General features: G+C 32.9%; 7 protein-coding genes and 1 long non-coding RNA gene across 10 annotated transcripts in view; 5 read left to right on the top strand and 3 right to left on the bottom strand.

Moving 5' to 3' along the window:
- The first annotated feature begins 8,077 nt into the window (after positions 1-8,077).
- Positions 8,078-9,344, top strand: LOC142224440 (uncharacterized). Its single transcript, XR_012719162.1, has 3 exons — positions 8,078-8,466; positions 8,532-8,863; positions 8,928-9,344. It is a non-coding gene; the product is annotated as an uncharacterized LOC142224440 (long non-coding RNA).
- A 693-nt stretch (positions 9,345-10,037) lies between these two features.
- On the top strand, positions 10,038-15,638 carry Polr1B (RNA polymerase I subunit Rpl135). The gene is made up of 6 exons (XM_075297117.1): positions 10,038-10,199; positions 10,285-11,326; positions 11,452-11,909; positions 11,977-12,434; positions 12,492-12,899; positions 14,603-15,638. The coding sequence occupies exons 1-6, from the start codon at positions 10,131-10,133 to the stop codon at positions 15,537-15,539; spliced, it is 3,372 nt and encodes a 1,123-aa protein (XP_075153232.1). The 5' UTR covers positions 10,038-10,130; the 3' UTR covers positions 15,540-15,638.
- Positions 15,639-22,700: 7,062 nt separating this feature from the next.
- Positions 22,701-45,610, bottom strand: AP-2alpha (adaptor protein complex 2, subunit alpha). Of its 3 annotated transcripts, XM_075297116.1 has the most exons (12): positions 45,452-45,610; positions 37,119-37,858; positions 29,889-30,100; positions 29,636-29,829; positions 28,892-29,555; positions 28,633-28,820; positions 27,939-28,568; positions 27,582-27,858; positions 27,221-27,504; positions 24,933-25,137; positions 24,737-24,833; positions 22,701-24,640 (listed from the first exon to the last, which is right to left on the bottom strand). In XM_075297116.1, the coding sequence occupies exons 2-11, from the start codon at positions 37,180-37,182 to the stop codon at positions 24,756-24,758; spliced, it is 2,796 nt and encodes a 931-aa protein (XP_075153231.1). In that variant the 5' UTR covers positions 37,183-37,858; positions 45,452-45,610; the 3' UTR covers positions 22,701-24,640; positions 24,737-24,755. The 3 variants fall into 3 exon arrangements, with proteins under 3 accessions (XP_075153231.1, XP_075153229.1, XP_075153230.1); XM_075297114.1 differs by having other exon boundaries at positions 22,701-24,833; XM_075297115.1 differs by lacking the exon at positions 45,452-45,610 and adding an exon at positions 38,901-38,993 and having other exon boundaries at positions 22,701-24,833.
- Positions 45,611-48,649: 3,039 nt separating this feature from the next.
- On the top strand, positions 48,650-51,508 carry ebi (transducin beta like ebi). Its single transcript, XM_075297112.1, has 3 exons — positions 48,650-48,833; positions 48,913-49,979; positions 50,040-51,508. The coding sequence occupies exons 1-3, from the start codon at positions 48,776-48,778 to the stop codon at positions 50,883-50,885; spliced, it is 1,971 nt and encodes a 656-aa protein (XP_075153227.1). The 5' UTR covers positions 48,650-48,775; the 3' UTR covers positions 50,886-51,508.
- Positions 51,509-52,034: 526 nt separating this feature from the next.
- Positions 52,035-53,424, bottom strand: LOC142226875 (ribonuclease H2 subunit A). Its single transcript, XM_075297113.1, has one exon. It carries the CDS (start codon positions 53,330-53,332, stop codon positions 52,283-52,285), a length of 1,050 nt encoding a protein of 349 aa, XP_075153228.1. The 5' UTR covers positions 53,333-53,424; the 3' UTR covers positions 52,035-52,282.
- A 5,818-nt stretch (positions 53,425-59,242) lies between these two features.
- On the top strand, positions 59,243-59,900 carry RpLP1 (Ribosomal protein LP1). Its single transcript, XM_075297111.1, has 2 exons — positions 59,243-59,447; positions 59,593-59,900. Exons 1-2 carry the CDS (start codon positions 59,376-59,378, stop codon positions 59,857-59,859), a joined length of 339 nt encoding a protein of 112 aa, XP_075153226.1. The 5' UTR covers positions 59,243-59,375; the 3' UTR covers positions 59,860-59,900.
- Positions 59,901-59,959: 59 nt separating this feature from the next.
- On the bottom strand, positions 59,960-60,618 carry LOC142226872 (uncharacterized). Its single transcript, XM_075297110.1, has one exon. The coding sequence runs from the start codon at positions 60,567-60,569 to the stop codon at positions 60,150-60,152; it is 420 nt and encodes a 139-aa protein (XP_075153225.1). The 5' UTR covers positions 60,570-60,618; the 3' UTR covers positions 59,960-60,149.
- Positions 60,619-63,735: 3,117 nt separating this feature from the next.
- The window catches only part of drongo (Arf GTPase activating protein drongo), a 293,055-nt gene continuing 284,701 nt past the window's right edge, over positions 63,736-72,089 (top strand). The window contains 1 exon segment of the mRNA XM_075297109.1: positions 63,736-65,349. Coding sequence (XP_075153224.1) covers positions 65,183-65,349 — 167 coding nt within the window. The 5' untranslated portion in view covers positions 63,736-65,182.

The raw sequence follows: 72,089 nt of genomic DNA, 5'->3' as shown, positions 1-72,089 counted from the left end.
TGTACACATACTGATATACGCTATCTACCTCCCTCCCCGCTGGTACATGGAACTACTTTTGTTCCAGAATGTAGCCACAAATCTTGGTTTCTAATGTATGTGTGTGTGGGTTTCGAGTATTGGCAAAGTTTCAGGCGAAATGGCGGTCTCCTCATATTTTGTAACATATTTATTGTGTGATAAATTGTATTAAAATAAATCGGAATTTTCATATGTGAACCCTGATTAAATTAATTGATATTGTTACGTTTTTATATTGAGGCGTATTTAATTACCCGATAATTAAAAAGACAGTTCTTTTCAATAACGTTAATCTACAATTTATTTGTTTAACTGATTGGTTTCACTTATTTGCTCTACGATGTGTACTGTATAAACTTTAGCTTACGACTGACTTGACTGCACCCTCCGCCAGGGGCTTATATACCGTGATTTGACGATTTCGAAAATTCTGGATAGTCTGGCCTACAACCATCGAGAACTATCTTGATACAATTTATCTAACACCACATATTCAACTGGTTATCTTCATTGCCTACAGCCATCTGGAATATTCCATCGGCGTTATTTTACAGGTGATATGGCACACATACTTTTAGGCTTATGCTAGTAATCTAGTGCATTCTACTAGATTAGGTAGATGTCGTGCAGGTATAAAACCAAAGGCGTTACTTTTACAATGAACGATTGGAAACACAAAAGATGTTTAAGGAAGTACTAGAAAATAAAGAAATGACTCTAACAAGTTATGACGTAATTTTATCGTTACAATTTGAAAATTAACGTAAACTAATTTAAATAAACTTAAATCTAGAAATATCACATTCGTAACACTGCCTCCCGCTTAAGCCTGTTCGTCCCGAATAGGCACAGAACCCGTTCCGTATGGAGCCAAACGTTCCAGGTGAACGACTTTCATCTTTGACCTTGGGCTGTCGTCTTTTTGAATGCGGTATACAACATCATTGATCTTCTTGATGACTTTATATGGGCCTTCCCACTGTGTTTGTAGTTTAGGACATAATCCTTTCTTTCGGTGCGGGTTGAATAGCAGAACCAGTTGTCCTTCACTAAAGCCCTCAGTGTTTGCTGCACGATCATATCTCGCCTTCATTCTGTTGCTAACCATTTTTATTTTGTTTCGCACTGATTCGTGAACTTTACCAAATGTGTTTGGTATGTCGTTACTGGTTTCTTCCATGGCGAGCTCATTGGGTGTAGCGCCAAATATCAAATCTCCGGGCAACTTCAATTCCGTTCCGAATAGGACCTTGGCCGGTGTTCGTGACGTAGAATCATGTATGGCTGATCTATACGACAGCAAAAACTTTGGTATATGATCGTCCCAGTCTCGTTGGCCGTTATCCACTACCTTTCGAAGATGTTCTTCCAGAGTGCGATTAAACCTTTCTACCATGCCATCAGACTGCGGATGCAATGGCGTAGTCCTTGTTTTCTTGATACCGAGGGAGTCACACATCTCTTTGAATATGGCCGATTCGAAATTTCTTCCTTGGTCTGAGTGTATCTCGGTCGGCACACCGTAGCGACATATCCAGTTCTTGTCGACTACATCTACAATCGTCTTCGCCTCTTGGTTAGGAATGGCATAAACTTCTGGCCACTTGCTGAAGTAGTCCATGACCACAAGGACATATCGATTTCCAGAATCACTTACTGGGAAAGGCCCTGCAACGTCCATTGCTATTCTTTCAAAAGGCGCTCCTGGCCTATACTCTTGCATAAGACCTCTACTTTTTCGTCTTGGCCCTTTCGCCTTTATGCACTTCTCACAATTTGCCACCCATTCAGCAATTGATTTCTGGCATCCAACCCAGTAGAATCGTTGCTTCACTTTCTCGGCTGTTTTGGTTATTCCTAAGTGACCTCCACTAGGTCCATTGTGGAATTCCGTCAAAACATCCTTTACCTTGGAATCTGGCACGATTATCAAGTTGCGGCTATTCTTGCCATCTTCACTTTCCCACTTACGTTGTAGGGTTCCGTTGACCAGACATAGACTGTCCCATTGAGCCCAGTATGATTTCATAAGTGGGCTTTCGGCTGCGATGTCTTTCTTACTGGGTTTCTTATCTTCTTCTTTCGCCGAAATAATTTTGCTCAAAATGAGATCTTTACGCTGTTCTGCTGGCCAGTCCACTCCAGATTCGACGTGCAACAGCCTGATATCCACGATTTCTTCCTTATGTTCAGCTTTCGAGCAGTGTTTGCACTCGACATTACAAGGTCGACGTGACAAGGCGTCCGCGTTGCCGTGTTTGCCACCTTTTCTATGCTCGATACTGAAATCATAGCTTTGGAGTCTTTCTATCCAACGTGCCAGCTGAGCTTCCGGATTCTTGAATTGAAGCAACCATCGTAGAGCTGAATGGTCAGTTCTTAACAAGAAATTCTGTCCATACAAGTATTTGTGGTAATGCTTCACGCTTTCTATGACAGCAAGCAGCTCTCTTCTTGTTACGCAATAGTTCTTCTCGGGCTTGGATAACGTTCGGCTAAAATATCCGATGACCTTTTCTTTACCTTCAATCTGTTGAGATAGTACACCACCAATTCCGTACGCACTAGCATCTGTATCCAAAATAAATTTTTCGCCAGGAATTGGATACGCCAGAACAGGAGTTGAACATAAAAGTTCTTTTAGATGATGAAATGACTGTTCCTGTTCTTCACTCCACTGGAACTTCGCACCTTTTTGCGTTAATTTATGGAGGCTTGCGGCGATGCTGGCGAAGTTTGGTACGAAACGCCTGTAGTATGTGCATAAACCAAGGAAGCTGCGCAACTCGTGGAGATTCCGTGGACGAGGCCAATCTTTTACTGCTTGAATTTTGTCTTCATCGGTGGATATGCCCTCTGCTGTAACATGATGACCCAGGTACTTAACTTCTCGCTGGAAAAGCGAGCACTTCTTGGCGTTAAGTCGTAGGCCAGCGGCTGACAATTGCTGGATAACGTCTTTCAAGTTCTTAAGGTGCTCGTCAAATGTTTTGCCCATCACTATGATATCGTCGAGGTATATCAAGCAGGACTTCCAATGCAACCCCTTTAGCACCCGTTCCATCAATCGCTCGAACGTAGCCGGAGCATTGCAGAGCCCGAATGGCATTACATTGAATTGCCAAAGACCGCCATTAACGCCAAAAGCTGTCTTTTCTTTGTCTTTCTCGGCGATCTCTACTTGCCAATATCCACTCTGCAAATCAAGCGTGGAAAACCATGTTGTTCCGGCTAGTGTGTCCAACGTGTCATCAATGCGTGGAAGCGGATAACTGTCCTTTTTGGTAACATCATTCAATTTTCTGTAGTCCACGCAAAATCGGGTACTTCCATCTTTCTTTTTGACCAGCACAACTGGCGAGCACCAAGGACTTGATGATGGCTCGATCACACCACTTTCCGCCATTTCCTTAACGAGCTTTTGAACCTCATCTCGTTTTGCTAGAGGGACACTTCGTGGTGCCTGTTTTATGGGTCTTTCTTCTGTGGTATTTATTTCATGCTTCACCACAGATGTTCTCCCTTGATTTTTCTTCTCAATGGCAAAGGCGGAGGCATTTTTCCATAACAATTTCTTGGCTTTATTTTTCTCGGACGGTGATAGATGACGTGTCCAAGTTTCGACATAACCTTCCAGATGTTTCATCACTTCATTATGCTTCTTTGGAGATTTGCTTTCCAAGTTGACTATTGCTTCGGCAGGAGTACATTTGCCAATGTCCGAAAATTTTCCAATTTGCTCTTGATGGTCAGATAAATTCAAAACTCGAACTGGTATAAGTCCCTCTTCATTTGTTGTTACCAGGGCATTTGCTATCAAGATGTTGTTGTTTTTATTTTCTGCTGGTTCAACAACCCACAATTTGCCGACTTCACAATCTCCATTCATAGAAACCCATATAATTGTTTCGGAATTTGGTGGTATTGACTCTGGCTGGCTCATTGTCAAATATCTGACAGGTGTATTCTCACTGTAGCCCACGTTTACCGGTATTTCGATATCGCACCAGGTCATTACACGATGCTTCAAATCCAAGTTGAGACCAAAAGCAATCATAAAATCCGCTCCAATTATAACTTCGTCCACTATATCGGCCACAATGAATTCATAATTAACGGATTTGTTTGCAATGGTTAACTTTACAGGAACCTTTCCATATACAGTTGCGGGTTCACCTGTAGCCGTGCGTAGTCTGACTCCAATCAATGGTGTAACTTTCTCTTTTACTATGTCTGATCTAATGATAGACTTCGACGCACCCGTATCCAACGTCAATGTACGCTTGTCGCCGTTAACACACCCCGCGACAGTTAAATTGTTATTTTGCTGTTGTACTATTGCTATGGAGATTGTGGGGCCATCATATGTGGGAGCCAGCTCTTGCCCCGCTGAACTAGCTCTATTTAGTTTAAAGGTGACTCACTGGACTGTGGGTTCACCCACAAATGGCTATTGTTTGATGGGGATGGGTATGGCGATTTCGATCTTGATCGCTTACGACGTGCTTTACATTCCCGAGCAACATGTCCAGGCTTATCACAGTTATAGCACTTCATTCTGGATTTTGTTGTCTCCTGCTTCATTTCTTGCATTGCCTGCTTAACGGCTTCTTTCACTGAATCAATCACGGAATTTGATTCGTCATTCTCAGTCTCCACCTTACGTACTTTGTGAACTTGAGGACGTGCTAGTACTCTCGCTGTCTCTTGTGCAAGGGCAAATGTTACAGTTTCCACAAATGTAGCTTTTTGTGACGCATATGTTGCACATTTTATGTCTGGGTCTCGAATGCCATTCACAAAGGTCTCAATTCTGATGCGGTCCACAAGTGGGTGACTCTCTCCTGGGTATGCCAAAAGCACCAACCGCTCAACCTCTGTTGCAAAGTCTTGTAGAGTCTCATTTGACTTCTGGACTCTTCCTCTTAATTCCATTCTGAAGATGTCTTGCTTATGTTCTCCGCCGTACTTACGTTGAAGTGCCGCTATTACTTCATTATAATTATTTCTAGAGGCAGCGGGAATGCTTTGTATCACATCAGCGGCGTTGCCCTTTAATGCCAATAGAAGTTCAATTGCTTTGTCATTGTCGTTCCATAAATTTCTAGAAGCAACCATTTCAAATTGGAATTTGAATACATCAAATGAAGTTGAGCCATCGAAAACAGGAGGTTTGGTTTTCGAGCCCTCGATAACGCGCACTGGTCCACCTTTAATTTCCAGCTCTGACATTTTTCTTTCAATGTGTAGAAACTTCTCATCATGAACCATAATTTTCTCATCCACAGAAATAATCTTCTTATCCAGCTCCCCAATTTGGCTTTCGATATGGTCCACACGTTTTTCCATGCCTTCAGCAATTTGTTGAAGATTCTCATTTAGAATTCTAGAATTTTCGTCCATCTTTTTTGAATTTTCGTCGAATTTTTCTTCCAATTTTCTAGAATTCTCTTGCATTTTTAGAGAATTTTCTTCCATCATTTTTCTAGAATTCTCTTGCATTTTTAGAGAATTCTCTTCCATCATTTTTCTAGAATTCTCTTGCATATTTAGAGAATTCTCTTCCATCATTTTTCTAGCATTCTCTTGCATTTTTAGAGAATTTTCTTCCATCATTTTTCTAGAATTCTCTTGGATTTTTAGAGAATTTTCTTCCATCATTTTGCTCAAAATATTGACCATCGATGTGTAATCAACAACATTAGAAGCTACAGATGGAGTTTCCGAGGCGCTGGCTACTACTGATTCGTCAAGATCTTCCTTATAATCGAACTCATGTGTTTCGATATCAATACTGCGCCGCTCGAACTCTTCCAGTAGTCGCTTTTGTAATTGAGCCTTGTTTCCTGTAGTCGGCTGCTCCATTTTGCTCAATTCCTTCTTCAAGTCTTCCACTCGAAGCTGATTAAACTTCATTGTAGATTTTTTTCCGTTATTTCACTTCCGACACCAATTGTTACGTTTTTATATTGAGGCGTATTTAATTACCCGATAATTAAAAAGACAGTTCTTTTCAATAACGTTAATCTACAATTTATTTGTTTAACTGATTGGTTTCACTTATTTGCTCTACGATGTGTACTGTATAAACTTTAGCTTACGACTGACTTGACTGCACCCTCCGCCAGGGGCTTATATACCGTGATTTGACGATTTCGAAAATTCTGGATAGTCTGGCCTACAACCATCGAGAACTATCTTGATACAATTTATCTAACACCACATATTCAACTGGTTATCTTCATTGCCTACAGCCATCTGGAATATTCCATCGGCGTTATTTTACAGGTGATATGGCACACATACTTTTAGGCTTATGCTAGTAATCTAGTGCATTCTACTAGATTAGGTAGATGTCGTGCAGGTATAAAACCAAAGGCGTTACTTTTACAATGAACGATTGGAAACACAAAAGATGTTTAAGGAAGTACTAGAAAATAAAGAAATGACTCTAACAAGTTATGACGTAATTTTATCGTTACAATTTGAAAATTAACGTAAACTAATTTAAATAAACTTAAATCTAGAAATATCACATTCGTAACAATATCATTAGGTGTCAAATAATGATACCGTTCGGCGTCGCCTATCAATTGAGGCCAACATTACCGTTGTCTGTCTTTAGATGTCTCTTTCGTCCGGTGCTCTCGTCGGTGGTCGAACTCCAAGAACATGGTTAACCTGGTAGCTTCTCACCGCTTCAGCTAGTCTGGTACTGGCTGATCATGAGTGCTGGTTGCTTATCCATGATTTCGATGGTTACTGCGCTAACAACCCAGGAGATACTTCTTTGACATCAGGTAAGTATGACCTTGGTCTTCACATAAAGATGATCCAGGGATGTAACGCGGAGACATCCTGTCACAGTTCTAAGGGCAGCATTCGGACAGGTCTGTATGTTATTTCACTGCGTGTCACTAGTTTGAAGGATCCACACAGGTGTGGCATAGTTTACCAATGGCCGGTCGGCCTTATTGCCTTATGCGCTTTACAGACTATCAGTTATTCCGGACGACAGTGCTCGTGTCGAACATATTCCAAATTAGGTGGGTTCATTCCAAATTAGGAATATATTCCAAATTAGGTGGGTTCACATTCTAAAATTGACGTGTTTTGGAGGAAAACTTGTGTTTTGAACTTGTTTTTTTAGTATGGCGAAAACGACTCGTTTTGAAGTGCTTATAAAGGGAAAACATTTCAAGCCCCATAAGTGACACTACGGTGAGAACACCGAAGTGTCACTTATGCGCTGTACAGAATATCATTTATTCCGGACGGAATGTCGGCGTTTGTAAAGAATCGTACAGTGTGTCGGATCGATACGACTTGTCGGCGATGACTAAATAATCGGTAAATGTGTTATCGATCCCATAAACATGCAGCAGTATCGATTATGCCTTCGGACTTAACTTATACGGTGTTCTCACCAAGCATGTTGTGGGGTTTGAAATGTTTTCCCTTTATAAGCACTTCAAAACGAGTCGTTTTCGCCATACTAAAAAACAAGTTCAAAACACAAGTTTTCCTCCAAAACACATCAATTTTAGAATGTGAACCCACCTAATTTGGAATATACCTCGAATAACATACCCTATTCAAAATATTGAAATAGTTGCATAGAAAAAAAAAGAATAAACAAAGGCTTTTAAGAACATGGACATGTGAAAATAACATACAAAAAATTTTTCCCTTTGCACTCGCGATAATTATTTGGAATAGGTTGCAAATATGTTAATTTCGAGTAAATGTGAATTTCTAGTTTCCATGGTAACTGTCAAACTAAAACATCTCAAGCCGGTGTGAACGGTGAAATGTTTTGCAAAAACGAATGAGGAAAACGAGTCCGTGGGAACATAGCATTATAATGTGCACAATATATGGGATATGTTCGACACGCACTGTCGTCCGGAATAACTAATAGTCTGTAAAGCGCATAAAAATTACAAATGTTTTGGGGTTTGAAATGTTTTCCCTTTATAAGCACTTCGAAACGAGTCGATTTCGCCATACTAAACAACAAGTTCAAAACACAAGTTTTCTTCCAAAACACGTCAATTTTAGAATGTGAACCCACCTGATTTGGAATATACCCCGAATAACATACCATATACCCAATAAACACAGGATGAGCGTTTTTCAAATGCAACACCTTTTCAGTTTGAGGGTAAATATCATTTTCAGCATAAATTCAACTTGACTTGAAACAGCTCATCTTCAATACACCTTCAAATTGTTTGCGAATTACAACCAATTTGGCAAAATGTTGGCGCAAACTTTGAAAATGTGTTGAAGATAATTGGAGAAAACTTTAACAAAACACTACCCTGAAATGCAACGAAAAAACCACATGGTTTTCAATACTACTTTGGACAACAAAGTTCGTGGAAGAAATACAAAAATTTGGAAATTTTTTTAATAATCAATTGAAATTACTTATAATAATCGGTAAGTAAATCTAAAATACGAAATGAAAACTTTAAGGAAGTCACTAAACTCAAATCTCTTTGCAGACAACTAAAATATTTGGATGCTGATTCTTGGACACATTAAGAGGCTGGCCGATGAAAAATGATAGTGGCTTATCGAGAAGAGAAAGTTTCCATAAATCAAAGTGCAACCAACAACTACTGGATGATAATTCGCATCACATCGATAGTTTAATTTACATCGCATCATCGGTTTAATTTGTTATTTTGTGAATTTAAATTGCTGGAAATTTATTCCAATTATCTGGTCATCAAGTTCCTGAAAATTGCCAGTATTTTAATAACAACAATTTTGTAACACCAACGTTCTTGAGGAAATCACGAAGTACGTGGTCAGTTGGAAGAAATACAAATTGGTAAGTCAAAATAAAAAGTGAAATGAAAACATAATGGAAATCACAAAACTCGATTGTTTTGCAGAAAACTAAAATCATTGGAAGATGTTGGCCGATGAAAACCCGATGAAGGAAACAACAAAGAAAAGATTTCAGAAAACTTACAAAGTGCAACCAATTAAAACAAAGTGCAACAATTCCTATATCAAGAAATTCTGGATGAAAATGTGCATTACATCAATTTACATCCCGTCATCAGTTTGATATTTTGTGATTTCCTCTTGCTGAAATCTATTCTAACATACAAGCCAGCAAGTTCCTCGATAGTAATTATTTCAAATTGCCAGCATATTAAATAATAGTTATTTGACACCAACATTTTGGAGGAAATGGAATTATACATGTAAAAATGTTTAAGATATTTAAAGTTATATTCATAGTTTTATTTATTAATACGTTTAATAAGATAATTACATTTTGATTGGTATTATATTATTATTTTTATATATTATTAATGTTGTTTTTAATATTATTATATTTATTAACGAAAAAAATAATACAATTTACAAAATCCCTAGAAATTTAGTATTGACTTTCAGTTAGAACTAGGATTGACTTTCATACAAATTGTGGTTTGAAAGTATTCGCAACAATGCTAATTTTTTATTTTTCTCACATTGAAAACTGTTTGAGAAATTATTGAGTAGCGATGCATTTCAATTTGAGGATTACAATTGAGAAATTATTGCTATTGTGTTGAATTTTACTGTTGAGGGTAATGTCTGTTTTTTGTTGAGAACGCGATTTTCTCAACTTGAATATTACCCTAATCCTTTGAAAAAATGTTTGAAAAATTGTTGAAATTTAGCATTTTTCAAACGTTTGTGTTTATTGGGGTTTCATAGAAAAAAATGAAAAAACAAAGGCTTTTAAGAACATGGATGGACATGTGAAAATGACAATTTTTCCCCTTTGCGTTCGCGGTAATTATTTGGACATACGTTGCATAAAACATCTCAACCCGGTGTGAACGCTGAAATGTTTTGGAAAAACGAGTCGGTGGGAACATAGCATATGATAGGTCACAGTTTTCCTAACTCTGCTTTTGCACAGCTGATTGACCAATGCCTTCACATATGATTTTTGTGGTTACGCCGTTAAAAATGTTTGCTCAGCTTAGTTACTTGTAGTCAAATACTCGTTACTCTCCCAACACTATGTTGCAACACGTGCGAGTTTTTTAAAATTGGTTTATACTGAATTAAAATTGGAATTTTAAACAAAAATAATGAAAACTTACCCAGAACTAACTAATTCTAGACCTGAATTTCGAATAATTCCCGAAGAATTGAATGAGGTTGGTGAAAACATTGCTTATTTTATACCTACTTTTCAATGTTGTTTTGACGTGAACGTTGTTGTTGTTTACATTATTTTCATAGCATTTACATGCCTTAGGAGCCCCACACTTGGATTCGTTCAATGAACTACTGCACTATGGTCTGGAGAACATATGTAAACGTATGCAGCCATGCAGTTTCTTGACACCAGCCGGAGAAAAACTGGAAATGTATATCCAAGATATACAAATATCCAGGCCACAAGTCCCCCTGTCCATTGTTGATGTTAAAGAGCGTAACATCTATCCCACCGAGGCCCGGCAATTACATCAATCTTATACGGGAATGTGTACGGTAAAGGTAGGATGGCGTGCAGATGGTATCGAAAAGGCTCCAATTAGTGTTGAATTGGGTGAAGTGCCCATTATGTTAAAATCGAATGCTTGCAATTTGGGCCACTTGAAGCCAGAGGAAATGGTCAAACGTGGCGAACATGATTCCGAATGGGGTGGCATATTTGTAATCAAAGGAAATGAAAAAATTATACGAATGTTACTTATGAGTCGTCGAAATTATCCTATCGCTATCAAAAGAAGTACATGGAAAAATCGTGGTGCCAATTTCAGTGAATTGGGTGTAATGATACGATCGGTACGTGATGATGAAACATCATACAATAATGTCCTACATTACCTAAATAATGGCTCTTGCAAACTGATGTTTTCCAATATGAAATTTATGGCCTATGTACCTGTATGTTTGATTATGAAATGCTTAGTGGATTATACGGATGAGGAAATCTATACGCGTTTGATACGTGGCTATGAACATGATCAGTACTATCTAAGTTGTGCACAACAAATGTTACGGGACGTTCATGGTGAGGGTCTTCACACTTCGGGCCAGTGCAAAGATTATCTGGGTCAAATATTTCGTTCAAGATTCCCGGAATTACCCAGTTGGAAAACGAATACAGAAGTTACTGAATTTATAATGAATGAACGTATATTGATACATTTGGAAACGACAAAGGAGAAGTTCGATTTGTTAGTTTTCATGATACAAAAACTATATCAATGTGTTCAGGGTAATGCGAAAATCGAGAATGTCGATTCGGTAATGATGCAAGAGGTATTGACATCAGGTGAGTTTAAATATAAAATATATTTATAGTTTTGCTAAAAAATAATGCTGAGGATATTGGTCATTGACACAGAAATCTAAAAAACGATCATTGCGTTTTATTTATTTTTGTTTCTTTTCTTCTAGGAAATCTTTATCAAAAATTTCTAGCAGATCGCATTGACCTATGGCTTCAATATTCCAAAAAGACTGTACTCAAAAAACTCAATACCCCAGATGCTTTAATAAATCCCAATATTATGGCTACAGCATTGCGTAGTTCGGGTGGTATTGGTCGTGCCATGGAATCATTTTTGGCCACAGGTAATGCACCGTCACGCAGTGGTCTGGGTCTTATGCAAAGTTCGGGTTTAGTTGTAATGGCTGAAAATATTAATCGTATGCGTTATATGTCACATTTTCGTGCTGTTCACAGAGGTTCCTTCTTCACCACAATGAGAACAACTGAAGCTCGTCAATTATTGCCCGATGCTTGGGGTTTCATTTGTCCTGTACATACACCTGATGGAACACCATGTGGTTTATTAAATCACTTGACAGTAACGTGTAGAATATCAAAAATACCAGATAAAAAACTGGTAGAGGTGAGAGAAAATATTTTCTAAACAACGACAATTTGTTTCTTATTTTTTTAATTTTTTCTTATTACAGAATATCCCAAAAACTCTTGTAAACATGGGTATGTTACCTGTTGACTCAGATTTAAAGGATCCTGACAGCAAACAATTTGTGGTCTTCTTGGAAGGAAAGCTTTTGGGTTATATCCGTCAAGCGGATGCCAATAAAATTGTTGACAATTTAAGACTTTTAAAAATAGAGGGTACATTACCCGAAATGATGGAAATTGCCTATATACCCTACAAAAAGAAAGGACAATTTCCGGGTCTTTATTTATTTGTGGGTCCAGCAAGATTAATGCGACCCGTAAGAAATTTGGCTCTCAATAAAATTGAATTTATTGGTTCATTGGAACAAGTATATATGGAAATTGCAATAGATCCTAAAGAAATTTATCCTAATTTCACCACACACATGGAGCTATCGAAAACTGATTTTCTAAGTAATTTGGCTAATTTGATTCCAATGCCAGATTATAATCAATCACCACGGTAAGAACTATAAAAGCATAAAGATAAAAATTTGTTTCTAATATATCCTCATTGTAGTAACATGTATCAGTGTCAGATGGGTAAACAAACCATGGGAACTCCGTGTTTGAATTGGCCCAAGCAGGCTGCCAACAAGCTGTATCGTTTACAAACGCCAGGAGCACCTCTGTTTAGGCCAGTGCATCATGATAATATTCGTTTAGATGATTTTGCCATGGGTACCAATGCTGTTGTGGCTGTAATTTCCTATACAGGCTATGACATGGAAGATGCTATGATCATAAATAAATCTGCCCATGAACGTGGTTTTGCTTATGGCTCCATATATAAATCAAAGTTTTTGGAAATGCGTGGTACAAGTTATTTTGCTCGTAATCCCAATTTACCAGAGTTAAGCAAGATTTTGGATAATGACGGTTTGCCACATCCAGGAACGCAACTTTCCTATGGTACTCCATTTTATAGGTAAGTAGCAGTAAAGATCATTTTACCGTAAATACCGCAGATGTGGTTAAAAATTGTTATAGATTTTTTATTTTTCATCCATTCATCACTACATTTTTGGTATGCCCTATATAAACTTTCGACCTCCCCAATTTTTTTCAAATTAAAATTTTGAGGAAATTTTTCAATGAAACTAAAATTTCAATAACAATTTTCTATATAATTACCATTTTGACCAAATTTTCTACAATTCTAAAATTTCGACAAAGTTTTCCATAAAATTAAAATTTTTATGATATTTTCCAAAAATTGCATTTTGAAGAAATTTTTATAAAATTAAAATTTGATTGAAATTTTCATTAAAATTAAAAATTCGACGGAATTTTCTATAAAATTAAAACTCACTGAAATGTTTCATAAAATTATAATTTAGACGTGATTTTTTATAAATTTTATTAAAATTTGGCGAAATTTTCTATAAAATTAAAATTTCAACAAAATTTTCTATGATTTAAATTTTGACGGAAGTTTTTATAAAATTAAACATTTCAACAACATTTTCTATGATTTAAATTTTGACGAAGTTTTCTATAAAATTAAAATTTGAACAAAAACTTTTATAAAACTCAAATTTGAACGAAATTTCGTATAAAATCAAAATTTGACGAAATTTTCTATAAAATTAAAATTTGGACTACATTTTCTATAAAATTCAAATTTCTACGAAATTTTCTATAAAATTAAAATTTCAACAATTTTTTTTATAATTTAAATTTGAATGAAATGTTCTATAAAATTAAAATTTTGACGAATTTTCTATGAGAATAAAATTGTAACGAAGTTCTCTATAAAATTCAAATTTGGACAACATTTTTTATAAATTCAAAATTGGATGAAAATTTGTATAAAAATAAGATTTCGACGAAATTTTTTATGAAATTAAAATTTTGACCTAATTTTTTATGAAATTAAAATTATGACAAGATTTTGTACAAAATTACAATTTTACCGAAATTTTCCATAAAACTCAAATTTGGACGAAATTTTCTATAAAATTTAAATATGACGAAATTTTCTATAAAATTAAAATTTGGATGAACTATGAGATTTTAACGAAGTTCTCTATGAAATTCAAATATGGACAACATTTTTATAAAATTCAAATTTGGATTAAAATTTCTATAAAATAAAGATTTCGACGGAATTTTCTATCAAATTAAAATTTTGACCTTTTTTTTAAATTAAAATTTTGTACAAAATTACAATTTTAACGAAATTTTCTGTAAATTCAAATTTGGACGAAATTTTCTAAAAAATTCAAATACGACGAAATTTCCTATAAAATGCAAATTTGGACAAAAATTTCTATAAAATTCAATTTTGGATGAAATTTCTATAAAATATAAATTATTTATAAAATTTAAATTTTGATGAAATTTTCTATTAAATTAAAATTTTGACGAAATTTCCTATTGAATTAAAATTTTGACGAAATTTTTATGAAATTAAATTTGGGCAACATTTTGTATAAAATTACAATTTGAAAGAAATTTTGTATAAAATTACAACTTCGACGAAATTGTCAATAAAATTAAAAGTTCTACGGAATTTTCTATAAAATTTAAATTTTGACGAGATTTTTTATTAAATCGATTTATTTTTATTTTCGACATTTTTTGCTTTCGAACCATCCTAATATTTTATTTTTATAATTTGTATTTCAGTTACTACGATACTGAGGAATCCATCTACAAAGTTGTAAAATTAGACGAAAAGGAAGATTGCATTGTGGATAGTGTTCGCTATTGTGGCAATTTCAAGGCAAATGCTCCGCGATTGGTATGTGTAACTTTACGTATTCCTCGTCCCCCTACTATTGGTGATAAGTTTGCCTCTCGTGCTGGCCAAAAAGGTATTTGTTCACAAAAATATCCTGCCGAAGATTTACCATTCTCCGAGACGGGACTTATTCCCGATATTGTATTTAATCCTCATGGTTTCCCATCTCGCATGACAATTGCTATGATGATCGAAACAATGGCTGGTAAAAGTGGTGCTCTGCATGGTTTAGTTCATGATGCCACACCATTTAGATTTTCGGAAAAACACACTGCCATTGATTATTTTGGCAAATTGTTGGAAGCTGGTGGTTACAATTACTATGGCACTGAGCGTTTGTATTCTGGTGTTGATGGCCGTGAAATGAAAGCTGACATTTTCTTTGGTATTGTCCATTATCAACGTTTGCGTCACATGGTCTTCGATAAATGGCAAGTTCGTTCCACTGGTCCTGTGGATGCGATAACACAGCAACCGATTAAAGGTCGTAAACGTGGTGGTGGTGTTCGTTTTGGTGAAATGGAACGAGATGCTTTAATATCTCATGGTGCCGCTTTCCTACTGCAAGATCGTCTCTTTCACAATTCAGATAAAACTCATTCTTTGGTCTGTAGTAAATGTGGCAGTATTTTGGCTCCATTGAAGAAAATTGTCAAGCGTTCACAAAATACTGGAAAATTACAATCGGTGCCGGATACATGTCGCTTGTGTGGTGATGGAGCGGGTGTGGGATATATTGAAATTCCATATTCTTTTAAATATTTAGTAACCGAATTGAGTTCGGTTAATATTAATGCAAGATTCAAATTAATGGAAATTTAAGAAAACAAGAGAAAGACTTTTTGTTTCAGTTTTTTTATTGTAAAAACATTAAAAAATAGCTTTATATGAAAAAATAAAACTTTTAAAAGATTAAAAAAATATGTTTTTATTTGATGTGATTTAAATTCTATGGCGTGTAGTAATCAATTTCGATAAAATTTTGTATAAATTTAAAATCTCGAACAACATTTCTATAGTTTTAATATTTTTACGAAATTTTACATTTTGAAGAAATTTGATATATATTGAATAGTTCCACGAAATTTTCTATAAATTTAAAATTTTGACTACATTTTCTATATTCTAATAATTTTCTATATAATTCATCTTTTGATTTGCTATAAAATTCAAATTTCGACGAAATTTTCTATAAAATTCAAAATTCGACAAAATTTTTCTATAAAATTCAAATTACGATGAAATTTTTATCAGTTAAAATTTTGACGAAATTTTCTAAAAAATTCAAATTTCAACGAAACTTTCTATAAAATTCAAATTTTGAAAAAATTTTCTATAAAGTTCAAATTTCAACGAAATTTTGTATAAAATCAAAATTTCGACAAAATTTTGTATACAATTCCAATTTTGACGAAATTTTCTGTAAAATTCATATTTTGACGAAATTTTCTATAAAATTCTAAAAAAATCTAATTATACAATTGTTTTTCGAGCTTTATGGACAGATATAGATTAAGGAACATGGTTAATAGAGCCATTGAAACGAAAACGCCAGATACAAATCTATACACGCCTGGACTGTACATTAGATAGGGTCGCGAAAAAAAGTTCATGCAGTCACCCCCCAGTTTTGTAGCATATTTGAAGACAATTTCAGAACACGAAAACTTTTTTTTTTTCCGTGCACCCTACGACCCCCCGAAATGCAATTTACTGTACTGTGTCGTCATTTGAAGTCCGATCGAAAAGAAACGCATATCGTTGTTCATGGTTGATCAGGGGCTATATTTCGTGCATTGATCATTTTTGACTCCGACGTCAAATTTGATTTTTAATTTTTTTATTTCGCTTCGTATACCACTATGATGCCCATTTCTTATAACCATTATAAAGATCTTATCAAAATATGAAACTTTTGCTTTGGAAGTATTTAATTATATTTATAAACAAAAAAGTTACAGAGATTTTAAAAAGTCAATAGGTCACCCTACACCATCAAATAGCTTTTGCTGTGTTGTCATGATATCCGATCGAAACCACATGCACATCGTTATTCACATCTACGAAATTAATTTGAAAGGTATTTAATATACACAAACTGTTTATCTGTAAATTTCTAACCGTATCATTGTATACATACTCGTTGTGTGCACTACGGCATTTTCTGCGTTATGCAAAGTTCTTGTGTTTTTGCTTGAACAACTTGAGAGCCTACTGTTTTAAAATCTAACAATCAATCTAACAATAAAAGTAAGTGGTAACGGAATTGTGGAAAATTACGAAGATCGTTATGCTGCTTACACATTGGTTAAATTTCTGCCTTTCAACATCTGACTACGCCGTATTCTTTTTTGCGTTTTCTTGTCATCTTCACAATGGTGAGCAATGTTGTCACATGAGTAAATACTTTAAACAAGAAAATATTAGATTAGATTTGTATTTGATTTGAGTACATTTCATGTTTATTAATTGTACAATTTTATTATGCGGCTAACAACTTTTTAGAATTAATTTATAACAAATCCTGTCTAGAATCAAGTTTACTATGTTGTTGGCGACTTTTAATTTTGGATATTATATAACCCAATCGTTTATCGTCTGTAACATGACTAGTAGATTCATTTTTAACACTTGCGGTGCCTGCTTTCTTTAAATATAAAAGGAATTCAATAACTTGATGATTTGTTGGTAATTTAGTTTTGTCGATAACCCGAGCTTCGAATTTCATTTTGTTTTCACTTTTTTCAAATACTATCAACAGCCTTCTCTCACAAAAATATGGACAGACTTAAGGAATCATGTAGCGAAAGTGTTTGTTAGATTTTTTGCTAGAACAACTTGAGAGCCTACTGTTCTCAAATTGTTCTAGCAAAAACACAAGAACTTTGCATAACGCAGAAAATACCGTAGTGCACACAACGAGTATGTATACAATGATACGGTTAGAAATTTACAGATAAACAGTTTGTGTGTATTAAATACCTTTCAAATTAATTTCGTGGATGTGAATAACGATGTGCATGTGGTTTCGATCGGATATCATAACAACACAGCAAAAGCTATTTGATGGTGTAGGGTGACCTATTGACTTTTTAAAATCTCTGTAACTTTTTTGTTTATGAATATAATTAAATATTTTCAAAGCAAAAGTTTCATATTTTGATAAGATCTTTATAATGGTTATAAGAAATGGGCATCATAGGGGTATACGAAGCGAAATAAAAAAATTAAAAATCAAATTTGACGTCGGAGTCAAAAATGACCAATGCACGAAATATAGCCCCTGATCAACCATGAACAACGATATGCGTTTCTTTTCGATCGGACTTCAAATGACGACACAGCACAGTAAATTGTATTTCGGGGGGTCGTAGGGTGCACGGAAAAAAAAAAGTTTTCGTGTTCTGAAATTGTCTTCAAATATGCTACAAAACTGGGGGGTGACTGCATCAACTTTTTTTTTGCCTTAGGCCGTGACCCTACCTACTGTACATGTTTCGGTTCGGGCGAATGAACCTTTCCACAGCCTTTAGTATAGATCTGGCTGGGAGAGATGACTCAATTTTGGGCTCTATTAACCATGTTCCTTAATCTATATCTGTCCATAAAGCTCGAAAAATAATTGTATAATTAGATATAATGCATTTGGACGTCAATTGCCTGTTTCGGTATCAGGCTAACATGTAATATAATTCTAAAAAAATTGTCGAAATTTGATATAGACGACGAAATTTTCTACAAAATTGAAATTTCGACAAAATTTTCTATAAAATTCAAATTTTGACAAAATTTTCTTTAAAATTAAGATTTCCAAGAAATTTTCTAAAAGATTCAAATTTCAACGACATTTTCTATAAAATTCAAATTTTGGCAAAATTTTCTATAAAGTTCAAATTTCAACGAAATTTTCTAAAAAAATTAAAATTTTGACAAAATTTTCTATAAAGTTCAAATTTCAACGAAATTTTGTATAAAATCAAAATTTCGACAAAATTTTCTATAAAGTTCAAATTTCAACGAAATTTTGTATAAAATCAAAATTTCGACAAAATTTGTATAAAATTCCAATTTTGACGAAATTTTCTGTAAAATTCATATTTCGACGAAATTTTCTATAAAATTCTAAAAGAATTGTCGAAATTTGATATAGACGACGAAATTTTCTACAAAATGTAAATTTCGACAAAATTTTCTATAAAATTCAAATTTTGACGAAATTTTCTTTAAAATTAAGATTTCCAAGAAATTTTCTAAAAGATTCAAATTTCAACGAAATTTTCTAAAAAATTCAAATTTTGACAAAATTTTCTATAAAGTTCAAATTTCAACGAAATTTTCTATAAACTTCAAATTTTGGCAAAATTTTCTATAAAATTCAAATTTCAACGAAATTTTGTACAAAATCAAAATTTCGACAAAATTTTCTATAAAGTTCAAATTTCAACGAAATTTTGTATAAAATCAAAATTTCGACAAAATTTATATAAAATTCCAATTTTGACGAAATTTTCTGTAAAATTCATATTTCGACGAAATTTTCTATAAAATTCTAAAAGAATTGTCGAAATTTGATATAGACGACGAAATTTTCTACAAATTAAGATTTCCAAGAAATTTTCTAAAAGATTCAAATTTCCAAGAAATTTCCTAAAAAATTCAAATTTTGACAAAATTTTCTATAAGTTCAAATTTCAACGAAATTTTCTATAAAATCAAAATTTTGACAAAATTTTCTGTAAAATTCATATTTCGATGAAATTTTCTATAAAATTGGAAATTTGACAAAATTTTCTATAAAATTAAAAGATTTCTATAAAATGGAAGTTTCAAGGAAATTTTCTATAACTCTAATACCAACGAAATTTTCTATAAAATTAGAATTTCGACGAAATTCGAGAATTTCAAATTTTCACGAAATTTTCTGTAAAATTTAAATTTCGTCGAAATTTTCTACTCAATTAAAATTTTGTCGGAATTTGTTATAGAATTTAATTTCGACGAAATTTGTTATAGAATTAATATTTCGACGAAACTTTCTAAAAAATTAAAATTACGACAAAATTTTCTATAAAATCCAATTTCAACAAAATTTTTAAAATTTCCTAAAAATTTCAAATTTCAACAAAATTTTCAAATGAAGTTCAAATTTTGACAAAATTTTCTATAAAATTCAAATTTCAACGAAATTTTGTATAAAGTCAAAATTTCGACAAAAATTTATATAAAATTTTAATTTCGATATAAAATTAAAATTTCAACAAAATTTTCTATAAAATTAAAATTCTAACGAAATTTTCTATAAAATTAAAATTCCAACGAAATTTTCTATAAAATTAAAATTTCGTCAAAATTTTCTATAAAATTAAAATTTCGTCAAAATTTTCTATAAGATAAAATTCCGTCAAAATTTTCTATAAAATTCCGTCAAAATTTTCTATAAAATTAAAATTTCGTCGACATTTTCTACAAAATTAAAATTTCAACGAAATTTTTTTATAAAATTAAAATTCGAAGAAATTTTCTATAAAATTAAAATTTCGACGAAATTTTCTATAATATTATAAAATTTCTATGAAATTTTCTATAAAATTAAAATTTCGATGAAATTTTCTGTAAAATTAAAAAATTGTCGAAATTTGTTATAGAATTACAATTTGGACAAAATATTCTATAAAATTAAAATTTCGATGAAATGTTTTAATTTTTGAAAATAGTTTTTCCATAGCATTCTATAAAAATATTCAAACTCACAAAAAATGTAAAAAAAAACTTTCACAAAATGCTCAAAATCCATATTGATAAATAAAACAGATGTTTTTTGTAATATTTTGTTTTTATTTTATTTATGTTTTTAAATTATATTTTTTCATAGTATATGACACTAAATAATGTGTGGTTTCTGTCTGTTGTTTATATATATATATATGTAATTTATGTATAATTATTCGTCTTTTCTTTTATACGATAACAAACTTATTTAAGACAGAGTTTATGTGTATATGTGTGTGTTTATTACACAAAAGAAAAAAGTAAGCACAAAAAAAACATTTTAACGAACTGATAGTTTTATATATTAATTTATTGTTTCAATTTAATACTATTCAATGTATTTGCAAATTAGCATGAACATTTATTTTTGTATGTATTTATTAGTTTTTTGTTTTTCAATTGTATATTACTTTTCTATACAAAAATTATTGATATTTATAAAAAGCTGAAAGTAGAAAAAACGACAATACAAAACTATAATAATTGGAACAATTTGGAAATAAACAAAAAGTTTTTAATAAGAATGGTACCTAACATAAAAACAATGGAGGGGTAAAAGTTACAAAAACTCTCTATATTATATGATTAAATATTTTCGACATTTTTTTTTTTGTTATTTTGTGGTTGTTTTCATTTTAATACAATAATACACATTTTTTATTATGGTTTTTTTATTTCTGTGTTATGTTTTTAATTTAATATTATCTCGCTTTTTATATGTCTAGGTAACAAATAAAAGTGGAATATTTATAATATTTTCTTTTTTGTTCAACAAATGGGATTTTTTATAAGATATTTATCTTTGTGTTTATTTTTTTTTTTTTGCAACAAATTTTGTTGTAAAATTATTATTTGTCTAATGAGATTTTGTGATTTCTTTAATTTTTTTCTGACAATTTAGTTTTCGCATGATTTCGTTACATTTCTTGTTTGGAAAATATTTTTTTTATTTTTAAATAACATAAATACTTTTCATAACCGTAAATATTAAACAATTTTTTGCCAAATTTTTTTGTGATTTTATTTTTTTTTTTGTTATTGAAAATTTGTTTTCACAGTTTTTTTTTTTTGCTAAGTAAATATATTAATATTTTTTATTACACACCCGCTCAAAATTATAGATACATCAATAAAAATAAATATGGAATAGCATAGATAGCTGTATTTACCTAATGGGTGTTATAGAATGATGGTATGATTTATTGTATAACACATCCGGTGGTACATGACGACATCGGCAATAGATCAAAGCTGAATACCCTGGTGAATAATAAATATGTGCAATCTAAAAGGATAATAAGGATAAATGTTTACATTGCTAATGCTAAAAGATAAACAATTTGGAGAAATTATTTCTACATATTCAGCAAGTTTTTGTAGTGGTTCACATGGTAATCTCCGCAGTTGCAATCTGGGTTATAAGGAAAGATACTACACAACTGAATAACCGCTTCCTGTAGAAAACTACTGAATGGATTAATTTTTGACTAAACAATGCTTTATAATTTCCAAAGAAAAAAAATTGTACACCCTCTTACTAATGTCAAGAATATTTTTCTTTATTTTATACGTCATGATATGTTCTTAATTGGCCATAGGCAGATTTTTTGAAAAGCCATTGGTAGGAATCATATTTACGTAAAGTGCAAATTTTTTATAATAAAAGAAAATTTAATTCAATTATTAAAGAAAATCTATAAATATCTGTAAACATATATTATTTAATTGTATTTATTACAATACTAGTTTGTTTTATAAATTTTAGAATTTAAAATTTTTAAGTTTACTTTGGAATTTCTAAACATTTCTTTTTTTTTTTTTTGTTCATAATAAGGACACACAATTTTTAATAGACTTTCTTTTGAACAGTGAAAGGTATAGATCTTATGTGACCTATGGAAATACATAATACATTTTAAATAAAATACATATCAAATACAAATTTTAAGATAAACCCTTGGTACCTAATATTTTGAGCCGGAATGTACGAATAATCAGAATGTTCTTCTTAACAAGAACACACATTTTTAACAATTTCGTTTTTTTTATTCTCAACATATAGTTATTTTATAGGGCTGAAAATTTGGTGTAAAATAATGAATTTGTTACAAAGGTCATCATAACTCAAGAAACTTTGTTTCGGAAAAGGGTTTTTTTTTAAGCCTTTGAAATTAATTTTCGCAGTTTTTATCATTTTTTTTTTCATCACGAGTACATTCCACGAATAATTTGCAGGGTGTGGTGAATATAGAAAAAAAGTGGTGAAAATCCGAATGTAAATAGTGGTGAAAAAGGTGAATATAGAAAAAAAGTGGTGAAAATCCGAATAATGTAAATAGTGGTGAAAAGGCTACCATGGTAATAGTATGTATTGAATCCGGTTTTTGTTAAATTTATTTGTGAAAGTATTTGAAATAATTTTCGCAGTTTTTATCCTTTTTTTGTACCACGAGTACATTCCACAATAAGATTGCATCACATTTCACATACAGGGTGTGGTGAAGTAATGGTTAATATCCACACAATGAAAAATGCTCCCATAATGCTAAGTTGTTTTGAAGCCGGTTTTGTTAAATTTATTTTGAAATGAATTTTCGAACTTTTCACTCTTTTTTTGCACCGAGTACATTTCAGTAAAAATTTGCACCACGAAGCATGTACAGGGAGTGATAAATATAAAAATAGTAATGAAAATCCGGACTTTATAAACTGTGGTGATAATTCAATTGTGTTACTTGCATCAGGAATAAATTTCAGGAACATTTTGCATAACGCATAATGTCCTGGGAAATATTGGCTTGGTGAATATAGAAATAGTGGTGAAAAAGACTGATGTTATGATGTATTGAAGCCGGAGAAAATTCAACATGAATTTATGCATAGTTACCCTAGCTTCTTCAACAACAACAGAGATAAAAAAAAAACTGTGAAAATCGTTTATTGGCCTTCAGCCATGATTGGGGCAAACCCATGATTTTTTTATGGAAAGCGGTTCTTCTAGCCATGGGAAAATATAATTATGTTATATTAATATTATAAATATATAAAAAAAGTTTCTCGAAATTAGATTTACTACAGAAAAAATTGCCCATTTATATGTATAATTTAAAAATGATACAAAATTTCTCGCACTATAAATTCCTTAAATCTTCTGTTTTTGAAGAGGTGTGAATGTTTTTTAAAAATTTATTTTTTGAGCTTATAGTATTTTTTTTTTGGGGATTTTTTTGTATTTTCTTTGTTTTATATTCTCAGAATCGGTGTATTAACAATTATGTAGATTAGCAATTATTGTTTTTTTTTTGTATGTGTATTTCTTTCTATATAAATATGGATCGTTTTAATAGTATTTAAATAATAATAATAGTATTTATGTAAATGAAATACATTACACTTTATTAAAAACAAAACAACTCTTGCACATAACACCATTTCGAGATTGTTCATTTCGCTTCCTAATCTCTGAAGCAACATCATTTGTTTTGTATATTTGTTTTCTTTTTTCAATTTTAATATTTTATACAATATTTATATTTTAGTTTTAGTTTTTATGGTTTTAATTTTCAATTATTTATTGAATAATTATACATTTCAATTTGAATATTTATTTGTAGTTATTATTAATGTATACTTAATAATAATATAAGTTCATTGCATTTTTATGGGTTTATGTGTATATACTATTATGCAGTATGGTATGTTTGGGTGGTAAAGAAAGATATTGAAAGAAAATCTGGTTTATACGTTCATTAATGTGTCTTTAGGGAGCCGTGGGAGGGATCTTTCAAGGAAGGAAGGAAGAATGGAAAATGTGGTTTATTCTTAGTGCTTTTATTTTAGAGTCTAGTATTTTGTTCTTCGTTTTGTTTTTTTCTTTTGTTTCTTTCGTTTTTAACAACAAATTTTAGGATTGTGCTTTTTTCATATTTCATGACAAGAAATTTTTGAGTGGGAAACAAATTTTGTTAAAAAAAAATAAATAAAAATTATTGATTTTTTTAGTTAACGTAAGCTGCTTACTTGTAATTTGTTTTGTTATAGTATCCTTTAACATCTTCTTGTGTTTTTTTCTTTTGTTTCTCTTGGTATTTAACTATATTTTGAGTTTTTTTTTCTTTTTATGATGTACTAGTTTGTATGATTATTTCTGTCCACTTTTTTTGTTTTCAGAACATTTTAGTTGTAAAAAAGAAGAAAATCGTTGAAATTTCCCTTACATATTGGTTATTGGGTATTTTATTTGTTTTTACCTATAAACATAGAGCGTTTTTAAAATTGGTCTGTTAACAAATCGCAAATTTCTCTTGTAACACTTTCTTTGCTGGCACGTATTGTTAGACGGAACATCTTAAAATAATAAAATTAAAAAAAAAAAGATTTTTTTAAATAAATTTAAAGGATATATAAAATCGGAAAACTATTAAAAATAAATCGAAAAAAACTCACCTGTGCTTGCTTATTGGGTTCTAGTCTTAACAAACATCCCACTTGTTGTGACTGTGTATGTATAATACCTGCACATACCATATTGTCGGGATTAGGATCCACACCATCCAATAATTGCATACCGAATCCCATGAGTTTATTTCGTGCACCAGGCAAATCCAAAGGCTGCTGGGCTTTGAATACCTTTTGAGCTCTTTGTTGTTCACTAGAAAGAGCAATAAAAGAATAAAAAAAATGTACACGAAAATTCATTAGTGTTCGAACCACATCCACTTATGTCCACGGTTGCTACTCGGGCCAAGTATAAACAACCAAAAATTAAAGAAAATATTACCAAAAATCTACCAAATTTAAAAAATCTCAATATAAATCTTTGCATCAATGTATTTCTATAGAAAATTTTTTCAAAATTTTATTTCTATAGAAAATTTTGTCAAAATTTTATTTCTATAGAAAATTTTGTCAAAATTTTATTTCTATAGAAAATTTTGTCAAAATTTTATTTCTATAGAAAATTTTGTCAAAATTTTATTTCTGTAGAAAATTTTGTCAAAATTTTATTTCTATAGAAAATTTTGTCAAAATTTTATTTCTATAGATAATTTTGTCAAAATTTTATTTCTATAGAAAATTTTGTCAAAATTTTATTTCTATAGAAAATTTTGTCAAAATCTTATTTCTATAGAAACTTTTGTCAATATGTTATTTCTATAGAAAATTTTGTCAAAATTTTATTTCGATAGAAAATGTTGTACATTTTTTTATAAAAAATATTATAAAAATTTTATTTCTATAGAAAATTTTGTCAAAATTTTATCTCTATAGAAAATTTTCCTAAAATTTTATTGCTATAAAAATTTTTCCCAAAATTTTATTTCTATAGACAATTTTCTCAAAATTTTATTTCTATAGAAAATTTTGTCAAAATTTTATTCCTATGGGATATTTTGCCAAACTTTTATTTCTATAGAAAATGTCAAAATTTTATTTTTATAGAAAATGTTGCCAAACTTTTATTTCTATAGAAAAGTTTGTCAAAATTTTATTTCTAAAGAAAATTTTGTCAAAATTTTATTTCTATAAAAAATTTTGTCAAAATTTTATTTCTATAAAAATTTTGTCAAAATTTCATTTCTATTGGAAATGTCAAAATTTCATTTCTATTGGAAATGTTGTCAAAATTTCATTTCTATAGAAAATTTTTTCAACATTTCATATCTATAGGAAATTTTATCAAAATTTTATCTATATAGAAAATTTTGTCAAAATTTTTATTTCTATAAGAAATTTTATCAAAAATGTATTTCTATAGAAAATTTTATCAAAATTTTATTTTTATAGAAAATTCTGTCAAAATTTTATCTATATAGAAAATTTTGTCAAAATTTTTATTTCTATAAGAAATTTTATCAAAATTGTATTTCTAAAGAAAATTTTATCAAAATTTTATTTTTATAGAAAATTTTGTCAAAATTTTATCTATATAGAAAATTTTGTCAAAATTTTATTTCTATAGAAAAATTTTGTCAAAATTTTATTTCTATAAAAAATGTTATGAAAATTTTATTTCTATAGAAAATTTTGTCAAAATTTTATTTCTATAGAAAATTTTTGTCAAAATTTTATTTGTATATAAAATTTTGCCAAAATTTTATTTCTATAGAAAATTTTGTCAAAATTTTATTTCTATAGAAAATTTTGTCAAAATTTTATTTCTATAGAATATTTTGTCAACATTTTATTTCTATAGAAAATTTTGTCAACATTTTATTTCTATAGAAAATTTTGTCAAAATTTTATTTCTATAGAAAATTTTGTCAAAATTTTATTTCTATAGAAAATTTTGTCAAAATTTTATTTCTATAGAAAATTTTCTCAAACTTTTATTTCTATAGAAAATTTTGCCAAACTTTTATTTCTATAGAAATTTTTATCAAAATTTTATTTCTATAGAAAGTTTTGCCAAACTTTTATTCCTATAGAAAATTTTGCCAAAATTTTATTTCTAAAGAAAAATTTGTCAAAATTTTATTTCTATAGAAATTTTTATCGAAATTTTATTTCTATAGAAAAATTTGTCAATATTTTATTTCTATAGAAAATTTTGTCAAAATTTTGTTTCTATAGAAAATTTTGTCAAAATTTTATTTCTATAGAAAATTTCCAAATTATGAAAAACTTTAATATTTACTTTTTGATACATATATTCGACCAATAACCATAAGATTCGCTGGTTCAGTAGTTGAGGATGTATATTTCTAGTTGTGTTTATATTCTTCCTTACTTACCCACTCAAATTTTTCCATCGAGCAAAGAACGAATCAGCATTCATTTCCGTTGGTTCAAAGAACTTATTTATGGACAATGGCAGCTTAATGCTGAATTTTTGTTGAACACCATTATAGCGGAAATTCACCTCAATTGTGGGAGCATCTGCATAATCTTCTATACATTCGGCGGTTAACAATTGCTGTATTTGTGCACCAGCTTCTAGGGTGGGTTCAACGGGTTTCATTTGAACATTCAATTTTAAAGCATTTTCTGGATCCCATTGTAGAACAGGAGTGAAATTCTAAAATGTATAAAAAAATTTACAAATAACATAAATAATAAAGTATATATAAAATTCTTGAAAATGTATTCAATTACCGTTAAAGGAATTTGAGTTTTATTGCCATAAAATAAACCTAAACGGCCCAAATTTTGTCTGAATTCACTTTTAACACCAATTTGTAACATCTCATTTTCAAACAAAACACCATTGTTCTTGAAAAGGAACTTTTTGGTATTGTAAATGGCTGTATTATTATTGGCACCGCCATAAATATCGCCCAAAACATCTATTAATGTGCCACTGCCATTATTAACAGCATTCGAAGGTGGTGTACTTAAGCCCAAAAGATCGGCATTGGCATTACTGTTTACTCTGAAATGAAATGACAAGAAAGATTAGAGAGAGAGAGAGTGTGGGGAAACAATTTTAGGCGAGTTATGATGGAAACATACTTGTGATTTGTAGCAGCATGAGTATTATTTTGAACAGCAGCTGGAGCTGGACTCTTGGATTCTCTTATCTCATTCTCTGGTACCCGACCAGGTTTCTTTTTCTTTAATACAGCCAAAATTGAACTTTCCCTTTCGGGGAAAGATGGCATCTCTTCCAACACTGTAGCCAGTACATCTGTGGAAGCCACAATACTCAATTGCAAATATTCGCTAGCTCTTTGTTGTAGTTCAGCATCGGCAGATCGTAAATTACTATGTTGACGGAATACTTCTTGGATGTTGGTACGTATCTCAGGGAATAAATTAATGAATTTTATATATGTAGACAATAGCAGAGCTCTGGTCATGGGTGAACATAAATGGTATTTCGAATGTAACAATTTGAATTGGACCAAGGGGGCGGAACGAGAATCTCCGGCAATTAAATTGCCAAATTCACCCAAAATATAACCGCCAACTTTCACCATATTCTCATGGCAAGCAGGTGCCTGTAGGGCTTCAAAAACGGTCTTTGCAGCATAGCCCTGTACTTCTTCGCGATTGATGACAATTTGAATAACACGATACCATACCTCCTCCGAGACATAGTCACCGGCAATACGAATCAGATTGAGAATGACATCAACATACCTGATGAGATATATTACAAATATTTAAAATTATTTATTGTATATTATAGGATATGAATACTCACCATGTGAAATCTGTGGCATATTTCTCTGCTAAAATGGCAACCTTCAAAACCATTTCCTCGCGTATGGAATAATCAGCAGTTTCCAAATAATTCAACATTTCTTGAACAATTTCCTCGGCATTGCTACGATCACACATGGCATATAGCAAATCAACGGCCATTTGACGAACTGAGACATCTTTTTCCATCTAAAAGGCAAAAAACAGCATTTGTAACACACCTACAAGACAAAATCCCCGCATACAAGAAAATCATTTACCTTCATGGACAAAATAACTACTTCCTGATGTTTCTTAACTTCCTCATGTGAAAATTCAGATGTTGCCAAATGACACATAGACTCCAAAGCCAAGTAACGTAAATTAGTCTCCCGGTTACTTAGAAATTGTCCCAATTGATTACATGCACGCACCAACAAATTTGGTTCGCTATCGCTGTGTATGATAAGATTTATGGCCTCAAAGAGAACTGCATTCTTGGCATTTGAATGTTGTACTTTTTTACTCTTTGGTGGTTCTTGAGCCTTATTCAAAATAGTCTCTAGTGTCTCATTCAAACGTGCCCGAACTCCGGGTTCTTCTGTAACTGGATTATAGTTTTGTAACAAACGAAGTAACTTAACCGATAGCCATGGAGCTGGTACGAAATAATAAGTGTAATCCTGTAAGTCTGTGTAGCTAGCGGTCACAATGCGAGACAAACGTGAAACGGCCAAATTAACGCAACCCTTGTATTCATCAGGATTGCGTTTGACCAAAGCATCAATCAAAGAGGTGGCGGCCGTAACAACGCCCATATGTTGATCATTAAGCAAATGAATAATACGAGATGTCCATTCTCCACCGGGTATAATGTCAGGACTCGAACGGAACAAACGTAAAAGACAAAGTGCAGCGGATTGCTTGACCACATCCATAGTGTCACTGGAAATGGCAAAACAAATTATTATTATATTTTTATGAAAAATCAGTCTATTTACGAAAAGAAAAACAAAAATACATACCCAGATACCAATAATTTTGGTATTTCATTGGAAAAAGATTCGGCCATGTCACGACTACCGATATTGGCAATACATTGCAATGCCAAATTAACATGTACCGGATTACGAGATTGTAAATCATTTTTGATCGATTGAATTATCAAACGTATCAAATCGCTGTTGGTATTAACCAAAACCGATATAAACAAATAACCCTGAAATCATAAGACATTAATCATTTTTGTGATCTATTTTTCTCACAATTATTACTCACAATTTGTTTTTCCGAGTATTTATTCGATGATAGCAAATTAACTGCTTCCATATGGCCAAAATCAATGTCATGGCCCAGCAGAAATATAAATAACAGTTTACACACATATTTCTTTTTCTGATACCCATCCAGCGTTTTATCTCCTTTAAATTTGCTACGTATGTTAGCCAGTTCTTTATTGATTCTTTTAACTTCTGCTTCTTTACTTTTACCTGAAATAAATATGACAAATAATTTAAAAATAAAATATAATAAGTCAGAAAAATTAAAAATTTGTTTGTTTAATATACTAAGATCTTAAAGAGTAGCCCACAAAAGCTTATTTGCCGAACTTTCGACATTCGTGTTGATAACACAGTATAAAAAGTAAGATCAATCTAATGGAACTTTGGAGCTGTACTGGGTTAGCAGCAGTGCTGCCGCTAGTGAAAAATTGAGTGAAGTAGATTTTGGAAAGAAGTGGAGTAGATTGAATAAAATTGAAGTAGCATACATTTTTGAAAACATACCCTCCACCATAGGATGGGGGTTATATTAACTTTGTCATTCCGTTTGTAACACATCGAAATATTGCTCTAAGACCCCATAAATTCGTGGTGAAATTCTGAGTCGATCTGAGCATGTCCGTCAGTCCGTCCGTCTGTTGAAATCACGCTAACTTCCGAACGAAAGGAGCTATCGACTTGAAACTTGGCACAAGTAGTTGTTATTGATGTAGGTCGGATGGTATTGCAAATGGGCCATATCGGTCCACTTTTACATATAGCCCCCATATAAACGGACTCCCAAATTTGGCTTGCGGGGACTCTAAGAGAAGCAAATTTCATCCGATCCAGATGAAATTTGGTACATGGTGTAAGTATAGGGTCTCTAACAACTATGCAAAAATTGGTCCACATCGTTTAATAATTCAATGATTAAAACCGCTATGTTCATCGTAATTAAAGGAATAGGAAAAACAATTAGGTAATATGGGGAAAAATTTTAAAATTTGAAGCAGGACAAAAAGTGAAGCAGATTTTTTGACGAAGGAGTGACGAAGTAAATTTTGTGAAAATGAAGGAAAATACTTCGATTGAAGTAGTAGCGGCAGCGCTGGTTAGCAGGACCTTTTGAAAATGATCAAATGGACCATGTCTTATACGAATCATGTATTATACATATCGGTTAGGATGTGGCTCATATTATTAGGGGTTCAATTGATCCAACTAATTTTTAATTGAAATGTCTCAAATCACAGAAATAATAGTATCAATCGGAAAGCCAATTAAAAAATTACGTAATCCAATCAACAATTATTTTTTATTTTATTTTTGTTTTGAGAAAAAATTAATTGAGTCAATTAAATTTGTTATTATATATTATTTAAATACAATCATTGGAAAAATTTAAATGAAATTGATTATTAGCAGTAAGAAATCTGAATTGTTTGGTTGTCCTGACGTTTTAGCAAAAAAATACATAATAATTATTAATAATGATATAAATTATAAAAATTTTTAATTTTCTAAGAAAATTCTGGAAATTTTCTATAAAGATTCTAAAAATTTCCAATTTTTTATGAAAGCTCTAAAAATTTCAAAAATTCTATACAAATACTAAAACTTTTCGATTTTCTATAAAAACTAAAATTGTTATGGCCCATGTAGCACTAGGCCTGAAAAAAAAAAACAAACTGACTTGAAAGCACAGAGGTATGCGATTACATGAGGCCTTTGGTGTATACAACCTCCCACTCTGCCCACCCTTCCATGGTTCACAAGTACCTTGTTACCATTTTTGTGAACCCCACAACTCATCCGCCTTGGGAGATGTGCCGGAGGGCCAGGCCTAGTGCTACATGGGGACATGAAAAAATTTAAAATGTTCAAATATTCTATGAACATTCGCAAAATTTCCAATTTTATATTTAAATTAAAAAAAAAATAAAATTTTTTATGAATATTTGGAAAAAATTTTAAATTTTCTATATAAATTCGAAAACTTTATATAGATTCTGTGAAATTTAAAAACAAATTCGAAAATCTACAGATTTTCAATAAAGATTCGAAAAATTTCAAGATTTTGATGGAAATTTTCGATAAAAATTTCAGTTTTTTATGAAAATTCGAAAAAAAATCAATTTTTCTATACAAATTCTAAAACTTTCAAAATTGAAATGTCTTCAATCACAGAATTGATAGAATCAATCACTAAAGTCAATTAGAAAACCAACAATTATTATACCCACCACCAAAGAATGGTGACGAGGGTATAATAAGTTTGTCATTCCGTTTGTAACACATCGAAATATCAATTTCCGACTATATAAAGTATATATACTCTAGATCAGGGAGAAATTCTAAGACGATATAGCCATGTCCGTCTGTCTGTTGTAATCACGCTACAGTCTTCAATAATGAAGCAATCGTGCTGAAATTTTGAAAAAAAGTAGTCTTTTGTCGGCAGGGAGGTCAAGTTCGGATATGGGCTATATCGGTCCAGGTTTTGATATAGCCCCCATATAAACCGACCTCACGATTTGGGGTCTTGGGCTTCTAGAATCCGTAGTTTTTATCCAATTTGCCTGAAATTGGAAATCTGAATGTATTTTAGGACCATAAAGAGGTGTGGCAAAAATGGTGAGACCGATCTCCCGATTTTACTTCTTGGGCTTCTAGAATCCGTAGTTTTTATCCAATTTGCCTTAAATTGGAAATCTATAGGTATTTTAGGACCACGAAGAGGTGTGCCACAAATGGTGAGTATCGGTCCATGTTTTGGTATAGCCGCCGTATAGACCGATCTCCCGATTTTATTTCTGGGGCTTATAGAAACCGTAGTTTTTATCCAATTTGCACGAAATTTGAAATCTATATTTTACGACCATAAAGAGGTGCGCCGAAAATGGTGAGTATCGGTTAATGTTCTCTCCCGATTTTAATTTTTGGGCTTGTAGAAACCATAGTTGTCGTCCAATTTGCCTGAAATTGAAAATCTGGAGTTTTTTAGGAATATAAATAGGTGTGCAGTAAATGATTTTATTGTTTGGGATTCTAGAAACCATAGTTTTTATCGGATTTGCCTGAAATTTGAAACCTAGAAGTATTTTAGGGCCATAAAGAGGTGCGCCGAAATCGGTGAGTATCGGTCAATATATTAGTATAGCTCCTATAAGACCGATCTCCCGTTTTAACTCCTTGGGTTTCTAGAAACCGTAGTTTTTATTCGATTTGCCTGAAATTGTAAATATACTGGTATTTTAGACTAACAAAAACGTGTATTTAGTTTTTATGGTGGGACTCTATATAGGCCGATTTTGCTTCTTGAGGGTATAGAAGTTGCACTGATAATGAAAATTGCTTGAAACTGAATGTAAAACTTCCAGATTTTACTTTTCGTAATCATTTGAATAATAGGAGTGAAAATCTTCAGATAGGCGATATTTCATAATTTTCTTGCAAGACACAAGAGATGTTAATAATTCCTCTAAAACTCGAAGAAAAATGGTTCTTATAAATCCAGAATCTGATATAGTATTCACAGTTAAAATCTTTAAATTTATCTTCGCGAAGTGTACTAGTTGAACTGCTCTGCTTGGGAGAATATCTGTCATCAAATCCCCCTGAAATTTCAAAGGAAACTATAATAATTGTATTATGGTGGTGGGTATTTAAGATTCGGCCCGGCCTAACTTACTGCTGTATATACTTTTTTTATTTTAATTTTGTTTTAAGAAAAAATTAGTTTTTATTATATATTATTAAAATTCAAAAAAAAAAAATTTATTGCAAAAATTTTAATGAAATTGTTTCTTTGCAGTAAGATAATCCACAAGAAATCTTAATTATTTGGTTGGCCTAACGTTTCATCAAAAAAAAATCATTACCCTTGAAATGCAGCAAAAGAATTTGGTATATCGCTATTATCAGTGTCTTTTTTGCATTGCCTGTAAAGGTCATTATACAAGGCGACACTGTATGTATATTGTGTTGCATATGCATACATACTGAGATTAAAAACATAATAAAATCGAAATCAAAATAAAATTCAAAAAGAATATTTTTATAATATACCAATACTTATACCAATACACTAATAATTGCGATAAATCGAAATAATCAGAATTTTCACAAATATTGTGGTTGACAATTATTCAAAGAAAGTTATAGTATGTTACTTAACTAGCGTTTCATGGAAAGAAAAAACTATGTTTGTGAAATTGATTTGGGGGAAAAATAAAACATCAAGAAAATTTGCAATGGTTTTAGCTGCACTCATAGAAAAGTCTGCAAAAAAACTGAATTCATCATTTCATGCGACCGATCCATATTAAATCGTTTTATTTTACATTACCCTCTAGACATTTAAAACCAAATCATATATTATGAAATGCATTATGTTTCTTACATCTTTTTGTATTTCAACAAATAGTGTTCTTAATGTTGACTGCTGCTGTCAAGGGAAAATTGAATGGATAATGCTATCCCAGCAGTCTGTCACTGATGGGGCTTAGGCATGATGTGTAAATCAAATAAAATAACACAAACTTAAAATTGACGCCCCTATAATTTAATAAACATTTAACTCAATTACCAATACATGTGTAAGTTAACATTTAGTATGCAATGAGTATGTTATGCGCTTGAAAGCCTCTAGTAGTAAATGAAATAAGTTATAAATTCAATAAATTAATTGGAAATACTATTGCCTTTGGATTAGAGTATATTTTATATATATGCAACTTTGTAAAAAGGAAAGTTTTTTCCTTACATCGAATACACATTTAAATGTAAAAATGGTACATGTTCAATTTAAAAAAATCGAAATATTTTAAATTTTCTATGAAGATTTGAAAAATTTCAAATTTTCGATGAATATTCGAAAATTTTCTAGTTTTCTATGTATAATCGAAAAATTTCAAATTTTCAATGAAAATTCTATAAATTTCAAATTTTTTATGAAAATTCGAAAATTTCAAATTTTTGATAAAAATTCGAAAAATATCAAATTTTCGATGAACATTCGAAAGATTTCGAAACAATTTCCAATGTTCTATAAAAATTCTAAAACTCAAAATTTCTGTGAAACTAGAAAATTTTTAATAAAAATTTGAAAATTTTAATTTTTCATGTAAATTTTCTATAAAGATTCGAGAAATTTTTAATTTTCTAGAAATTCTGGAAACTGCAAATTTTTTATGAAGACATTTCTAATTTTTTATGAAGTTCTAAAAATTTCAAATTTTCTATAAAAAATACTAAACATTCCAATTAAAATTTCTATGAAAATTCGAAAAATTATAATTTTTCTATGAAAGTTCACAAAATTTAAAATTTTCAATGGACATTCGAAAAATTCAAATTTTTATATGAAAATTCGAAAATTTTCAAATTTTCTATAGATTCTATGAAAATGAAAAATAAATTCGAAAATCTACATTTTTCGATAAAAAAAACAATATTTTCTATAAAAATTCGAAAATTTCCAAATTTTCGATGAAAATGCAAAAATTTTCGAATTTCAAATTTTCTATACAAATTTTTAAATTTTCTATACAAATTTTTCAATTTTCTATACAAATTTTTAAAATTTCTATTTTCAAATTTCAAATTTTTTATGAAAATTCGAAAATTTCAAATTTTCAATGATAATTCGAAAATTTCAAATTTTCAATAAAAATTCGAAAATTTCCAATTTTCGATGAAAATTCTAAAACATTCGAAATTTTCGATTTTTTTTTTTAGATTTTGCATGAAAGATCTAAAAATTTCAAATTTTCCAAATAAACTTTGCAATTTTCTTTAAAGACTAAAATTTCTATGTAAATTCATTAAATTTCAAATTTTCTATGAACATTAGAAAAATATGAAATTTGTTATGAAAAATTCGAAAAATTTTTCTATAAACATTAAAATTTCTACCGAAATTCTAAAAATTTCAATTTTTAATTTTCTATACAAATTAGAAAATTTTTAAATTTCCATGAAAATTCTAAAAAAAATTAAGTTTTCTCTGAAAATTCGAAAAATTCCCAATTTTGCATGAAAGATCTAAAAATTTCAAATTTTCCATAATAAACTTTGCAATTTTCTTTAAAGACTAAAATTTCTATGTTAATTCGTAAAATTTCAAATTTTCTATGAACATTAGAAAAATATGAAATTTGTTATGAAAATTCGAAAATTTTTAAATTTTCTATGAACATTAGAACATAAAAAATTCTAAAAATTTCAATTTTGTTATGAAAATTGTAAAAAATTTTAATTCATTTATATAAAATTATAAAATTTCTTATGGAAACTTCGAAAAATTTAATTTTTCTATGAAAATTCAAAAATTTTAAAATTTTCTATAAAAATTCACAAATTTCCTTTGAATTCTAAAAATTTTAAATTGTTGTTGTCTATAAACTAAACGGGAAATTGTTGGTTTTCGTTATTTTTATCTTCTGATATATCGGTTTAATTTTTTTAATTTTTTATGAAAATTCAACATATTTTTTATGAAAATTCAAAAAATTTTTATGAAAATTCAAAAAAATTTATAGGTCTATAAACTAAACAGGAAATTGTTGGTTTTCGTTATTTTTATCTTCCAATATTTCGGTTTAATTTTTTTTTAATTTTTTATGAAAATTCAAAAAAAAATTTTATGAAAATTCAAAAAAAATTTTTATGCAAATTCAAAAAATTTTCTTTAAAATTTCCAAAAATTCAAATTTTATATAAAAATTCGAAAATATTCAAAATGTTTATTAAAATTTCCATCAAAATTCTAAAAAGTTCAAAGTTATTATGAAAATTTTAGAAATTTCAAATTTTCTATGAAAATTGTAAAATTTTTTAGAAAGTTCTTAAAATTTTTATTTTTCCATAAAAGTTCAAAAAATATAAATAATATTCGAAAAATTACTACAAATTTCTAGAAAAATTTTAAAATTTTCTACAAAAATTCGAATACTTTCAAATTTTCTATAAAAATTCGAAAAACATTAAATTTTCCATAAAAATTCGAAAATTTTCAAATTTTTATAGAAAATTTGAATATTTTAAATTTTTATAGAAAGTCTTTATGAAATTTAAATATTTTTATTAACATTTGAGATTTTTATGGAAATTTGAAAAATGGCAATTAAATTGAAAAATTTTTTTAATTTTCTATGAAATTCAAAAAAAATAACGTTTCGAAAATATTAGAAAATATGTCTGCAAAAATTCTAGTATGTAACATTTAAATTATTTTACTTACAGTTTCTTATATCCGATATAAAAACCGCCAGACCGCGCATACCATCTCCCCTCACAGGTGCCATGGTTGTTAGTTTGTTAATTTTTAAAGTTTTAAAGAAACTCGCTGAAGAATGAAAAGGTTTTAACAACTATAAATAGTTGTTAAAAGCTTGTGTTTCCTCGGTTTATTTGCCGTTTTAAACTCTCCTTTTTTAGGGGAGAGTTTAAAAATGCGATTGAAAAACTTCGTACAGCGGGGCGGCAGTGGCAATACCCAGCAGCAATAAATGTCAGAAGATGTTAATTCAAAATGTTTTCGTTTTTTTTTTAAGTTTTGATGCAACAGCAACAACAAACCATTCAACAGTCCAAAATCAAGAACTTATGGAATGAAACACAACAGCGGCAACAAGTTTTTACGCTGATGGCTGTTTGTATTTTTGTTGTTGTTATTTTGATAGGTATTTGTTTTCAAAACCAGCACGGCATATAAACAATTGAGGAGGCGAAAAGAACAACCAAATCGATTAATGCTATTAAAGATCAATCGATTCGTTCAATTGGTTTTGATTGTACACTGTAGTTGTGTATGACTGGGACAGCCTTGTTGGTTACAGATTTTGATGCTCTTCGTAGTGTTGGTGGAGTCTATTTTCGCAGCAAATACACGGTATCGATGCCTTTGTCACCGATTATTGGTTAAGGTGTATTTGATAGACAATCTATGTGTAGTGTAGATTCCTGTATATTGTGTATAATCTGTAAAGAAAAAAAAAACAAGAATGGAGAGAAAGAAAACAAACAAATAGGAAAATTAGTCGTATGTTTGCCAAAAATATTTAAATCAAGAGGAAAAAAACGTTCTGATCTCTAAATCGAATTATTTTTGTCTAAAGTAATTGTTTTTTTTTTTTTTTAATTAGTGATAGATTTTCTAAAAGAGTAAAGATTTTACTTTAATACGATAAGTACATAAATATTTTATACAATTTGTCATTTTTATTTCCAATATATTCTCTCTGATCCAGCATTGCTAAATGTAAAAAGTATGTCTTCTTGACTGTAAAATAAGCCTTCGTGGCGGCGAACACCATTTCGTGATAAATGACTGACTGACTGACTGACTGATTCTATGTTTAGCTCATTTACATGGGACCTTCTTTTAATCAGATTTGATTTGAAACACGAAGAAATAGCAACAGCATTACCACCGTTGTTTTTGGCAGAAATTTTAATAGTATTTGGATTTAATAACTTTACATCCTTACATATCCGCCACTATTTGGATATAGACTTTTAGTAGCCGGATATAGTAATTTTACTTGTTACGTATATAGGGTTTGGTGGCCTATAATTTTTCTTTATTTTTATTCAAAAATTTGTTCGTTTTGAATTAGATTTTTTTTAATCCCATAAAAAGGTCGAGAAGCGACTTTAAATATGACTGAATATACATAACTTTTCTTTATAAATAAATTTCAAAGTACTTAAATTCACTCCATTCACTTTTTTATTGTTTTGTTTTTTACCCACAGTAAACACGATTTTCAACACAATTCTATTTTTATCTTAGTGATAAGGGTGATCTTTTTTATAGCCGATTTTGCAGATTCCAACAACAGAATTAAATATAAATTACTATTTTTTAATATACGAATATAATCCACCGAGTCCATCGTTTATAGTTATCTTTTAACATACGTCCAATTTTTAATATATTTATACGATATTCACTTAGAATAAAAGCAATACTTAATTTTTTATTTCGATTTATTTTTTGTATATAAAATAATTGCATTACATATGACCTAGAGGCGTTCTTTTTGTAGCGACATCGCGACGTTGTTTGTCGTGGTTACTGCCACTTCGATTGCTATGTTTATCATTATTTTTTGTGAATAATGAAAACAAACCAAAATCTCCACAATACAAAATTTTCAATTTTGTTTTTGTAATTTTTATACTGTGCACAAGCATGTACTGTGTTCTCTTATCATGAATGTAGCACCATCTTGAACATTATGGGAGGAGAGGCTAGCTAACAAACCGACAAATCAACAAAAATGTATACTTATGTATGCATTGCCCCCGCCACACAAATCAAGCAACAAAGAAAATTATTTAGGAATCAACAATTGGCGACAAAAAAATCCAAAGAAAGAAATCAAATGGGAAAGTGGATAAAAACGAACTATAGTTAAATTGAGTAAAGTGATTTTTTTTAAGTAATGCCTGTATATGATGTTATGGGCACAAGATCGTTACAATGAGGGATGAACATGATCAGTATATCGTTAATCCATAGGGGAAATTTACACTATTATGATTATCGATACATAAAAAGCAAAATATGTTATCTTGTGTTTAATTAATTGATAACTTAAACAGTACTACAAATTCGAATATCGGTAAATAAATTGGGTAATCATGTGAAGTGTGTCAAAATCACCAGATAAATACATGTGTTGGAGCTATAGCCCATTTTCGATCCATACATCACACATATAATATAAATTTTTAATTAATAAAATATTTAAATTATTGGCTAACATATTATGGCAGTATTCCTATATTACAGAAAAACGATATACATATATTTTTTACTATATTTTGAAAATTTTGTCAAAATTTTATTTCTATAGAAAAATTTGTCAAAATTTTATCAAAATTTTATTTCTATAGAAAATTTTGTCAAACATTTATTTCTATAGAGAAATTTGTAAAAATTTTATTTTTATAGAAAATTTTGTCAAAATTTTATTTCTATAGAAAATTTTGTCAAAATTTTATTTCTATAGAAAATTTTCTTAAAATTTTATTTCCATAGAAAATTTTGTCAAAATTTTATTTCTATAGAAAATTTTTTTAAAATTTAATTTCTATAGAAAATTGAAATTTTTGCCAAAATTTTGTTTTTTGTCAAAATATAATTTTTTATTTTGTCAAAATTTTATTTCTATAGAAAATTTTGTCAAAATTTTATTTCTATACAAAATGTCAAAATTTTATTTCTATAGATAATTTTATCAAAATTTTATTTCTATAGAAAATTTTGTCAAAATTTTATTTCTATAGAAAATTTTTTCAAAATTTTATTTCTATAGAAAAATTAGTCAAAATTTTATTTCTATAGAAAAATTAGTTAAAATTTTATTTCTATAGAAAATTTTGTCAAAATTTTATTTCTATAGAAAAATTAGTCTATAGAAACTGTTGTCAAAATTTTATTTCTATAGAAAATGTTGTCAAAATTTTATTTCTATAGAAAATTTTGTCAACATTTTATTTCTATAGAAAATTTTGTCAAAATTTTATTTCTATAGAAAAATTAGTGAAAATTTTATTTATATAGAAAAATTAGTGAACATTTTATTTATATAGAAAATTTTGTCAAAATTTTATTTCTAAAGAAAATTTGGTCAAAATTTTATTTCTATAGAAAATTTTGTCAAAATTTTATTTCTATAGAAATTTTTATCAAAACTTTATTTCTATAGAAAATTTTGTCAAAATTTTATTTCTATAGAAAATTTTGTCAAAATTTATTTCTATAGAAAAATTTGTTAAAATTTTATTTCTATAGAAAATTTTGTCAAAATTTTATTTCTATAGAAAATTTTATCAAAATTTTATTTCTATAGAAAATTTTGTCAAAATTTTATTTCTATAGAAAAATTAGTCAAAATTTTATTTCTATAGAAAATGTTGTCAAAATTTTATTTCTATAGAAAATGTCAAAATTTTATATCTATAGAACATTTTGTCAAAATTTTATTTCTATAGAAAATTTTGTCAAAATTTTATTTCTATAGAAAAATTAGTGAAAATTTTATTTATATAGAAAATTTTATCAAAATTTTATTTCTATAGAAAATTTTGTCAAAATTTTATTTCTAAAGAAAATTTGGTCAAAATTTTATTTCTATAGAAAATTTTGTCAAAATTTTATTTCTATAGAAATTTTTATCAAAACTTTATTTCTATAGAAAATTTTGTCAAAATTTTATTTCTATAGAAACTTTTGTCAAAATGTTATTTCTATAGAAAATTTTGTCGGAATTATGGACAACTCTATGGGTTTTGCTCTACGATTGATGCACCATCGCATACCATCGTATGCTTTTCGTCAAAAACTAAAAGTGTTACGATAATTGGAAAAATATTTTGGAAATTGACATCACATTCTCCTCTATAACAAATTTATTAGTATTCATAAAAGTAGAAAAAATTTCCAATCAAATTAATTATAATGGCGTATACAAATATTCAATAATTTTATCATCCACGGTAAAACCATTTATACCATCCTTAACATATTTTACGAACATACACGCACACAAACCCAAAGAAGCAACCACATCAACTCAAAGGTCAAGATGTGCTGTCCTGCACAATTTATAGGTCAAATGTGGGAGAGCCGCATGTCGCCTTGTTAACTATGAAACCGTTTGTGCAAAAACAAAGCAATAGACGTAAAGAAATTCTTCAGAAAAACATGTAATGGTTCACGATATATTGACAATTGAAAATTTGGCGTTTTATGATTTCGTAAACCAAATATTTCATTGTTTTTTTTTTCAATCGCCTCTAACTCATCAGAATAGCGCCATCTATATGTCATCCTTTTCTAAGTTATCCTAATGGATATGAGATAGTACAAAAACCATCGATATATGGGGGGTGGATGTAGGCAGTAATAAGTGCTGCTCTTTTTTGTTAAGTGAAATGAAGGCGATGAACAACAGTGTTGCCATTAGTATTTGTGTTCGTTTCCGAAATCAAAATACGCTACTCCCCCAAAATACATGTTTAGATGAAGTCATAAAATGAAAAAGAGGGAAATTTGGTGTAGATGCCAGAGGATTCTATTAGGTAGAAGGATTATTTACAATTTTGATCCACAAAATGTATAGAAATTAGGATAGAAGCAAAATCGGGAAACCCTAAACTGGACCGATGCCAATCATGTCAAATCAATCGTGTCAAAAAATGGGTTTAAATTTTCGGCATCCAGACTTTCAGTATCTAAAAATGCAAAATTGAAACTTAGAAATATAAAAACTGACAGAAACTCTAACTATGAGGTTGATATAGCTTTATTAGCATCTCACTGTATTAGCTGCACCTATGTCCCTAATCGTTAGACGGGAAAATGGTCAAAGTGGGGAAATCTTCTTATCCAGCGTGTAGCAAATGTTTTTAACATGAAATGGGGATCAATCCATGCATGCTACCAACATCAGATTCCATTATTCAAAGAACAATCACAGACTTGTTATGTTACCAGCATTGAGGTAGACCTATATACGACAATAGAAAACAAACTGACCAAAGATATCGAGTTTGTTCTATCACTCATCCGATCAGCTATCCTCATTTAATCATTTGTGAATGCTGGAAATGTCATCGATAATTACAGTAAATTACCTTAATTTTCTAATTTTTTCAATTTTCCATCAGTAGTATATGTTAGGTTAGGTTAAGTGACATCCCGATGTATCAAGCTCACATAGACTATTCAGTCCATTGTGATACCACAATGGTGAACATTTCTCTCGGTAGTATATGCAACTCCTAGATATTACAACGAACCCAAAATTGCATCAATGTAAAGTGCAGACACGTTTGCTTGTTTTGCCAACCCTACCCACTACCAGATGGGTATAGTGACAGCCCGATATTTTAGGTTCACTTAGACTCTCCGGTCCATTTTGTCTATTAATAAATGCGATGTTTCGTTTTGGTCAATATTAAATGTACACCTTTTTACTATGGTAGTCCAATAAGATTTTAAGCTCAGACCATTTCCGAGCGGAAAATCCAAAGGGGATGCTTAGATAAGAGCATTTAAATCAAACATGTCATCACAACTGGAGAAAAATCTACCAAATTAAAAAAAAAAATAAAAAACAAATAATGTTAAAATTTTATTTCTATATAAAATTTTGTCAAAATTTTATTTCTATAGAAAATGTTGTCAAAATTTTATTTCTATAGAAAATTTTGTCAAAAGTTTGTTTCTATAGAAAATTTTGTCAAAATTTTATTTCTATAGATAATTTTGTCAAAATTTTATTTCTATAGAAAATTTTGTCAAAATTTTATTTCTATAGAAAATTTTGTCAATATTTTATTTCTATAAAAAATTTTGTCAAAATTTTATTTCTATACAAAATTTTGTCAAAATTTTATTTCTATAGAAAATTTTGTTTCTATAGAAAATTTTGTCAAAATTTTATTTCCATAAAAATTTTGATTTCTATAGAAAATTTTGTCAAAATTTTATTTCTATAGAAAATTTTGTGAAAATTGTATGTCTATAAAAAATTTTGTCAAAATTTTATTTCTATAGAAAACTTTCCCAAAATTTTATTTCTACGGAAAATTTTTTTAAAATTTTATTTCTATGGAAAATTTTGTCAATATTTTATTTCTATAGAAAATTTTGTCAATTTTTTTTTCAATTTTTTACCCACTACCAGATAACTCTGTAAAGATCCCATTGTGGTCGCAGAGTTTCCCGATCTGAATTCAGGGTAATAGATCTTTAGCTCACGAATTAAAGAAGCGAGACGATTACTTAGAGGAACCGACTCGGTGTTATCTATCCCATCAGTGATCTGATAATTCTTATGGTACGATATCGAAGGAGTAGCCTAATATTTTAAGGCAGGTTATGTATGTTAAGGGACCACCGGGGGGCAAAGGTTAGCATGCCAGCCAAGCATACAAAGGCTCATGGGTTCAATCCCAATTTCGACCAAAACAACAAATAGTTTTTCAGCGGTGGATTATCCTTTCCCACTAATGTTGATGGCATTTTTGCGAGTATTTCAAAGTGGCTTCACCGCAATGTGAAACACCGTTCGGACTCGGCTATAGGAAGAATGGCCCTTGTCATTGAGATGAACATCAAATAAGGCAGCGCTCATTGATAAGAAAAAATTTCATCACTTTTTGGTATCACAATTGACTGAATAGTCTAAATGCCTCTTTACCAAACCTAATATCGTGAGGACAGACACCAATGTCATTGTGCGTGCATCCAGTGGAAATGTATTTTCTTGATTAGGTTAGCTTATGTATAGTGGCAGCCCGATATTTCAGGCTCACTAAGACTATTCAGTCTATTGTGATACCACAATGTTAAACTTCTCTCTCATCACTGAGTGCTGCCCGATTCTATGTTAAGCTCAATGACAAGAGACCTTCTTTTTATATCCGATTCCGATTGGCGTTGCAGTGAAACCACTTAGAGAAGCTTTGAAACACTTAGAAATGTCACCAGCATTACAGAGTTGGGCTAATTTTTGGTGTTTGGTCGAATCTGGGTTTGAACCCACGACCCTGTGTATGCAAGGCGGGTATGCTAACAAAAAATTTCTTTGAATTATTTCTTCTGATTTCACACTGGCTAAGACTACAACAGCCCATGACCCAATTCACCTTCAGAATAGGTCTATATGATGAATTTATGATATATCCCATATTCAAACATAACATAGAGGTTTAAATTTGTTGGCTTCTGTCAGCGGGAAGCTTGTGTCTACCACATCAGTTTTCAATTTTATCTGTATGTTAAATTTCGTCGAAATTGGATTCAAGCTTAACAGCATTCTCCACATTTAAACAGATGAACACATTCAATTTGTTTTGTAAAATATAGACATATTTATTCCAAGTTGGTAATCCGGAACGTGCAAGTTCTTTAACCCCATGAGAAATTCTCATTGCCCCAAGCGAATTTCTCTAAAATGGAATGGTAATTTTATGCGTAATTTAATTCTACCAAATATATTGTTCCCAGTTGAATTCCAGAAACCCCAAATTGTGGACCAAATGTCCAATACAGGCAACACTGATGACCAACGAAGTCAATGATACTAAAAACAAATGTATGTAAAATTAAAAAAAAAAGTAAAAAAGTGATAATCTACGGTGTTAATTTTTTTTTAGGTGCACGCACACATACAATCCAACACTCCACATTTATTATAATAATTTAATTGTTGTCAATGCTACTTATCCACATTTTATTTCCATTGATTCATCACATAATGTTTGTTTCTTCGATTGTTACACACACAAAACTACTCTTTTTTTTCTTATATCTATGTGGCAAAATGGACTTTGCTAAAATTTAATACATATCCCCATATACATTTTTTTTTTAATTTTTTCGGCCCCTTTTTTACGCTTAATGAATAGGAGCAGGAGAGCACATATCTTTCACGTAAGGAGCATATTCTGATTTTCTATTTTCACTGTTTTTTTCTTCTACTCTTGGGTTTACCGTTTTTTTTTTTTTCTTTTTGGGTAATACCATTAAATGGGCGTTATCAGCACACGTACTTTATATATTCTTGTACACACGACAGCTTGTATGAACTTTGAGTTGTTATATCCAACTTTAACTTTAGATATATTAAATTAAATCAAAACTTTCAATATTTTTGTTGAAATTTCGCTACAGCACAGAGAAAACTTTATTGATTTTTCTGATTTTCTTACTAAATTGGTATCGATAGTGGAATCTATCGAAAATCGATAGTTTGCTGCGTAAACGATTATTGGTTAATCGAGTGTGATTTGGCAGTAACGATAATCGAATAAAACCGGCATCTTGCCCAAATAGTATGCAGTTTACACTGAGAGAAAAATAATACTACTTTGCATAATAATAGATTCGTTCGTGTTCCCAATAATTTATATAGTTATCGAAAAATTTTTTAGAAGCCGTTCATATATGCGCCTTGCAGACTATAAGTTTATCCCGACGACAGTGGTCGTGTCGAACATATCCCATATATTGGCCACATTATAAGTTAAGTCCGAAGGCATACTCGATACTGCTGCATGTTTATGGGATCGATAACAAATTTACCGATTATTTAGTCATCAACGAATTGTCGTATCGATTGGATACATTGTAAAAATCTTTACACAGACATTCCGCCCGGAAAAACTTTTTGTTTGTAATACTACGTTCGCACTATACACAAAAGCTCGCTATTTAGAACCAAAATCTCTTTACAAATCTCAAGTGTTCGGACTGGCAAAATAACGAGATTTCGTAGATTTGAGGATTTAACAGCTGTTTGTAAATATATTAATACAAACACAAACCCGTATATGCACACGCACACACACATTCATTTACATGGAAAATTTGGGCAGGGTTGCAAAAAGTGCATTTTTAGTACTAAAACCTCAGTTGTACAAGACAGTATAGGGGATTTTGAAAGTGATTTTGTTGAAATCCTCTACGAGCCAGCTGATATTTGCCTATTAGGTTAGGTTAGGTTATGTGGCAGCCCGATGTATCAGGCTCACTTAGACTATTCAGTCCATTGTGATACCACAGTGGTGAACTTCTCTCTTATCACTGAGTGCTGCCCGATTCCATGTTAAGCTCAATGACAAGGGACCTCCTTTTTATAGCCGAGTCCGAACGGCGTTCCACATTCCAGTGAAACCACTTAGAGAAGCTTTGAAACCCTCAGAAATGTCACCAGCATTACTGAGGTGGGATAATCCACCGCTGAAAAACTTTTTGGTGTTCGGTCGTAGCAGGAATCGAACCCACGACCTATTGCAAATCTACTGAGATCTAGGAGGATTTCGTGTCTAGTGCGAAGGCAGTATAAGACGCATTAGTGACACTACAACAATCGCCAACTGTGATGGGGAAACATATCAAATAATACAAATTGTAGGTTAGGTTATGCGCTTTACAGACAATCAGTTATTCCGGACGACAGTGCTCGTGTCGAACGTATCCCATATAAATATTATGCACATTATAAGTTAAGTCCGAAGGCATACTCGATACTGCTGCATGTTTATGGGATCGATAACACATTTACCGATTATTTAGTCATCGCCGACAAGTCGTATAGATCCGACACACCATAAAGGGCACCTTATACGGTCGGATAAACCCTGCGACACAACACATTGCGGTGACAAATCCGCTAGTATTCGTGTGTTGCGGGGACGTGTTGGCATAAAATCAAAACTACTTTGATTTTTTCCGGTTCCTTATTATTTTTTTATTGTTTTTCTTTCGAATATCTCCAACTCTTTTGCAACTGTTCGTGAGATGGTGAACCAAATTGGAAACCCGTAAATCAATACAGATCTTATTGTGACCTTATACAGTAACAGCTTGGTATTTTGCGGTAAGTATGGGTTATAGAAAAGAGAGGAAAACGTCGCAGCTATTCGTTTTGCCTTTTTCAGTGTAGATCTTGCATGAATATTGAATTTTAGCAAATTATCAAATCTCACCCCTAGATATGTTATACTCGTGTTAACTGGAACTTCTATGCTCTCAAGAGACATTCTGAGAGTTTTACTTTCGGGAACAACATTTCCCAGCAGCATTTCTAATGCGCTTTACAGACTATCAGTTTTTCCGGACGACAGTGCTCGTGTCGAACATATCCCATATATTGTGCACATTATAAGTTAAGTCCGAAGGCATAATCGATACTGCTGCATGTTTATGGGATCGATAACACATTTACCGATTATTTAGTCATCGCCGACAAGTCGTATCGATCCGACACATTGTAAGATTCTTTACAAACACCGACATTCCGTCCGGAATAACTGATAGTCTGTAAAGCGCATAATACATATTGCTTCCGATTTTCCTGCATTGATTTTAATTCCCCATTTTTTATAAAATTCATTAATTAACTCCAGATGTTCAGAAGCATATTGAAGCGCCTCTGAAGGAGATTTGCTGTGGGCGTAGATTAAACAGTCATCTGCGTAAAGAATTGCTTGCGAATTCTCGGTGGTGTGTGGAAAGTCATGCAGCAACATATTAAAAAGGAACGGAGCCAATGCACTTCCTTGAGGGACACCACTTTTAACATAGCCCTGAACCGAAGATTCTTCACGGATTTGTACGATAAATTTCCTGTGTTCCAAGTAGCTGTTTATTAATTTGATTGGGTATGGATCAATCTCTAGATCTATTAATTTATATAGAATTCCAGTATGGCAAATTGAATCAAATGCTTTTTCAATATCCAATGATATGGCAACTGTGCAAATCTTTTTTCTTAAGTTTTTTGTAATATCACCATGAAATTTAAACAGTGCATGTTGAGTAGAATGACCTACTTTGAAGCCAAATTGGTAATTCGATATGGGATTAATAATGAGTTCATTTTCTATTTTATTTTTCAGAATTCGTTCAAAAATCTTTCCAAAATTGGGGAGAAGTGAAATTTGGCGGAAATCTTTCTGATAGTCTGTAAAGCGCATAATAATTGCACTCATGCGATGCCTTTTTGTAGTAGCTTGGCGGGGTACAACTTCTCAATAGTGACGGCGCTTTTTCAACGTGGTGGGGATTCTCAGAAGCGCCGTCAAATTCAAAAAATGTTGGCAGGGTACTGGATAATTTTTTACTGAAAAAATAAACAAACAGACCCATGCGAGAATCTCGAATGGAAGTCTCTAAACAAATATTAACATGTTAACACACCTTTAACTTAACCTACTGTCAAAGAAGACAACGAGCCAAAGCTACAAAATGGTGACGCCGATCTTTGTGTACGGTCGACTTTGTATCTTGTTGGAACGAAAGGCGAGAAATAATATTTAGAAATTTTTAAATAGAATCTTAAAATCTGCGATATATAAAGCAATTTGAACAAAATGAGTTTTTCCAGTGACGAAGTAAACTTTCTAGTTTATCGATACTTACAAGAATCAGGTTAGTAGCATTGTCAAAATCAGCGTCTAAAATACCTATCAGCCCCCCAACATGTACATACACCAATTTTTGTTTGTAGGATTCACACATTCAGCCTTTGTGTTCGGCATCGAGTCGCATATATCACAAAGTAATATTAATGGAGCCTTGGTGCCACCGGCCGCCTTACTAACAATATTGCAGAAAGGTTTGCTATATACAGAGGTTGAGTGGTCTGTCGGAGAAGATGGTGTACCTATAAGACCTATAGAAAGCCTAAGCCTCATAGACGCAGTTATGCCAGAAGCAAAACCAACGGCTTCATCGATAAAAACTGAACCAAGCAAAAGTGGAAATGGAGATAATGCCTCATCAAGTAGTACAGCAGCAAGTGCGTCAACATCAAGTACTGTTAAACCGGAAATAAAAAATGAAAGTGCGGCATCAACATCTGGGACAAATTCAAACACTACCGGTACTTCTGGTAGCACTGCACCATCGGGAGAGAGTACAGAAACCGACAGCACCACAGCGTCGGGTGCCACTTCAGGAAATACGGCGGCAGGAACGAGTGGTTCTATGGGCACTGCTTCAACATCAGCTACAGCCACCACAACAGGTGAAGACAAGAAAACTGATACAACTACCACTACTTCAACAGGGAATGCAGGAGATGATGCAGCCTCCACATCATCAAACAATGGCAGTTCCAGTAATAACACTGCTAGTGATGCAGCCACAGCTGGAGGAGCAGCGGGGGCTGCTTCATCTTCTCGAACTGCTACACCAACAACAACAGCGCAGACGGGATCTGCTGGTGGTACCGGTACTACAACGGGAGGCACGTCAACATCGGCTCCCACATCGACATTGGGCTCATCTCCTGCAGCTGCAACCGGTGGTTCTGAACCTATGGATATTGATTCAGCTATTGAAATACCAGCCTCAAAGGCCACTGTATTGCGTGGTCACGAAAGTGAAGTTTTCATTTGTGCTTGGAACCCGAGCCGTGATCTGTTGGCTAGTGGTTCTGGTGATAGCACCGCACGTATATGGGATATGTCAGATGCCATGGCAACACCAAATCAATTGGTTTTGCGACATTGTATTCAAAAGGGAGGAGCCGAGGTGCCCAGCAATAAGGATGTAACCTCGCTTGATTGGAATGTAAGTTATTGAATTAATAAATGAAAGTTATTTTACAAGTGCACAATGTTTCTATTTTAGTGCGACGGAACTCTTTTGGCTACTGGCAGCTACGATGGCTTTGCAAGAATTTGGAAAACAGATGGCAGTTTGGCCTCCACATTAGGTCAACACAAGGGTCCTATTTTCGCGCTCAAATGGAATAAACGAGGCAACTACATTCTCTCGGCCGGTGTTGATAAGACAACAATTATTTGGGATGCCTCGACAGGCCAACATACCCAACAATTTGCATTCCATAATGCTCCAGCCTTAGATGTAGATTGGCAAACAAATAATTCGTTCGCCTCTTGCAGTACAGATCAACGTATACATGTCTGTCGTTTGGGCTCCGATGTACCCATCAAAACATTCAAAGGCCACACAAACGAGGTTAACGCCATTAAGTGGTGTCCTCAGGGCAAATTACTGGCCTCGTGCTCTGATGATATGACCCTTAAGATCTGGTGTATGAATCGCGACAAATGTTGCCATGATTTGCAGGCCCATTCCAAGGAGATATATACCATAAAATGGTCTCCTACCGGTCCTGGCACCCTAAATCCCAATACAAATCTTTTGCTTGCATCGGCTTCGTTCGATTCGACAGTACGCTTATGGGATGTGGAACGTGGTATGTGTATACACACATTAACGAAACACACCGAACCCGTGTATTCCGTGGCCTTCTCTCCTGATGGTAAATATTTGGCTTCGGGTAGTTTTGATAAGTGCGTTCATATTTGGAGCACACAAAACGGCCACCTCGTACACAGCTATAAAGGTACTGGTGGCATTTTTGAAGTCTGTTGGAATTCAAAGGGTACAAAAGTGGGAGCCAGCGCATCGGACGGTAGTGTTTTCGTTTTGGATCTGAGAAAATTCTGATCAGTGACTAGCAGCGAAACTGATTTCTGTTAGATGCTGTCCAGGACGTATTTCACAACATACATTTTAATTTTGTATTTTCTTCGTTTAGCTATACCGGAATAATAATATACACAATTGAACACGAAACAATATTTCGTAGTATCATAAGTCTGATGAATGTAAAGATTTCTTTTTTTTTAATAATTGCAAGTTTATTATTACTGCTATTGCATAGATTTATATTTAGGGTTATGGTGTAACACTAATGTCACATTGGATCATTTTCCAGTGCCCACGTCCCACCCTTAATGCTATTTTGAAGTCTTTGGTTATTGTTTTTTTTTTATTTTCTGTAATTTAGAAATTCGGTTTAAGTAATGTAACAGAGTTGCTATTCTCAAATCGGACTGAACTTGTGAAGCTATAAAAAAAGCGCATTTTATTCGCACCTACAAGAATTTTTCTACATATTGTTTTTTTTTTTACCCCACACACACAAAACACATTTCCTTTATAAAATAAATATAATTTTTTAAGTAAAAATTATTTTTAGAAATTATCGCTAGAATAAGACATCAAATTAATAATACAATAATAAAAAAAAAAATAAAATTTAATTTATAATCAATAAATGCAATAAATATTTTGCATGATTTTCAATTGAAAAATGTCCAAGGCAATTCAATTTTAATTTATTGTAATTTGCTTTATGGAACTTATTCAAGTTTGACTCAACGTCGATATAGTTACGCGATAATGAGGTCCCTCTGCCCGCTGCTTACTTATCAATCTGAATTATTTTCGATTGGAATCTGTTCCTATCTGGATGTATCGTGTCACAGAATTCATAATTTACATGGACATGAGTTCAATCTCACTTTCGAACAAACTCCAAAATTTTTTCAGCGGTGGATTATCTCCTATCAGTAGTGCTGATGACATTTCTGTGTGTTTCTACGCTTCTGTAAACGGTTTCGGACTCAGACTCTAGCTAAACATAGAACTGGGTAGTACTCAGTGATAAGGGAGAAGTTTGCCACTGGGATATTGTAATGCAGTGTATAGTCTAAGCGAGCCTAATATAACGGGCTGAAAAACTCGTATTTTCTTTTTTAATTTTGCTAAAGAAGTCAGATATGTTACCAACATGAGAAGAGATAAACTATGTCTGGAAACACGGCTTAAATTATTGTTTATTATTGTTCAATCTCTGAATTATATATATTTAATATTGTTGTATTGATTAAAATGTCTTAAATATTAACAAACATTTCCTTAATGATCTATACAATCAAAAAAATGTCCATTTAGGAATCAATACACTCTAAATTTATTTGATAATCTTCGATAATTTAAAAAAAATTGGTTTCAGCTTAATTTTTTCTTTAAAACTTAAATATTAAGAAAATGTGTTCTTAAAAATCTACACAACTATCTAGAAAACGCTCCTTTAAAAATCGACATGGTTCCCTTTTTATCTCGCCATCTTTAATAGTTTTAAAGAATTTATTTAATTTTGGTCCAGCATATTTTGGTTTTTCCGAATCGGGTTCATCAAATTCGACATCATAAGCCTTATCGGCCAAAGCATTTTCCGCTGTGGACCAACTAAAACGCACCAAGCGAGGAAATCCAAAAACCAAATCAATATTTTCCACCAGAAAGCGTTTGGTGACTGGATCACCGGGATAACCACTGCCAAAATCATTGGATTTAAGCTTCAAACCTTCGGGGAATTTCCAGACTTTTAGGGCGTGATCACGGCTAACTTTAGCACAAATACTAGCAGCCGATACAATAGGATATGTAGAATCAGCCTTTTTTGCGACTGTAATATCAAAATGAGGGAAAATATTTTTTAATTTTTCTTGGTATTTTTCTGGGGGTCCAACAGTATCCACATAAACCTCAGCTATATTAACACCCATATCGACGGCGGCATGTATTAAACCAATGGCCGAATTCATGGAAACTTCATTGAGAGAACACTTGGAACGCTTAAACATACTCGAAGAAATGACATTCGGCGATATTATTTCGACAGCCCAGCCAATACATGTGTTAGCATATTCCTTAGTGTTAATGTCATCGAAAATTATATCTCGTTTTTCTTCGGTCAATTGTTTGGAATCTGCACAGCCAAGATCAATTAGAGCTTGTTTACTTTTGATCGGACAAAATGCTATTCCATAAACCATAGGTCCCAGCACTGGTCCACGGCCAGCTTCATCAACACCCAACATACAGGGCTCATCTTTACAAATTTGTGGAATATCGGAAAAATACACTGTGTTGGATGAATTATCTTTGGAAGATATAAATGGTCCAAGAGTTTTGAGCGATGTTATTTTCTCTGGTGCCTTTGATTCGTCGTCCATTTCCTTATCCGCATCATCCCCATTATGATCCTCTTCTTTTATTGTTTCATTTAAAGGTTCATCCTTAATTATAGGTTCGTCCGACATTGTTTTATAGCGTTGCGAAAAGAGCAAAATAATCAAATTACAAACGAAAAAAAAAACGAAAAAAATGATGTGAGCGCGCTTTTCTTTTTTTTTTTTTTTTTTTTTTTTTTCCTTTTAAGTTGCTCCCAATGCCGATGAAAAAAAACACCCTTATTGGAAGACTTATTTGGCCCGGAATCACAAAGCCAACACTAATAGACATCGCAATGCTGTGATGAAACTAAATGCATGGACCAGTCTTCTCCAAGAAATCCGCTAAAATGCTCAAACCTTCTATACCAAATTTGTCAACAAATTGTTCAATATCAAATATACCATCCAATTCGGTGAAGTGCGTTCTTTCCAAGAAAAATCTAGGGCATTCAAAAATCACATGGGATGGGGTCTCCACCCCACCACATGACTCACACTCTGGAGAATCAGCTACTCGCACCTTATAAAGTGTAGAATTGCAGAATGCATTGTCACTCAGTATTCTATTAATTGCTTTACACTGAAGAGTATTCACTGCCACATTACCGAACCACGGCTTCTTCCGCACCGTCGGAAAGATTCTGAAGTAACAGGAATTTCGTACTGACGCCTCTTGTATATATTCCGTTGACCATTTCAACCACAATTTTTCCTCTATTGTACGAATAGCATCACCTAAGGGCCATTTCAAATCTAAACGCCATCCCTCTTCAAATGCCTTTTTCGCTGCTTCATCCACTTTCTCATTGTGAGGTATTCCCATGTGCCCGGGAATGAAATGTATTTCGATGCTTCCACAGTGTTCATTTGCAAGAGCCAGAAATTGATGTGCCAAAAAATTAAGTCCTCCGTTGTTTTTAAGCGCTTGAACTCCAGCTAGACTATCCGTTAAAAATGCAATATTTGTCAGCCCGTTGTTTGTAGCAAATTCAAGAGCTTTATATAACGCAACAAGCTCCGCCGACATAGAAGACAGTCTTTTGGTGACACAGAAGGCCTGAACCAAACCAGAAGCCTGGTGGTAGAAAGCAGCCCCCGTATATTCAGCATGCACTGAGCCATCCGTGAAGATTAAATCAAACTTTCTATCTTGTAGATCCGCCTCCTTCTCCAACCTCAGACTCCTAACCAGTTCAACGCTAGCTTCAGCCTTATTTTTGACAGCTCCTTTGAAAAAGTCCTCATCAAACTTTATATTACTTGGCTTAATGATTGATTCAGAGATCTGTGCGACGTCTTCAAAAATATGCTGGAATTGATGATAGATTCTGTAGTAACTAGAATTCAATGGACGATCCCGAACAGCCATTATCTCCTTTGCCGGAAGGTTCAACGCAAAAACTTTTATTAGTTCCTTTGCCGTTGCCAATTCAAATCTCTTGTCAGGAGGCAATTCACCAGCCATATGATATATGACTGAAACAGGTGTTGTGCGTATGAGACCCAGGGCCTTTCTCAGGACATTATTAAGGCAACTTTTAATTCTGCCAGAAGCAACTTGAGACATATTTGAAAGAGCCGAGGCTCCATATTCAGCTTTCGACCTCACAAATGCTTTATAAAAAAGTAATGCCTTAATCGGATGCACTCCAAAACGACACCCATTGATAATATTCATGAAGCGGCATTTCTTTTCAATCTCCCTGATCGTAAAGTCCACATGTTCGTTCGACGAACCATTTGTCGAGATCACCACACCTAGGTATTTCATTTCCTGTACTTGATTCAGGAGTGTGTTTTCAACGCATATGTTCAAATCTCGTTGTCTTCTGTTAAAGTGAACCACACTTGTCTTGGCCATGTTGAAATTAAGACTCTTTTCATTACATCTTGCCTTAAAGTCAATAATTTTAGACTGAAGCAATGTCTTGGTACTGTTAAAATCCTTGTCATAACAGATCAAAACAAAGTCATCTGCATATTGAAATAAACGACATTGACTCGAATTGACATGATGAAGTGAAATGGTGTATAAGTTAAAAAGAATTGGACTCAGCCCACTCCCTTGAGCTAGTCCACCAAATGTCTCTTTCGACTTTGTCCCGCAAATTAATATCCTTTCTCTAAAAAATTCATAGATCCACCAAGTAATGTGACTGTTAAAGCCCAAAATTTCCATGACATCCTTCAGAACCTCTATATCTGTGCAATCATACGCTTTCTCCACATCAACACACATACCCATTACATGCATTGACCTCGACTTCAGGTCGGCCACAAAATTCACAAGGTCGTTTATGCACATGGCTGTCGAATGATGAGGTCTAAAGGCATAAGAGCGTTCAGGGAGCAGGTTAAATGATCTGATATGTTCATTAATCAGATTTTTCAGCACACCTTCTATTAATTTGACATGTACACTCAGAAGCGATATCGGTCTAAAGTTTACGATCATGGTGGCATCTTTGTTCCTCTTTGGGACCGGCGTTAAAAGAATTCTCCTCCAGGAATTAGGCAAAATACCGTCCTCGAAAAGCTTCTTCAGGATTTCGAAAAACGCAATTCTGTCTGAGTCCTTTAAATTAATAATCATTTCATAAGTTATCTTATCAGCACCAGCTGCAGATCCGGGATTTCTTGATCTAATGAACGATTCAAAATCACATACTCCGAATTGAGGTAATGGGTCTCTATTTTTAAAATCAGTTGAGAGCGGCGGCGGGATGTTAATGGGAGCAGATTCTGTGACCATATTGATAAAACACTCTTTCTGTTCCTCATTCCAGATGTTGTTTATATTTTTTTCCTTACCAAATTTCCGCACGTTCTTCACTTTATCCCAAACCTCCCTCGGAGAGCAAGCCGAAGAGACTTCAGAGAGGAAGGCTTGAAAATTCGATTTCTTTAAAGTTCCAATATAGTTCTTCAATTCATTGTCAGCCATAATCCAATCTTGACAGTTCTCATAAGTTCTGTATCGGTGATATTTCAATCTAAGAGCATTGCGCCTTCGAAATAATCTTGAGGCCTCGGGGTCCCACCATGGTTTGGGTTTATATTTGTTCCTAGAATCTATGTATTCCGAACAATTTTGAATTATAGAATCCATTTTGGAACTGAATTCCTCATATGAGGTGCCCACACTCAAACGACTAACACCGTCTAATACACGGCGATGGCACACTTTGTAGAAACCCCTTGGTGCCGGATCAATATCACAGATTTCAATTACAATGGGAAAATGATTACTGTTAGTCAGTTTTGCCTTCCGAACAGACCAACTCGGATTTCGAACAAAGTTTCTGCAGAACGTAACATCAAGAAAAGAGAATTGGCCATCACGAACAGAAAAAGTGTAGTCACCAGTGTTGAGACAGCAAAAAGAAGAACCATACATCAAATCTGCAAGAATGTCACCTCTCGTATCAGAAACTGGAGACCCCCAAAGATGCGATTTGGCATTCAAATCACCGCCAAAAATCATCGGAAGGGACATGTTCTCAACAGAGTCAATGAAACTGGAAATAATCGCCTTAAAAGCACCGTTTGAGGTATTAGGTGGTATGTAAGCCGAAACAACACAGACATTTTTCCTCAAATTATGAGTACGAATACCAACCACTTCCCCAACAGGAAATTTGTCCAAAATTGAAAATGATATATCTCTTCTAATGTAGATGCCTACACCTCCATATCCATCACTCCTGTTCTTATAAACATAATTAAAATTACAAATGCTTGTAGTCGAATTATCAGTCAACCATGTTTCAGACAGTAGTGCTATGTCTATCTTGTTAGTCTCAAGAAATAATTCCAAGACATCTTTGTTCTCTCTCTTTCTCAGGCTCTGAATATTCAGTTGTAAAATTCTCATCTTTTCTTTAACAATAATAATACAATGAAAAAAACAAAATTACACTGAGAGGCTAGTGGCCCCCCCAGCTTTTATCAACTCGACGTCTTGCGTAGCAAAAAAGCGATTCATATCTTGATGAAGATCTTGAATGAAGTTCAAATGGTCTCCTCCGGAGCCATTTGCACCCACAACAATGTAATTATTTAATTTCTTAGCTAATTCATTTATAGCTCTCTCAAAACCAGATGTCTTCAAATTCTCCGCTGCAATAATACCTACACCGTTTGGAGCTTTATACGTCTCACCTTCTTGTAAAGCAGCCTGGTGCTCTTTTTGTGTCCTTCTTGCGTTAGCCTCCTCTCGTTCCTTATTTATATTCAGTTTGGCGACTCGCGCAAACGAAAATTGTTTATGAAGATCTTTTGCTGCATCAAGATTGTTGCTCACATTGCTGTTATTAGCGAAAGGCTTAAAGTTCGGCTTGTGCCGAATGGGGGGAAAAGCCACATCAAGATTTTGATCCAAAATATCAAACCTATTCGAAAAAATGGCAGAATATTTAGATCTTGCCTCTCGGATGGATAGATTCTCAACGACCATGATTTTTTTAATTCTAAAAGCCTTTTCCCTTGCAGGGCAGTCGCGGCTATTGGAAGGGTGCGCCAGTCCACAGTTAGAGCATGTGATCGGGTTACTGCAATTATTCGGGTCAACCACTTCGTGGCGTTGGAAGCAAATACGACAATTAGCAGGTGATTTGCAGTGATCTGCAAAATGGTTAAATCGGAAACACCGATAGCATTGACCAAAGGGGATAAAATGGTGTACCCTCAATTTTGCACCACTATAGTCAATAACCTCTGGCAATTTGCGCCCCTTGAAGATGACCTTCACTCTCCTTGTATTTATGGTCTCTCCTCTTTCTTTTCTAGTCATTCGAATAATATCCAAAATCGTTGTCTCATTGGTTTTTAAATCCTCTTTTAGCTCCTCTGTGGAAATTTCTTCCGGTACATTATAAATAACTCCTACTATAGACACGAAGTGAGCCAATATTCTGGCCTGATATCCACCTTCACTTAAACGGGCATCCTTCACGAAGTTATTTGCCGAAGCACCATCTTTGAAGACAACTTTCACTCTTCCATACCCAACTTTAACAATTTCCAGAATATTGGGTATATTTAACGTTTTGAGGAATCTAGCCGCAGCCATGGTGTTAATCGGCTTTCTTTCGTTGCCAGACGTAAAAGTTTCTAAAAACGTTAAAAAGGGGCCTTCGCTTGTTGCATCATATTCATAAACACGGCTAGAATTAGTCAGCATGGTCGATTGGTTCACCTGAGAACCTCCAGATGTTTTAACATCACGGCGACCCTCTAATCTCGGTACCTTAGTGCCTTGCTTGTCCAGACTTTCCTCTCTTCCTCCTAGTTTATTCCGGCTTCTAGATCTGCATCTTCGCCCAATGTCCGGTGGTGGTGGAATTGGCGGGACATTTGCCTCAGTCCCATTCGGCATTTTTACCGCCTATAAACAAAAATCAGCAAATACACCTTGCCAATAATAGGTAACAATTTTTCTTTTCCAAATCAAAAAGAAAAGAGAAACCAAATAGATAGAATTTCACAATCTTCTTGATTTCGAAAAACCGCAGTGATCAAGTTCCGTGAAGCTCAGCCTTGAAAAAACACAACCTTGCTTGACGAACGACGCTCACGAATGTTCAACAACTTTAAATTTAGTTTATTGGAGCGCGCTTTTCTGTTTGTTTATCTTCAGCTAAAGTTCAAAGCCGTAACTTTCGATTCAAAACGGCTTCTAAGTATTTGACAAATTAATAAAAGTCGCATTTGAATTGATTTCTGATTATCTATTGAGATTAATATAAATGCCTTAAATTAACTATAAATATCTCCATAATTTTATGTCAGTATTTGGAATTTTATATATATCTCCATAATTTTATGTCAGTATTTGGAATTTTATATTGTTTAATTTTTATTGAACGATAATTCATTCGAATAAAATGTTACCATTTAATTATACAGTGTTGTATCGCATGTTATCGTCACACCGTTGATAATTTCGTATCATTTTGACATTTGCTGCTAACTTAACACTGATTTTCTTTTGTTTCTTTTCTTTCTTTCCGGTTTAGGACTTTGTGAAGTGTGCTTGTTCTCGATTTCCGAGCTAAGGCCAAATTTTATTAAAAAACAAATTTAATTTTTGGCAACTTGCACCAATTATTAAATAAAAACAAACATAAATATGTCTAACAAAGCTGAACTCGCTTGCGTCTACGCCTCCCTCATCTTGGTTGATGATGATATTGCCGTCACTGTAAGTATCAACAATAGCTATGCGATCAAAATACTTCCGAACAAATCTCTCAAAATCTTTGTAATCTATGGTCTAGGAGAGATATTTATAGTTTTCCTCTGTAACGGTAATGGACAACGCTAATTGTGTTTTTATCTTATTTTAGGGTGAAAAAATCTCAACCGTCTTGAAGGCCGCCAATGTTGAAGTTGAACCTTACTGGCCCGGTTTGTTCGCCAAGGCTTTGGAAGGTGTCAATGTTAAGGATTTGATCACCAACATTGGTTCCGGTGTCGGTGCTGCTCCCGCTGGTGGTGCTGCCGCTCCTGCTGGTGGCGCTGCTCCCGCCGCTGAGGCCAAGAAGGAAGAAAAGAAGAAGGAAGAGGAACCTGAGGAATCCGATGATGATATGGGCTTCGCTCTCTTCGATTAAATGGACAATATGTTTGTTTTTAACAATATCAGAAAACAGAATGTTGCTTATACCATTTACCAAAAGTGTATATGACAAAAAGAAATGAAACAACAGGATGTGTTTTAAAAGTTTTGTACACGTTTTAATGTACAAATTTATTTAAATCAATAAAAAAGTATCATTGTTGTTTTTAGAGAAAAAAAAATGAAGTGTTTATAAATAATTGTATTCCAAAGGCCTGAGGTTATGGGACATCGTCCATATGGCTATCGGAACGTAGTTCATATCTCGAAATGCTCGCTTTCAGCTCAAACAATTATTTCATCCAACACCTTTGCAATATCTCGAAGTATTGACCCGTTCAATTCTTTCATACCCAAACCTATCATGAACTCATGAGGACATCTGCTTAGTTTTGATCTATTCACCAAGAACTGGATACCACTGCGTGTTTCATCTTTATCAGCTCCGAAATTGCAAGTTATTGTTATGGGTACCGACATGTGAAATTCTGGGTGATTGATGGGTCCTTGTACAGCTAATGGAATGCCATCGCTGCGCTTTAGATCGAAATTTACACTATACATATTTGGCACCCGTCCATATTGGGTGATTAATAGAAACCATTTGTTTGCAAATGGATGAAAAACAAATTCAGTAGTTTCGCCATTAATGGTACATGCAAATTGTTTCGAAAACCCCGAATTTTTTTCGGATGAGAAACACATTTTTGTTTATTTTGCTTTTCTTTCTGTCGATTTTCGCCATGTCAGTATCGGACTTCGGAGTGGAATTGCGATTCACGGCGTCATTGCCCTTTGAATGACAGGCAATATAGATTACATGTTACGATTAATCGTTCAATTCAGTGATTGGATACATTTATGTTTTGTAGCAAATTAAAGAATAAAAGCACCGGCAATGTGTTCCCACTCGACACCGCGACAATGAAGTCAGCTCATCCCTGCCAACATTTTTTGAATTTGGGGGCGCTTCTGAGAATCCCCACTACGTCGAAAACAATCATATACGACATCAAAAACTCGTCGGAAAAGCGCCGTCACTATTGAGAAGTTGTACCACGCCCAAGGCATATTAATTAAAGGTAAAGTCACGAGCAAGCGTGTGTACCCCCCATGATATTAATAATGTCAAACTAAAATGGCAGATCACTCAAGTTTTGTTTGTATGTGTAGTGTTGTGTTTGTGTATGTGTAGTGTTGTTGTGTATGTGTAGTGTTGTTGTATTGTTGAATGCATATATAAAACATCAACATTGTTGAATACTAAACGTAAACAAAGCCTTTGACAAGATGAATGTCGATATTAGTCACCTGATTGCATGACTTTACCTCTTTAATATGCCTTGTACCACGCCAAGTTACTACGAAAAAGTTTCTCATCAGTGCAATTATTAGGTGCCTATTTAGATCAATTTCGAAGGACGCCAATAAGAACCCCAGCAAACTATCAGAAAAAGTGAGTTTTAAGGTAATTGTAGAAGAATGATTGTGGTCAAGTAAAACACGATTGTGTAGATGTTTATTGATTTGATTAAACATTTATAATTTCTTATAAATATAACATTTTTCGGTTTATCTCATCACATTTAACATAATTTTTTGCATTAATAAAAGAATGATGTTGAGTTTTAAGTAGCAAGTTACATATTGCAGCGTCTATCAGCCAGTTTGTTTATTTTCGATGGAGACAGCGTGCATGGAAAAAATATTTGAAAAACGATCACTTTATTCTATTTGGAAAGTCGAAAATTGTTCACCATATACCTTTCACAATTTTAAGCGTAAAGGCAGGTACTCTGTTTGTTGGTGCGAAAAAAGTTCCACTCATTCATTGTTTCGCGTTGAAAAATGATACTGTTGACAATATATTTAAGCCGTGAAGGACAAAAAAAAAAAAAGCACTCGTTTATCCAGGACATCTCCAAAAATATGCAACACTGTCATCAGCTGTTTAAAAACAATCACAGAAAAGAAGTGAAATCTTGCATTTTTAATGTATGAAATGCTACAATTAGTAATAAATATTTACCGCTGCGATTATTTATGACACTATACCACTTTGAATTACATGTTTTTCGATAAATTAGTCACAATAAAGTGCTATTGTGAATCGATGAAGCGTCACTTTATCAAAACACAATCTGACAAGATCGGCGCGACTTGCGCTGAGAAATGTTCTGGATAGAACACCAGTGCAACGATGTTCTGGATAGCCCATATGTTGTATCCAGTGCAAAAAGAAAACAGCCCTATAGTTATTTCGCCGAATGGAATAAAGTTATAGTTTTTGCAAATATTTTTCCTCCATTGGGAATAAACGCACTTGCTGATGGACGCTACAACATGTAACTTGCAACTTGAAACTCAACATCAATCTTTTATTAATACACAAAAATATGTTAACTGTGATGTGATAGTCGTATAAATGTTATATTTATGAGAATTTATAAATGTTTAATAAAATTAATAAACATCTAAACAATCGTGTTTTACTTGACCACAATGATTCTTTTACAACTATCTTAAAATTCACTTTTTCTGATTGTTTGAAGGGGCTCTTATTGGCGTCCTTCTAAATGTATCCAGAAGGACACCTAATAATTGCCCTCATGCGATACTTTTTTGTAGTAACTTGGCGTGGTACAACTTCTCAATAGTGACGGCGGTTTTCCGAAGAGTTTTGGATATCGTAGACTACTGTAAAACAACTATCTTAAAATTGAATTTTTCTAATAGTTTGAAAGGGCTCTTGTTGGCGTCGTTTTAAATTTATCTAAAAAGGCACCTTTTAATTGCACTCATGCGATGCTTTTTTGTAGTAACATGGCGTGGTACAACTTCTCAAGAGTGACGGCCAGAGAATGAAGTCGCCGAGTCGCGCCGCCGATTTTAGCCGCCGCCGACTAATTTTTACCAGTCGAAGCCGTCGCCGAATTTGTCGACTCATCACGACTCAAAGTTACCCGCCAATTAATCAAAAATATTGATTTGAATCAGAAAAAATTATTAATAATGGTTGCATTTTTTGTCAAAATGTTTAACTTTCCACCCAAAATCCGTCAGTATCAAGTTGCTATAATAATTTTGCAAAAATTTGGCTCAGAACATTTGAATTACATGTAAATGTGATTGTAAGATAAGTTGTAAAACTAATCTCATTACCATTCGGATACCATCAAATTGATTTTATTATGGATAATTGTCCGCCGCCGATAAGACAAATTTATATCGGCTTAGCCGTCAAGCCGCCGCCGCCGGAGGCAAAAAAGTAGTATCAGCCGCCGCCGACAAAAATGGGTCGGCTTCATTCTCTAGTGACGGCGCTTTGCAGACGTATTTTGGATATCGTATACGACTGTTTTCGACATGGTGGCGATTCTGAGAAGTGCAGTCAAATTCAAAAAATGTTGGCAGGGTTGTTTTCTGTGAATGTTTTTAAGTGTTACATATTTCTGGACTCTGGCCTGGATAAACGAGTACTCTGTTTTCGTTTAGTCCGTCCCGGCTTGGTTATGCAGTACTAAAAGAAAAAAAGCCTATTATAAAAATTTGAAATAATTCTCTGACAAAAAATTTGAAAATACTCAATTTTGATGGTCAATGTAAGAATTATACAAACGAAACGAAATTTCAAAAATAAAGAAACCCAAATTACCTGGAATTCGAGTCACTGTTTTTGTTTCCGAATGGGTTTTCGTTCGATATACGGAAACAGAGCATTCATTTGCAGTGTAGTGTAATAACGTCCACTTCTAATATGAGCTTCAGCGCCATCTTTCCATTTTACAAAGCACCAAAAGCAATGTGAGAGAAATCTGCCATCTATCGAAATTCGTATATGTAGTTGCTGTCAAAGAATTTTGGTTTCTTCAAAATGCAGTACAAAAACGAATGTCAATAGTGCTAGCCTGCTTGCGGAAGGTTGAACTGTTACGCTCGTATACTCGAAAATTATAAAAGAATAATAGAATAATTACAAAAGAAAATTCGGTGAAAACGCAATTTACAAGGCTGAAAGTATAGAAAAAAAATCAGCAATATGAAAATTAAATAAAAAAACAGTGCATTGCTTGAAATATCTATAGTGGAAAAATAGTTATTGCAAATCTAAGAAAACAAAAAGCATAACATATTATTTACGAAAACGGGCAATATTTCAAACAATTCTTGGCAAAATAGAAAATGTTTTAATATAATATATATATATATATATATATGTGCATATATAGGCAAAACAGCAAAAAATCAGCGAAATAAGTGGCACCAACAAACAAACACCTAATAAGATAGCCAGTGTGGAAATTTGTGAATTGTGTGTTAAGATTGTAACGTAATTATCGACAGTGAGAAAAATATATAGAAGCAGGAATCCACTTAGAGCACAAAGCCCCCCTCAATATAATTGCAATTGCGTAAAGATATTTGGGTGCCAGTTGGTGTGCAAGTGTATTATATGTGTTGAGTGTTGTTTTGCCATCCTACCATTGGAAAAAGAGACGAAGAACGTGTTAGTGTGTGCGTGTGTCAGTGTGTAGGCCAATACAAAATAGGAGAATAAGTGTGTGGTGGCCTTTACCTTATTTTTTGTGTGATATTTTTGTCCGTTTGAGATCTATTCCTGGCGCCAAATAAAAAAAGTGTAAAGTCGCGTATAGCTCCAACAGATCTCCAAAAATATTAACGTCCTATAAGAACTTTGTTTTTCCGCAACATTTGGCTATAGTGTCAGTGTCTGGTTAGAGTGAATTGGATTGTTATTGAGTTTTTAATTTGAAAAATTTGGCAAATTCGTTTTCGAAATTTGAGTGCAAAGTAGGATATATAACAGCTTCAACATTCAGTTCGTGTTCCTATATCCGACCAGTTCCAAATTCAACAACACGGATACATATCGAACTAAAAACGTTCCCTCACCTCCTCCCGATACGGAATTTTTTGGGGAAGCTTCCTCAACCAGTGAAGACGATTTCAATTACGTCAGTCAAAACGGCTCCATACCGAATATCAAGCCCCTTAAGACCAATAGCAATAGGCTATCAACGGCTATTCTAGCAGAATCAAAAACGAAATCTCCGTCAGAAACCAAAACTAAGAAATATTCTACGACCGCAACATCGAAATTTTCACCCCCACAACCACCATATCCATCATCTTCCTCGCTAGCATCATCCTCTTCAGCATTATCGCCACCTTTGCCGAGAGCTTCAATAGAGGATATAATACGTTGTAGGCCAGTTGCACCAAACCACCAGCAGCAGCAGCATAAACATATACATTCTCGAAAACCAAACAACAGTCCCAACACTATTTCCAAAACCATGGCTATGGTACGCAAAAAGCAAGATGATAAACATCTTGAGGCATTGCGTGAGTTGATTACCACGGGCGGTGGTAATCGCCAGTGTTTCGATTGCGGTCAAAAAGGACCCACTTATGTCAACATGACCATTGGATCGTTTGTTTGCACACGTTGCTCCGGAGTACTGTAAGTATGGGTAAAATAAACGTATGGCTTCACTTTATGTAAATGGTTTTACATGTGGGGACGAAACAATAAAATTTTAATTTCTGCGAGTGAAATCCATTATGTAGCATTGTCTTCGATTAAGCGAAGAAATACCTTTCACCCTACGGAACAGTTTAACTATCAGGGTGAAATATTTTAGGTTGATTGTCGATTGTTCCACCGACTATATTTTGTTCTAATAAATTTTAAAGAAAGTTTACTAAAATTGCGAATGAAAACTCTTCGGATGCAATATTCTATTCAGTGTTTACCAAGTTGGGTAATATGAATCTATAATGTTAGGATTCGTTTAGGAGATGTTTGGTGTGTTTGTATCTGAAGTCACACTAAAAGCTGGAGCGAAGTCCCACGGCTATATTTTATGCAAACACATTTTAAAGAAAGTTTATTAAACTTGGGTATGAAAATTCTTCGGAAGTTGTCTTCTATGCTGTGATTCCCAAGTTGGATAATACGAATCAAAATTATGATGTTACACTTGACTATAGAGGTGTGTGTGTGAGTGAAATTTCATTCACACTCACATACATTCACGAAGCAAAATGTTTGTTCACGCACGCTCACGCACCATATGTTTGGTTGCCACTCACATTCACGCACGTTCACGAAATGTAAACCGGTACTCACGCACGCTCACGCACGAACTACTATTAAAGACTCACGCTCACGCACGATTCACGACAATTAACGTGACGACAAATTTACGAGACTCACGACATTTTCCAACCGGGAAAGAGGAAAGGTAACAAAATTAATAAATAGGACATAGTTCGACAGCTAAATAGAATTCAGTTATCATATCAGAAAGAATTAAATCTTGATTTTTTTCGTGAGTGTTATTTTGCAGAAATTTTATTCACGCACATTCACGATCTGATTTTATTTCTCACGCACAACATATTATTTTTAGTCCACATTCACGAAAGTTTCTTTAGATTTGAATCACGCGTGTCAGTTTCGTGTCACGCGCACACTATAAAGGCTCTCACGATAATCGACAGCGTTGAAGCCAGAGCGAACTCGAACTTTTTTCTGAATGTTTTTCTAACACTATTTGGATTCGGCTATAAAAAAGAACTCCGTATTATCAGGCAGCGCTGTCCTGACTATAAGTTTATCCGGACGACAGTGCTCGTGTCGAACATATCCCAGATATTGACCACACTAGAAGTTATGTCGGAAGACATAATCGATACCGCAGCTTGTTAATGGGATCGATAACACATTTTTCGATTATTTAGTCATGGCCGACAATTCGTATCGACTGGCCACACTACAAGATTCTTTACAAACACAGACATTCCGTCCGTAATAACTTATAGTCTGGGCGGCGCATAACAGAGATGTTCACCACCTGTGCTATCACAATGGATTGGATACTTTAATTAAGACTGAAGTAAAGGGTGTTCGGTTAATTGTGTCGACCCCTTGTATCCCAGGCCCACGTCATTTCTGGACCGAGTCCTATTTGCAGTAACGTAAATCCCAATAATTCTCCTGTGGCCCAACCAAAATTAAATGGAGTTTTAAATTTTCTTCTATGGCCTGACAATGCGTCTTTTACTGGTTCTGAGTTCCTAGAAAGCCAAACGAAAATTCATAGTGAGATAATGAAGTTTAAGATTTACCTCATAGATAGACTGATAGGTGGCAGAATCCGATGTAAGCTAATGCGCTTTAAAGACTATCAGTTATTCCGGACGATAGTGCCGAACATATCCCATATATTGTGCACATTATAAGCTAACAGCCTGTTTCTGTATGTCGAACGAGCTATATCGATCGACTGAAATGGAAACAAACTCTGAATTTATAACCATAGACCAAGGAAGGTATAGACATCTCAAGTGAATTCACCATGGTTTTGTTTATTTGCAGAGCGCAGTCATTCCACTCAATTGCGCAGTCAAGTGACTCAATTTCTTTTTGGAAAACAAGAATTACCGTACAAATCAGTCAATTTGCATTACAAAAAAGGTGTGGATGTATAGAATTTTATATGCTTTTACAATATTTGGTGTTTCATCAAGAAAACAATGGAAAGAAAAACAAATTAAAGCCAAATTAAAAAATCACTCAATTGCAGACGTAAAAGAGCCCTCTACGGTGTGCAGACAAACTACAGCTCTGTGAATTCATTTGAGATGTCTTATATTTAATTGGTCTATGTTATAACTAAAAATCAGCTGTTTCTATGCATTTCAGTCGATCGATAGAACTCGTTCGACATACAGAAACAGGCTGTAAGTTCGAAGGCATAATCGATACTGATGCATGTTTATGGGATCGATAACACATTAACCGATTATTTAGTCATCGCCGAGAAGTCGTATCGATGCGACAAACTGTAAGATTCTTTACAAACACCGACATTCCGTCCGGAATAACTGATAGTCTGTAAAGCGCATAAAGCAAAAAAGTATAGAATCGAAAATGTGTGTTGACGAGAATCGAAATGTGTGTTGATTGTAGTCACAATGGACTGAATAGTCTAAGTGAGCCTGAATCTTAATCGGGCTGCCACTTTAACCTTAACCTAAGAGTTTTCAAAACCGTGATCAAAAACTTCGGTTTTTCTATTTTACGTTCAAAACTACGTGTTCTTATAAAAACCGGTTATACCGTTTGTTTCAAAAACACCGTCTACCGGTTATGAAAAATAGTGCGGTTTTTTTTAAACGAGTAAAATCGATATTCAAAACACCTTGTTTTTATCAAACTATTGGTAATGGAATCAATAAGCCGACTTGTCAAATTTTTATATCCTGCGCCACTTTGTGAAACAGGATATTATAACCCAGCAAAAAAGCGTCGCCAAAAAAGTAGTGGAAATGTTCTTTTTGGATCCGGAAATGGTTAACATGGGCTTCTAATAGGACGGTTGTCCACCATTTCAATATCCGGTGAAATGAATTTGCACCACTTCTTAAGGTGTTATTCAAATTCAGTGTTTTGGATGAGAATTAGGAAATTTTGTGATATTTTGACAAATAAATAATTTATAAATTTTTTATATTTCTTAATGCATTATAACGCTTGTCTTGAATGTTTAAAATCAAATATTTTGAAAAATTCGCAATTTTTCTAGAAAGTATTTAGCATTTTTTCGGCAAAGATTTAATAATTTGTATAATTATATTAATTCTTAATCTGTTTTTAACGCATTTGAAACAAAAAAATTAAATTTCCTATTAAAAATGTATTCCTATGTATTGATGTTTGAAATAAAAAATATGAAAAAAGCGAGTTATAAAAAAAATGACTCAATTGAATTTGCTCTATAGTTAAAATAAAGAACATCTCTGGGAGGACATTTTTGGAAGTGCTTTTACAGTTGTACCTTTAGAAGAACTTCCATTTTTTTGCTGGGAAATTAATGCAATAATACTCCTGGATCGGCCCCTGAGTCGATGTAGCCATTTCCGTCTGTCCATCCGCCTGTGAACACTTTTTTGGGGTCAAAGTCTTGGTCACATCTTTAGTCCCATCGACTTTGGCCCAAATATGTGTTTTAGGTCAGAACAGTCTTAATATACTTTGGAAGAATTCGGTTCAGATTTAGATATAGCGCTCATATGTATCTTACGCCCGATGTGCGCTTATATTGTCCCAGAATCCACAGGTTTACTCTGATTTGCTTACATTTTTTCAAAAGTAGTACAATTTATAGGGTAGTAAAGTGTGCAAATTTAGTTGAAATCGGTTCAGGTTTGGATATAGCTCCCACATATATCTTTCGCCCGATTTAGATGCGTATGACCATAGAGTAGAGGTGTGCGCGTGACTGAAATTTCACTCACACTCACGCACATGAAAAAAAAATGTTAATCACACACGCTCACGCACGAACTACTTTTAAGGACTGACGTTCACGCACGATTCACGACGATTCTTGTGATTCACGACAAATTCAGGAGCTTCACGACATTTTCCAAACGCGACATTTTTTTCGTGTTTTTTTTTGTGAGCACTCACGAAACGATTTTATTTATCACGCACGCTCACGCACGACACATTTATTTTAGTCCCATTCACGCACATTCACGAGACTTGCTTTGGATTTTTGTCACGACTCACGTGATTCACGCGTGTCACGAGAATTTCGTGTCACGCGCACACCTCTACCATAGAGACCAAAGTTTTACTATGATTTACGTTAAATTTTTATTATTCAAAAATTTGTAATTAAAGAAGTTTGTAGTTTTTTTAGTACAATATTAGCATAAAAAGGCATAAACAACATATGTATGCAATTTTAGTCCATGTCTTATAATGTTCTTCTAGTACTTTTTAGTGTTCAAAATTATTATAATGACAAAAAATGACATTTTGTAATTTTCTCCCTAAAACTCTATCGTTTTTTGGAAATAAGGTATCACGCAACACTTTAAGTAGCTGATCTTCAATATTTTAGATCAGCTTCTTAAATATGTTATTGAAGCTGATCTAAAATATTGCAAATGAAAACTCATCCAATATTTAAATATATTACCATTATGTAGCATAGTAGGCTCCGTAATATATGAATCCAAAAGCTTCGGTGTTGGTTAATCCACTTCTTAACGACGATTGCTGAAGCCGATTCTTCGGTCGAGCTCAAGTATAATACAGTCGGCCCCGCCCAACTATAGACTTTCCTTACAAGTCTCATAATGTAAAAAAGATTTTTTTCAACTATAAAAATGTTGACTTTTGAAAGTTAACTTCTTCCATAAAAGCTATGTGTATGTCGTCTGAAAACATTCTAGGAGTCATGTGCGTGAAGATAAATTCCGAATTTAATTAGTACAGACACAAACCATTTTTTTTTGCAGAGCTCTGTTAATTAGTTAACAGAGCTTCATAAAGGAGCTAACAGAGCACTGTAAGGAGTTAACAGAGGTATTTTCTGCCCTAACCAATGACAGATTTATTTTTTGATCACCAGGAAAAATATTAAATGGTCTTCCTGACCAATTTACTTTATCTAAAACTAAACCACCCACTTGTGGCATTGTCACTCACAGCTACATCCACACATATGTCTAAAAATTTTGCAGAAAATTGAGTTTTTAGGCAAAATTTTTTGGGAGGATGGGACTCCAGTGGCCATTGTGTCCAAATGGACAATTGTCCCACTATGACCCATACACCATATGAAAGAGCATGAAGAGCTCTATCGATATTTGATAGAATTTTTTAGATCCGCCGGTCAGTTTTGGAGAAAAATAAAATTATTTATAAAATTCTGGACAGGATGCCTCCAGTGGCCATTGTGGCCAAATGGACAATTGTCCCACTATGACCCATACACCATATGAAAGAGCATGAAGAGCTCTATCGATATTTGATAGAATTTTTTAGATCCGCCGGTCAGTTTTGGAGAAAAATCAAATTATTTATAAAATTCTGGACAGGATGCCTCCAGTGGCCATTGTGGCCAAATGGACAATTGTCCCACTATGACCCATACACCATATGAAAGAGCATGAAGAGCTCTATCGATATTTGATATAATTTTTTAGATCCGCCGGTCAGTTTTGGAGAAAAATCAATTTCCTTGTAAAATTCTGGACAGGATGCCTCCAGTGGCCATTGTGGCCAAATGGACAATTGTCCCACTATGACCCATACACCATATGAAAGAGCATGAAGAGCTCTATCGATATTTGATAGAATTTTTTAGATCCGCCGGTCAGTTTTGGAGAAAAATCAATTTCCTTGTAAAATTCTGGACAGGATGCCTCCAGTGGCCATTGTTGCCAAATGGACAATTGTCCCACTATGACCCATACACCATATGAAAGAGCATGAAGAGCTCTATCGATATTTGATAGAATTTTTTAGATCCGCCGGTCAGTTTAGGAGAAAAATCAATTTCCTTGTAAAATTCTGGACAGGATGCCTCCAGTGGCCATTGTGGCCAAATGGACAATTGACCCATACACCATATGAAAGAGCATGAAGAGCTCTATCGATATATGATAGAATTTTTTAGATCCGCCGGTCAGTTTTGGAGAAAAATCAATTTCCTTGTAAAATTCTGGACAGGATGCCTCCAGTGGCCATTGTGGCCAAATGGACAATTGTCCCACTATGACCCATACACCATATGAAAGAGCATGAAGAGCTCTATCGATATTTGATAGAATTTTTTAGATCCGCCGGTCAGTTTTGGAGAAAAATCAATTTCATGCTCTTTCATATGGTGTATGGGTCATAGTGGGACAATTGTCCATTTGGCCACAATGGCCACTGGAGGCATCCTGTCCAGAATTTTACAAGGAAATTGATTTTTCTCCAAAACTGACCGGCGGATCTAAAAAATTCTATCATATATCGATAGAGCTCTTCATGCTCTTTCATATGGTGTATGGGTCAATTGTCCATTTGGCCACAATGGCCACTGGAGGCATCCTGTCCAGAATTTTACAAGGAAATTGATTTTTCTCCTAAACTGACCGGCGGATCTAAAAAATTCTATCAAATATCGATAGAGCTCTTCATGCTCTTTCATATGGTGTATGGGTCATAGTGGGACAATTGTCCATTTGGCAACAATGGCCACTGGAGGCATCCTGTCCAGAATTTTACAAGGAAATTGATTTTTCTCCAAAACTGACCGGCGGATCTAAAAAATTCTATCAAATATCGATAGAGCTCTTTATGCTCTTTCATATGGAGTATGGGTCATAGTGGGACAATTGTCCATTTGGCCA

This window comes from Haematobia irritans, chromosome 2 (genome assembly GCF_050003625.1).
Source record: "Haematobia irritans isolate KBUSLIRL chromosome 2, ASM5000362v1, whole genome shotgun sequence".
NCBI lineage: Eukaryota > Metazoa > Arthropoda > Insecta > Diptera > Muscidae > Haematobia > Haematobia irritans.
Note: the sequence above shows the minus strand (reverse complement) of the source record. Positions and strands in the feature narration are given on the sequence as shown.

Excerpts from the sequence above, each read along its gene's own strand:
- Polr1B (XM_075297117.1), top strand. The coding sequence starts at position 10,131 with ATGAAAACTTACCCAGAACTAACTAATTCTAGACCTGAATTTCGAATA. Across the intron at positions 11,910-11,976 it reads CAGATAAAAAACTGGTAGAG|AATATCCCAAAAACTCTTGT; the intron begins GTGAGAGAAAAT and ends TTCTTATTACAG. Across the intron at positions 12,435-12,491 it reads GATTATAATCAATCACCACG|TAACATGTATCAGTGTCAGA; the intron begins GTAAGAACTATA and ends TCCTCATTGTAG.
- AP-2alpha (XM_075297114.1), bottom strand. The coding sequence starts at position 37,182 with ATGGCACCTGTGAGGGGAGATGGTATGCGCGGTCTGGCGGTTTTTATA. Across the intron at positions 27,859-27,938 it reads CATGCTGCTACAAATCACAA|AGTAAACAGTAATGCCAATG; the intron begins GTATGTTTCCAT and ends ATTTCATTTCAG. Across the intron at positions 27,505-27,581 it reads AAACTCAAATTCCTTTAACG|AATTTCACTCCTGTTCTACA; the intron begins GTAATTGAATAC and ends TATACATTTTAG.
- ebi (XM_075297112.1), top strand. The coding sequence starts at position 48,776 with ATGAGTTTTTCCAGTGACGAAGTAAACTTTCTAGTTTATCGATACTTA. Across the intron at positions 48,834-48,912 it reads TCGATACTTACAAGAATCAG|GATTCACACATTCAGCCTTT; the intron begins GTTAGTAGCATT and ends TTTTGTTTGTAG. Across the intron at positions 49,980-50,039 it reads TAACCTCGCTTGATTGGAAT|TGCGACGGAACTCTTTTGGC; the intron begins GTAAGTTATTGA and ends TTTCTATTTTAG.
- LOC142226875 (XM_075297113.1), bottom strand. The coding sequence starts at position 53,332 with ATGTCGGACGAACCTATAATTAAGGATGAACCTTTAAATGAAACAATA.
- RpLP1 (XM_075297111.1), top strand. The coding sequence starts at position 59,376 with ATGTCTAACAAAGCTGAACTCGCTTGCGTCTACGCCTCCCTCATCTTG. Across the intron at positions 59,448-59,592 it reads ATGATGATATTGCCGTCACT|GGTGAAAAAATCTCAACCGT; the intron begins GTAAGTATCAAC and ends ATCTTATTTTAG.
- LOC142226872 (XM_075297110.1), bottom strand. The coding sequence starts at position 60,569 with ATGTGTTTCTCATCCGAAAAAAATTCGGGGTTTTCGAAACAATTTGCA.